General features: G+C 47.6%; 1 protein-coding gene and 1 pseudogene across 1 annotated transcript; one reads left to right on the plus strand and one right to left on the minus strand.

Annotated features, from left to right (window-relative positions):
• Positions 1–10,493: 10,493 nt before the first annotated feature.
• LOC146839012 (uncharacterized) lies at positions 10,494–57,949 on the minus strand. Its single transcript, XM_085603043.1, has 3 exons — positions 57,785–57,949; positions 49,083–49,174; positions 10,494–15,780 (listed from the first exon to the last, which is right to left on the minus strand). Exon 3 carries the CDS (start codon positions 15,136–15,138, stop codon positions 13,543–13,545), a length of 1,596 nt encoding a protein of 531 aa, XP_085459169.1. The 5' UTR covers positions 15,139–15,780; positions 49,083–49,174; positions 57,785–57,949; the 3' UTR covers positions 10,494–13,542.
• Positions 16,101–51,144, plus strand: LOC146839013 (NACHT, LRR and PYD domains-containing protein 1 homolog; annotated as a pseudogene).
• Positions 57,950–66,712: the final 8,763 nt, after the last annotated feature.

The raw sequence follows: 66,712 nt of genomic DNA on the forward strand, positions 1-66,712 counted from the left end.
CAGAACCGCATGGTTCTAGACGTTATTCTTGCAGACCGTGGTGGGGTATGTAAGGTCATCCAATCCAGTTGCTGCATTTTCATACCAGATAATGCTCCAACGGTGTATCAAGCCATCTCCAAACTCCATAAAATATCTGAAACCATACACATGGATAAGGGAGATTGGTCACTGATGGGATGGTTCTGGGAACTGATATCTGCCTGGGGTTGGAAAGTCCTGATGGTCATTGGAATGATTTTAGCCATTCTTTTCCTGTTCTGTCTGTGTATACAGTGTGCTCCTGCGATATGTGGCCTCTGTGCTACCTTATGTGTGAGGAAACCTGTATCGAGAGACGAGCTAAGTAATAGGATGATGCAACAGCAACATCTCCATGACTTTGCGGACATTGACCTGAACTCGGATTAAGATGAGTATAGTGATTGCCTATGTAAGGGCAAAAGGAGGGTCTGTCGTACTTTGCTCTTCGGGACCGCGTAGGGGACAAGGCCCTACCCCTGTCTATCTTGGTATTGGCGAACCGCAAATGGTAAATGCGGCATGTACGAGTGCTTTACTCGTCGTTCTAGCCCTGAATGCACTACGTACACGCTATTTTGCTGTACTACGCGGGTTCCATTTTGGAAGCAGTGGCCATCTTGTCATTGCCCTCACATAGGCTATGATGGAGCAAATACGGGCCTCTCAGTACATGTGCTTTCCCGTGACTTCTCTGTGACCTGGGCAACTGGCTCTGCTGCCCCGGGTCAAACTGGTCTCACGAGCTCCCCTTCCTCCGTCCACCTGTGATTAGCATCAGGGCTCGACCCATCATAAAACCCTCCTTATCCTACACACACCCCCGGCTAATCTCTTCCACACCTGCTTGTTCCTGCTTTATGACTTGTTTCCCAAAACAGGAGATGCTCATGTTTATTGGGGGGTCCACTGACTTCTAACGTGGGATCGCAACCTTATTGTGTAAATCATTGTGAGTTGGCCGAACTGGAATGTGGGATGGTCATCATGACTCTGCCTTTTCTTTGTAATGTATACCCCTATATTGCCGTTTCATAAAACTCCGGAATGTATGCTTGAGGCCGAAAAAGGCCTATTTAAAGTGAAGTCCGTTCCTATGATTTTCAGCAGTCTCCTGAGAACATACACGCTGTTGTACTTCTAGGATATCTGTCATTGGTCTGCAGCCAATAAACGATTCTTTGACTTCAACCAGAAGACTCTGTGTTTCTGTAGGTCCGGAACAGGGAGAAACCCCGAAGTCATAGGGTGTGTGCCCCTGCACCGCTGGGACTAAAATACCCAGTACTTCACTGGGGCCTGTATTCATCATGCTGACAGCAGTCACACTGTTGAGACTGGACCCACTTCTAATGCCACCTGTGAAAGACTGCCTGCTGACAGCAGTCACACTGTCAAGACAGGACCCCCTTCTAATGCCACCTGTGCCAGACTACCTGCAGACAGCAGTCACACTGTAGAGACAGGACCCCGTTCTAATGACACCTGTGCAAGACTACCTGGTGACAGCAGTCACACTGTCGAGACAGGACCCACTTTTAATGCCACCTGTGCCAGACTGCCTGCTGACAGCAGTCACACTGTCGAGGCAGGACCCCCTTCTAATGCCACCTGTGCCAGACTACCTGCTGACAGCAGTCACACTGTAGAGACAGGACCCCCTTCTAATGACACCTGTGCCAGACTACCTGGTGGCAGCAGTCACACTGTCGAGACAGGGCCCCCTTCTAATGCCACCTCTGCCAGACTTCTTGAGGACAGCATTCACAGTGACGAGACAGGACCCCCTTCTAATGCCACCTCTGCCAGACTCCCCAAGGACAACATTCACACTGACGAGACAGGACCCCCTTCTAATGCCACCTCTGCCAGACTACCTGCTGAAAACGGTCACAATGTCGAGACAGGACCTCCTTCTAATGCCACCTCTGCCACACTACCTGCTGACAGCATCACACTGTCGAGACAGGACCCCCTTCTAATGCCACCTCTGCCAGACTCCCTGCTGACAGCAGTCACACTGTCGAGACAGGACCCATTTCTAATGCCACCTCTGCCAGACTCCCTGCTGACAACAGTCACACTGTCGAGACAGGACACCCTTCTAATGCCACCTGTATCCACCAGGGAGAACTAACAACACATACAAATCAATTACATACAAATAAACAGAGAGGCATTTCAGGCAAGAAGGACAGAGCTTATGTACATTATCCAGTGTTGGAAGCTTTTGTAAAACAACAGATGCACTCTTTTAACACAATGGAGTAATGTGCACGTTGTTTGCTTAGGTCGACGACGTTTCGATCCTGTTGTGAAATACTAGGATCATCTTCAGGACAAATTATATTGCTGGGGGTCGCGTAATTTGTCCTGAAGATGATCCTAGTATTTCACAACAGGTCCCACAAAAAGTATGTTCTTTTATTTGTGAATATTGCATTGAAGAATTAAAAAGGGTTTGTCCGGCTGGACATTCCTCCAATATAGTTTCGATTCTGGACTATATTTATCCCTCCAATACCCTTACTGTTCTAAGGACCAATGTTTCTTTAAAATACGTCAACAAGCAGCTGGCCGCCTTCCTCGAGACGAATGGATCCCTCGACCCCTCACAGTCTGGCTTCCGAGCCAACCACAGCACCGAAACCGCCCTCATCGCTGCCACCGATGACATCCGAGCCCTGCTGGACAATGGAGAAACAGCGGCCCTCATCCTCCTAGACCTCTCCTCGGCACTCGACACTGTCTGCCACCGCACCCTAGTGCAGCGCCTCAGCAACGTCGGAATCCAGGAGAAGGCACTGGAATGGATCATCTCCTTCCTCGACGGAAGAACACAGAGAGTCCGCCTACCACCGTACAAGTCAGAGGCCACCAAAGTCATCTGCGGCGTCCCCCAAGGATCATCACTGAGCCCCACCCTCTTCAACGTCTACATGAGCCCCCTTGCGGCCATCGCACGCCAACACAACCCCAACATCATCTCCTACGCAGACGACACCCAGCTGATCCTCTCCCTGACCAACGACCCCGCCGCCGCCAGAGCCAACCTCCACGAAGGGATGAAAGACGTAGCCGAGTGGATGATGACCAGCCGCCTGAAACTGAACTCAGACAAGACGGAAGTCCTCATCCTGGGCTCCTCGCCTTCCGCCTGGGACGACTCCTGGTGGCCCCCCGCCCTGGGCACCGCACCCAAACCGACAGACCACGCACGAAACCTGGGCTTCATCCTGGACTCTTCCCTCTCCATGACCAGACAAGTCAACGCCGTCTCCTCGTACTGCTTCAACATCCTGCGCATGCTACGGAGGACCTCCTTAGATGTCTCTCCCCTGAGGCGGAAGCCGGGGTTTTTTTTTGTGCTGCATTTGAATCTGTATTTTTTAAATTGAGACACTGTATTGCATCTTGGGCATTGCTGGTAGCAGGGAAACCTACCTGCACGCCTCTTCGCTCCCGAGCCCGATTCCCAGCGCGCGCTCACAGTTCCTGGCGCTTGGGGAGAAGGGGTTCGGCCATCTTGGGTGAGGGAGGGGTAGCGCTGCAGATGCTGGCCACCTCCCGCCCTCCCAGAGTACTTAAACGCGTGCAAAACGCTTCGCGCTGACCTCCTTAGATGTCTCTCCCCTGAGGCGGAAGCCGGGGGTTTTGTTTGTGCTGCATTTTAATCTGTATTTTTTAAATTGATACACTGTATTGCATCTTGGGCATTGCTGGTAGCAGGGAAACCTACCTGCACGCCTCTTCGCTCCCGAGCCCGATTCCCAGCGCGCGCTCACAGTTCCTGGCGCTTGGGTAGAAGGGGTTCGGCCATCTTGGGTGAGGGAGGGGTAGCGCTGCAGATGCTGGCCACCTCCCGCCCTCCCAGAGTACTTAAACGCGTGCAAAACGCTTCGCGCTGACCTCCCTAGATGTCTCTCCCCTGAGGCGGAAGCCGGGGGTTTTGTTTGTGCTGCATTTTAATCTGTATTTTTTAAATTGATACACTGTATTGCATCTTGGGCATTGCTGGTAGCAGGGAAACCTACCTGCACGCCTCTTCGCTCCCGAGCCCGATTCCCAGCGCGCGCTCACAGTTCCTGGCGCTTGGGGAGAAGGGGTTCGGCCATCTTGGGTGAGGGAGGGGTAGCGCTGCAGATGCTGGCCGCCTCCCACCCTCCTCTCACCGGATATAAGGACATGAATATCCGTCCGCGCAGCGGGCGCGCCGGCGGCGCGCCGAAGGCGCGCCAAAGGCAAGCCCGTCTGCGCCCGTCCGCGCCTGGCCCGTGCCCAGGGCCAAGAACCCTGCTTCACCCGCCTTATACTCTAAGTTAGTCTATACACCCATGGCTTTGATGAAGCTCCAACCTACCTCCTTATCTCGATGCACCAAACATGACTTGTCACAAACACCGATGGTCACCAAACTTAGCTGCTCCTACTGTAATAGCGTGATTGTTATTGACAATACGAACTTGAAGCCCAAAAGGCAAATTGATGCCACGGAGGTGGTTATTCTTATGGCCCTCATTAACTGCCGATCGCTGGGCAGACACAGGCAAGAAATAGCGGACCTTATCATTGATAACAATCTAGACGCTCTCTTCATCACCGAAACGTGGACTGATGACGCTTCAGCACCTGATCTAGTGGTAGCATTGCCTCCTGGCTATAAAGCCTATCGACAGGATAGAGTCGGGAAAGAGGGAGGAGGTTTAGCTATTATTACTAGAGACCATTTCGAAGTCCGCACATCCCTTATTCCCGGTGCTTCATGTGAAGCTATGCACTTTGATATTAAGTTCTCCGCTCTGTTCAATTTTAAGGGAGTTCTCCTTTACCGCCCTCCTGGGTCGAGAGCAGCCTTCTTGACTAATCTACATGTAATAACTGAAGAAATAGCCACTGAAGACTCCACAACTATACTGGGCGACATGAATTTCCATTTGGATCTAGAAAACGATAATGATACTGCCGCCCTGACATCGGACCTAGAAACGATGGGCCTCAGACAATTGGTCACCTCCCCCACCCATCAGGCAGGACATATACTGGACGGTATATTCTCCAACGTAGAGGACCTACACATAACCAGCATTCTTCCCATGTCATGGACTGATCACTTCGTTATTTTTAGTAGCCTGACTATAAAGGAACAAGGGAGGAAGAAGCCCACGGCTATAGTGCCAGGCCCCTTTAAAGTATGGAAGAGTCTCAACCATACTGAATTAAAATCACTACTGGACAATACATGCCCAGAGATATCTAATGATCCCATTACCGCCACTCGTCAATTTCACGAATGGATAGGTGCCGCTACTAATCAATTAGTACCCACGAAATTCCATTCTAGAAATAGAAGTTCACCTACCGCACCGTGGTACACAGAGGAACTGCGTATCCAAAAACAACTGTGTCGGAACAGGGAAAGGCATTGGCGCAGAAACTACAATAATGAAAGCAAGATCACCTATAAACAATCGTTATCTACTTACAAATTTATGATCACTGCTGCCAAAAAGACCTTCTTTTCAGAACAAATTGAAATAGCCAAAAACTCGAGTAAACAACTCTTTGATATCACCAAAACCTTGTCCGGCAACGCACCTGATCTACATCCTTCTCCGTCTCAATAACTCAGCGACGCATTGTCTGAATTCTTTTACTCCAAAGTTAACAACATTTATCAAACGTTCATTTCAACCACCATCACCTCCAGAGCTCCCACCGCTCACACCACCTCAGGAAACATCCTGTCCAGTTTTCAGCCTCTTACCACTGAACACATAAAAACTATTATCAGATCCATCAAAACCGGATCGGCCTTGGACCCATGCCCTTCTTCAGTGCTTTCCAATGTGATAGACGTAACCGCGCCTGTTCTTACTCAGGTCTGTAATACCACCGTCAGTTCCGGGATCTATCCAGACTCCTTAAAAAACACACTTATTAAGCCCTTGCTTAAGAAATCTAACCTAGACAAGGAGGAACTAAAGAATTACAGACCTATAGCAAGCCTCCCCTTCTTAGCTAAGGTGACGGAGAAAGCCATGAACCAGCAGCTCTCAGAATACGTCGAGAAACATCAGCTGCTGGATGACACACAGTTTGTCTTTCGAAAATATCACGGAACCGAAACCGCCCTTCTTAAGGCAGCGGACGACATTAGAATTGTCCGTGACCAAGGAGGGACAGCACTTCTTGTTCTGCTTGACCTCTCGGCGGCCTTCGACGCGGTCGACCATAAGATCTTAGTAGACCGTGTCGGACGGATGGGAATTCTTCATACGGCGAGAGATCTGCTCTCCTCCTTCCTGTCCAACAGAACACAGGTGGTCACACTGGGGCCATATCAATCGGCCAAGCGTTCACTTCCTTGTGGGGTTCCTCAAGGCTCCTCCCTTAGTCCGACACTTTTTAACATCTATGTGTCGGACCTTGCGGGTGTGATCAAAGCATTCGGGATGAGTCTAACCTCATATGCTGATGATACGCAACTAGTGTTGGCCATCAAAGGTGATGGGCAGGAGGTAGCAGAACGCTTTAAAAACGGTATGGTAGCAGTCGGAGAGTGGATGACAGACAACTGTCTGAAACTTAATTCCGATAAAACGGAGGTGCTCATTTTTGGCTCTCTCTCCCCGAGATGGCCCACTTCCTGGTGGCCGCCGGCCTTTGGTACTCCCCCTAGTCCGACCCTCAAGGTCAGGAATCTGGGAGTTATCTTTGACAACCAGCTTAACTTCATGGCACATGCAAATAAGGTCGCAGCCACTGCCCATTACAAACTCCGAATGATAAGGAAAATCATTCCTTTTCTGCCAGACACTGCTGCCAAAACTTTGGTCAGTTCTTTAGTGCTTTCATCATTAGACTATTGTAACTCACTTTTTCTTAATGCCCAAGTCAGGGTAACAAAAAAATTGCAGACAATACAAAATGCATCAGCACGTCTTCTGTCCAGAACACCCAAGTTTGCACCTATCACTGACACCATAAGAACTTTTCACTGGTTGACCATCCAAAACAGGATTAAGTTCAAGTCACTTTGTATAATTTACAAGGCACTTCATGATCAGGGACCACGCCTCCTTAAGGACAAGCTTACTCCTTATATACCATCCAGACAGCTTCGCTCTTCTAATCTGAACCAACTAGTGGTTCCACGCTCCAAAACAGTGTCATGGGGTGACCGCCGGTTTCTAGTCGCCGCCCCAAAGATATGGAACACTCTGCCTCATCACATTAGAACCTGCCCCTCACTTTTACAGTTTCGTAAGAAGCTGAAAACCTGGCTGTTTAATCAGTGATAGTATTCCTATCTCCTAATGTTTCCCATGCTTCGATAAGAGACAGCTGCTAAGGTCTAGCGCCGAGACGCCTACGGGTATTCGTTCGCGCTCAACAAATGTAAAAAATAAATAAATAAATAAATAAATCTTCCGGTGGATCCCCACCGAGACCAGGAAGACGGTCACCCAGGCCCTTGTCACCAGCCGACTGGACTACGGCAACGCCCTCTACGCCGGAACCACCGCCAATCTCCAGAAGAGACTCCAGCGGATACAGAACGCCTCAGCCAGACTCATCCTCGACATCCCCCGAAGCAGCCACATCTCCGGACATCTGAGAGACCTACACTGGCTCCCCGTCAACAAGAGAATCACCTTCCGTCTCCTCACCCACGCACACAAAGCCCTACACGACCAAGGCCCGAGCTACCTCAACAACCGCCTCAACTTCTACGCCCCCAAACGCCATCTCCGATCAACCAGCCACGCCCTCGCCGCCGTCCCCCGCATCCGAAGAGCGACAACAGGAGGAAGGTCCTTCTCCTACCTGGCCGCCAAGTCCTGGAACTCCCTCCCGACCGACCTGCGCCTGACCCAAGACCACCTCTCCTTCAGGAAGAAGCTCAAGACCTGGCTGTTCGAGCAGTAGCGGCCCCCCCCCCCCCCCCCAAGCGCCTTGAGACCCTCCGGGTGAGTAGTGCGCTTTATAAATGGCTTGATTGATTGATTGATACGTACTTCGTATGTGGGAATAAAGGTTATTATCGCTTACCAGCCGGCTGGTCCGGAGTATGTTATGTAGCGTTCTTATTACCCCCTGTATTCTTAGCGCCTGCCTCCTATCATAAAGATTTGAAGTTATTGAACAATGTAACTGTAAATAGGTATAAACGTACTCTATCTATTGATGATGTTGACCAAACTGACACTAGCTTACAACAGTATGTTGATTTTAACTTAGGATTGTTTTTCTTTGTTGGAGCTGCTTTAAATAGTAGGAAGGTTCGACGATTAACGAGAGTGGTAGAGGCTGTATTGAATCAAGCTGCTGCTGCTCTTGGGAATCTTACGGAAGAATTGCAAATCACTAGAATTGTTGCGTTACAGAATCGTATGGTATTTGATGTTATGTTAGCAGACAGAGGTGGAGCATGTAGAAACAATGTCGACGATATAACGCTATTAATAAATTGCACAAAATCGCAGCTGAGATTCATACAGAAAATGACACTTGGACCTTTTCTGGATGGTTTTGGGCATTGATCACTACATGGGGATGGAAAGTTTTAACTGGTCTCTGTATTATTGTAGCAGTTCTGTTTCCCTGCTGCGTCTGTGTTCAGTGTGGTCCTTTACTCTGTTCTTTATGTGTGTCATTTTGTATTCCTGATAAGAAAGCTATTGCCAATGTCACCTATCAGAAACACTTAAACACGGAGGTGGAAGAGATGATGAAAATTGACATATATGATGATTATCCCAATAAGCCGAATGTCTTCAGTAAATGCTGAAAGGGTCGTCTGTTGAAAACTAAAACAGCGATATGATTAAGCATTCACTGAAGACATGAATTCTCTACAGTTAAAACGTGTTTCTTGTCTTATGTTGACTAATGTCCGGACTCCAATTTGTATTGTCATGTCTCCACGTGCTTTGCATGAGAAGAGTCCTACCTTTTCGCTAGTTGCTCTTGTAATCTGCCTAGTAACAGTCTATAAATAGCTCCTTTGTCCGTCTGGCGCATGCCCAGACTTGACCACATCTGTTATCAGTTAGTTCTTGTTTGACCATGTTTTCGCGGGCTCAGGAAATTGTTAACTCCGCCCATATATTGATCCTGTATCGAAAATGTCCATAAATGGTAATGAATTTTGCTCTATGTTATATCCACCCACTTATGAGCCCCTCTGTTGTGGATAAAAGTGGACCATGTACGCAAGTTCTTTGTGCTACTCTATGCAATACTGAAGAGTGTTGTGTTGGTTGTAGGACCACCCTTAAGGGTTAATAAACTCTGTCTTTGTATTTGCAGTTTCCGTGCCAACTTTCTTCTAGCTTTCGTTACAGGAGGGCGAACCCTTGTATTTGCGGGCCTAGCTGGGGCCTGTATTCATCATGCTGACAGCAGTCACACTGTTGAGACTGGACCCACTTCTAATGCCACCTGTGAAAGACTGCCTGCTGACAGCAGTCACACTGTCAAGACAGGACCCCCTTCTAATGCCACCTGTGCCAGACTACCTGCAGACAGCAGTCACACTGTAGAGACAGGACCCCGTTCTAATGACACCTGTGCAAGACTACCTGGTGACAGCAGTCACACTGTCGAGACAGGACCCACTTTTAATGCCACCTGTGCCAGACTGCCTGCTGACAGCAGTCACACTGTCGAGGCAGGACCCCCTTCTAATGCCACCTGTGCCAGACTACCTGCTGACAGCAGTCACACTGTAGCGACAGGACCCCCTTCTAATGACACCTGTGCCAGACTACCTGGTGGCAGCAGTCACACTGTCGAGACAGGGCCCCCTTCTAATGCCACCTCTGCCAGACTTCTTGAGGACAGCATTCACAGTGACGAGACAGGACCCCCTTCTAATGCCACCTCTGCCAGACTCCCCAAGGACAACATTCACACTGACGAGACAGGACCCCCTTCTAATGCCACCTCTGCCAGACTACCTGCTGAAAACGGTCACAATGTCGAGACAGGACCTCCTTCTAATGCCACCTCTGCCACACTACCTGCTGACAGCATCACACTGTCGAGACAGGACCCGCTTCTAATGCCACCTCTGCCAGACTCCCTGCTGACAGCAGTCACACTGTCGAGACAGGACCCATTTCTAATGCCACCTCTGCCAGACTCCCTGCTGACAACAGTCACACTGTCGAGACAGGACACCCTTCTAATGCCACCTGTGCCAGACTCCCTGCTGACAGCAGTCACACTGTCGGAACATGACCCCCTTCTAATGTCACCTCTGCCAGACTACCTGTTGACAGCAGTCACACTGTCGAGACAGGACCCCCTTCTACTGTCACCTCTATCAGACTACCTGCTGACAGCAGTCCCGCTGTCGAGACAGGACCCCCTTCTAATGCGACCTGTGCCAGACTACCTGCTGACAGCACAAATTATCTTGAGTTTAGACGAGCAATCTAATTTCTTTACAATCAGCAGTCAAATGCGAAAATCCAAATCATTTTTTTATTTTATTACATATCAAAAAACATGCATTTCTTTTTAACATGTAAAATCTAGCAATTATTGTGGTCATTTTAAAGCATCGTGATTGGTTCTAGCTATATATTACTTTTGTGCAATCAATCTTTTTTTTCATTTCTTTTGTTGAACAATCATTTCAAAATTCGGCTCCATTAAGCCATCTAGAAATTGTCGTCCAAGAATGTAAAATGGTGATTTTGCCTGGCTATCAAACAGTGTGAGGCTCTGTGACTTTTGTTAATGATCCCTTACTGTTATGCAGAAAAGTCTTGTGCTCACCCTGACAACATGTGGGTCGGAGAGTTTCATTAATAATCTGTATCTGCTGAACAGACACCTTCACTTCCTGCACACTTCTGAAGTGTGCTTGGCCTGGCTATCACACAGCTGCAGCTTTGTGACCTTTATTATTGATCCTCCATTCTTCTGAGGTGAATTATTCAGCCTGGCTATCACACAGCTGCAGCTCTGCGACCTTAATTATTGATCCTGCACTCTTCTAAAGTTAAGTATTTGTCCTGGCTATCACACAGCTGCAGCTCCGATACCTTCATTATTGATCCTGCACTCTTCTGAAGTGTAGTGCTCGGCCTGGCTATCACACAGCTGCAACTCTGTGACCTTCATTATTGATCCTGTACTCTTCTAAAGTTAAGTATTTGTCCTGGCTATCACACAGCTGCAGCTCCGATACCTTCATTATTGATCGTGCACTCTTCTGAAGTGTAGTGCTCGGCCTGGCTATCACACAGCTGCAGCTCTGTGACCTTCATTATTGATCCTGCACTCTTCTGAAGTGTGCTCGGCCTGGCTATCACACAGCTGCAGCTCTGCGACCTTCATTATTGATCCTGCACTCTTCTGAAGTGATGCCTTGTGCTCGGCCGGGCTATCACACAGCTGCAACTCTGTGACCATAATTATTGATCCTGCACTCTTCTGAAGTGAAGTACTCAGCCTGGCTATCACACGGCTGCAGCTCTGTGACCTTCATTATTGATCCTGCACTCTTCTGAAGTGAAGTACTCGGCCTGGCTATCACACAGCTGCAGCTCTGAGACCTTCATTATTGATCCTGCACTCTTCTGAAGTGAAGCCTTGTGCTCTGCCGGGCTATCACACAGCTGCAGCTCTGAGACCTTCATTATTGATCCTGCACTCTTCTGAAATGTGCTCGGCCTGGCTATCACACAGCTGCAGCTCTGTGACCTTCATTATTGATCCTGCACTCTTCTGAAGTGAAGTACTTGGCCTGGCTATCACACAGGGGCAGCTCCATGACCTTCATTATTGATCCTGCACTCTTCTGAAATGTGCTCGGCCTGGCAATCACACAGCTGCAGTTCTATGACCTTCATTATTGATCCTGCACTCTTCTGAAATGAAGCCTTGTGCTCGGCCCGGCTATCACACAGTTGCAGCTCTGCGACCTTCATAATTTGTTCTGCATTCTTCTGAAGTGTGCTCGGCCTGGCTATCACACAGCTGCAGCTCGGCGACCTTCATTATTGATCCAGCACTTTCCTGAAGTGAAGTCATCGGCCTGGCTATCACACAGCTGTAGCTCTGTGACCTTCATTATTGATTGTGCACTCTTCTGAAGTCAAGCCTTGTGCTCGGCCTAGCGATCACACAGCTGCAGCTCTGTGACCTTCATTATTGATCCTGCACTCTTCTGAAGTTTGCTTGGTCTGGCTATCACACAGCTGCAGCTCTGTGACCTTCATTATTGATCGTGCACTCTTCTGAAGTGTAGTGCTCGGCCTGGCTATCACACAGCTGCAGCTCTGTGACCTTCATTATTGATCGTGCACTCTTCTGAAGTGTACTCGGCCTGGCTATCACACAGCTGCAGCTCTGTGACCCTCATTATTGATCCTGCACCCTTCTGAAGTGTGCTCGGCCTGCTATTACACAGCTGCAGCACTGTGACCTTCATTATTGATCCTGCTCTCTTCTGAAGTGTGCTCAGCCTGGCTATCTCACAGTGGCAGCTCCGAGAGAGCTGCAGCTCACATTCTCCTGCTTCAGAGGTAAATGTCCTGCACTGCAAGGGATAACCCAGAGAGCTGCAGCTCACATTCTCCTGCTTTTACTTCTGCTTTTCTACACAGTTCTCTGGCCGCTGTCACAGAACCATTAATGATGCATAAAATGACCAAATCCACAGCCAGCTCTGAAGAATCTTAATTTTGTGCTTGTTAAATTGTTTTGAGTGTGTTGGGTTTATATGTTTTATCACTATTCTCCAGAATTAGCTGAATATACCCTTGTTAGTACAAGCATTGTTCATGGTGATGATTTTACAGGCAGCATGGTCTGGTGTGCTTGGATTTCTTTCGTTATAACTCTCTCACAGAATAAAAACCAACAATGTTTCTTTACTTTTTGTCCACGTTGTGCTAGTCTCCCAATGGGTTCCTGATATTTCATGTTTTTCCTAGCTGTTGGGAAATAAACAATAGCAGAGAATAGACACTTTTATAATTTTTCAAATATATGTATTTTTCTTCTTTCCTACTAGTTCAGTCTTCTATTCCCTGCTTTTAATCAGCTGGTATTTGAATGTCCCGCATTCTTGTAATTCTATCAGTTTCTATAATTCCTTCATCTCACAATAACTGCACTTTTTTGCTTCAGTGCACACCCACGGATGGGTCAGTATTATTGATGATGTAATTAAATTATTACCAAATTCAATCAGCTCAATGTTTATTTCTATACATGTTCAGTGATGGTGGTGTGCTCGCTGATGTCTTTGTAGGTTTGAAGATTGACTGAAGCTCTTCACACATTCACTGCACTGGAATCGCTTTTCTCCTGTGAGTGTTCGCTGATGTTTATGTAGGTCTGATAAGCAACAAAATCTCTTCACACAATCACTGCACTGGAATGGTTTTTCCCCAGTGTGTGTTTTCTGATGCTGCTTTAGGTGCGATAATTTACAAAAGCTCTTCAGACATTCACTGCAATGATATGGTTTTTCCCCTGAGTGTGTTTGTTGATGATACATTAATCCTGCAGAGGAACTAAAACTACTTCCGCATTCACTGCAATGATATGGTTTTTCCCTGTGTGTGTTCTCTGGTGCTTTTTTAGGTGTGATAATTGACTAAAGCTCTTCAGACATTCACTGCAATGATATGGTTTTTCGCCAGTGTGTGTTCGATGATGTTGTTTTAGGTGTCCAGATCGACTAAAGCTCTTCCTACATTCACTGCATTTGAAAGGCTTTTCCCCTGTGTGTGTTCGCTGATGAAGTCTGAGTTTACATGATTCCGTAAAACTACTTCCACATTCACTGCAGTGGTATGGTTTTTCCCCAGTGTGTGTTCGCTGATGAATCCTTAATGTTTTAGATTCACTAAAGCTACTTTCACATTCACTGCAATGGTATGGTTTTTCCCCAGTGTGTGTTTTCTGATGCTGTTTTAGGTGTGATGATTGACAAAAGCTCTTCACACATTCACTGCACTTGTATGGTTTTTCCCCTGTGTGATTTCTCTGATGGTATTTTAAGTCTGTTAATCGACTAAAGCTCTTCATACATTCACTGCACTTAAATGTTTTTTCCCCTGTGTGTGTTCGTTGATGATTCCTTAATGTTACTGAATTCTTAAAACTACTTCCGCATTCACTGCAATGATATGATTTTTCCCCTGTGTGTGTTTGTTGATGATACATAAATCCTGAAGTGGAACTAAAACTACTTCCACATTCAATGCAATGGTATGGTTTTTCTCCAGTGTGTGTTCGTTGATGAACCTTTAATGTTGAGGAGTCCCTAAAACTACTTCCACATTCACTGCAATGGTATGGTTTTTCTCCAGTGTGTGTTCGTTTATGAACCTTTAATGTTGATGAGTTCCTAAAACTACTTCCACATTCACTGCAATGATATGGTTTTTCCCCTGTATGTGTTCTCTGATGGAGTTTTAGGCCTGATAAGTATATAAAGCTCTTCCCACATTCATTGCACTTGAACAGGTTTTTCCCCATGTGTGTTCCCTTATGCCGTTTTAGGTGTGCAGATTGACTAAAGCAACTTCCACATTCACTGCAATGGTATGGTTTTTCCCCGGTGTGTGTTTTCTGATGCTGTTTTAGGTGTGATGATTGACAAAAGCTCTTCACACATTCACTGCAATGATATGGTTTCTCTCCAGTGTGTGTTCTCTGATGGAGTTTTAGGCCTGATAAGTATATAAAGCTCTTCCCACATTCATTGCACTTGAGCAGGTTTTTCCCCATGTGTGTTCCCTTATGCCGTTTTAGGTGTACAGATTGACTAAACCTCTTCACACATTCACTGCAATGGTAAGGCTTTTCCCCTGTGTGTGTTAGCTGATGACATTTTAGGCTTTGTAAATATATAAAGCTCTTCCCACACTCACTGCACTTAAATGGCTTTTCACCTGTGTGTGTGCGCTGATGACATCTGAGTTTAGATGATTCCGTAAAACTACTTCCACATTCACTGCAAGTGTATGTTTTTTCTTTCTTGGTTAGTGTCTCTGAGTCGGGTATGTATTTTTCTACATTTCTTGACTGTGCTTTCTGTAGGGCCAACATGACCGATAAAGCACTTGTGTTATTCTCACACTCCATGTATGTGTGTGGTATTTTGCACGCTTGCTTTCCGATTAAACACTAAAGTTCAAAGGTCACAAAATATTCGCCACACTCATAACATGTGTAAGGCTTCTTTGTGGGTGATTGTGTCTTTAGACTGGATAATGGTTCTGCAAGCTTGCAGGTTAAGATCCATCGCCCTTCTGGTTGGTGCACACTGGGACAGTACTCTGTGTTTTATATAGCAGAACCCCCATTTCTTTGAACTTTCAGTTAACTGTGCTTTTCGCTGGTTGCTGTGGAATGGCCTGAAAGAGTTTACAATACACCTCTAGCACTGAATGGTGGTCTGATATCACTTCAGGAAGCACAGTACTGCTGTAACCACCTCATGATCAGAGCTGGTATTGGACATGTTTACACAAGAAGTGCCTTAATTTTCTAGCAGGTCATTTCTTCATCTTGAGGCACGGAGGTGCACAGCTGAGACTCATAGAACCACCGAATTGCCCTTGACGGTACTTCCAAGATCTGTCAGTTTATGTTCCGGTACGGCTGCCTCTGTCGGCACTTATGTTTTCCTGAATACTGGAACTCAATGTTTCAGACTTTGCTTTTGCAGATTTACAGTATTATCTTCATTATTCTTAAACATTTTGTGCAATCAATGATTGTTTTCTGTTGGATGTAAAGAGATTTAAATTACTTAAATGGAAAATACCAGAATGTTCATATACAATTTTTAATTGTTTGTAATAGCATCTCATTTATTACTTTTGTTGAAACTTATGAAGACATATTTAAGACATATTTAACCATACAGAGATATTTACATAAAAATTCCTTTGAACATGCCACAAACTAATTTATTTCATCAAAGGTGTTCATAGAGTAACTAAAAAAGGGTGCTCGCATAGCACTCATATACTAGTTACAGCTATAGGTAGATGCATATGGTCAAGGTTTTGTTAAAATAAGAACAGCTCTTGGAGTAAGCAATGGATCAGGAAGACTCAAGACAGCAAGGTGGGCACCAGGATGTTGTGCCATACATCAAATCTTATTGTTCATGGAGGTGTCTGGTTTCATTCACTACTCATTTTTTTTTAGGAGGATTACCTTCGCTGTTGTCTCAAAGCCTGATTACGGGGGCCTTTTGTGCGCTGATTGTGTTTGGGACCCATGTGGCGATAAAGGGCTCTATCTGGGCCTTGTAGGCCCTGCATCATGTACCGACCCTCTTCCCATATAATGTCCCTACCCACTCTAAAATGGCGGCGCCTCTAGGAATCTAGATATTGACATAGGACTTAGCATGTCCTTCTTATGGACATGAAAGAAGGACTATCATGTTCTATAGCTTCTAAGTGTTTCCAAGGTGGCGGCCATCTTAGAATGATGTTGTTTACTAATTCTGCTAAGATTTCCAGACTGGCTTGGTCTGTCGAATTTCCAAGGTCATCCTAGGCCACTGTTCATCTCATCCCCCCATCCCTCTAATCCGGGTTCAATCTTCATAATTGCAAAATCTAGTTAGACCTAATGTATTTCAACTTCCCTTTTTTATATTCGCAGCTGGGCCCTCTCTTCAGGATTTGCTGATTTCCACCTAGAAATCGCATGCATATAACGCTGGGAAGCCCAAAACAGAAAGAATACCAACTTCTCTCTGGACATCTTCTGTCATGATGCTGCTGTTTAATGGGCTGTCTTTGTAGAACGGAGTCATGGAACTTTCCTCCAGCCACCCCATGAGTTGCTCCATCCCTTCCTTCCTTCATCTGACCATACCCCCTTCTCCTTGACTCCCCTCAGCTTCCCGACATGTAAGCATATAGTACTCCAGTCCCTCCCCTCTTTCCACTCTGGAAATTTGGTGCCCTTAGCCACGGATTCCCTTTCTCGGAGATCACTAGACCCCAAACTGGCTCCAGACGGCTGTAATTCCTACAATATCATATACCCCCCTAAACTACCTAAAAGCATTTTCAAGAACTTCAAACACAGGTGTTAGAATTGGGGATCTCTGGTTGGCACAGGTAGGTACTTGTGACAAGCAGGGACCCTCCCCTCTAGTCAGGGTAAGGGGGTACACTCCTAAAATAACCCTGCTCACCCTCTAGGTAGCTTGGCGCGAGCAGACAAGGCTTATCTCAGAGCATTATAGGTTAAGCATTTCTGACCATATACAGTAACTCAGTGACAACACCACAAATGGACACCACACTAGATTTATATCAAAAATAGTTATCTTTTATGTAAAGACTTAGCACAAGACCAAATAACGACAAAAATGACCACAATACCGTTAGCAATGAAGAGTTCTCGTTTAAAAGCTTGGTTTTAGAGTTCTGTGTGATTCGTACTCTTTGTCTGGCTCTCACGGTGATGAAATTGCCCAGAAAGAGTCAAACAAGCGCAGCGGATACTCCGGTCCGGTGCACACACAAATGCAGTGCGCGTCGTACACAGTACCTTAATTCGATGAGTCCGGCACGGACGAGCGGTGAAAACAAACGCTTTGTACGCGCCGATGTCCTTCTTTCACGGTGCGAGCTACGGCTCGTGGAGACCCAGAGTCGCGTTGCTTGAGGGGACGGTGCGTTGTGCGGTGCGGTTGTGGTTCGTTGCGGCGTATGAGCCGTACTGTAGGAGCCGCGGCTTTCAGTCTTTGGCTGCGGTGCGGGGCGGACGTACGGTGCGTACTCCCCCCTTCGATGCGAGCGGCAGCTTTGAACTTCAGCTGCAGGGTGCGAGTCGTACCAACCAAGATGACTCGATGAAGCAAAGCGTTTGTACGCGGCGAAGTCAGCCAGTCACGGTGCGATCTACGGATCGTAGGACGCGTTGATTGAGGCGGATAGGTGAGTTGCTGGACACGAATTGGAGGTACGAGGCGTACACAGCTCCCGGCCTCGGCAAATGCTAAAAACAGTGTTTCTAGCAGCGGATTGTGAGGCGGATGAAGTCCACTGGTCCTGGGACTTCGTTCAGGGGGCAAGCTCACTCACGAGCCCTTGGAGATCTTTAAGCACAAGTTGAAGCAAAGTCTTTTGGTAGTCATTCTCCTCTCCTTCAGCAGCAAGGCAACCACTGCGGGCCAATCCCCCAGGTCAGGGGCAGTACTCCTCCTTGCAGCTTTCCCAGTTCCTTCTCCTCAGGCAGAGGATCTTCTTGTCAAGCAGGATCTAATTACTTGGGAGCAGGGTCCCAATACTTATACCCCTAATTCCTTTGTTCCTCTGGGGTAGGGGGGGCTTAGCCCAGTCAGAACCAGTTCCTGAGCACTTTGTTGACATGTCTCTGACTTTCTATTCAAGGTGCAGGGCAGAGACATCAGCCGCTCCACAGGAGGTGGAGCCAGCATTGTGGTGGCAGAGCACAGCCCTATTCAGAGTCCAGGTGCACTCCTCCCACCTATCTGGATGTCAATCTCTCTATTCACCACCAGGCTACCTAGCCCTGCCCCTCTGGAATTCCCCAGCCCTGTCACTCACAGAAACCAGACAGGCAGATACACATCATAGCAGAGGCAGGCTGAAATGGTTAGGCAAGCAAATACCAGCTTTCTAAAAGTGGTATTTGCAAACACAGAATATTAAAATAAACTTTACTAAAAGATGTATTTTATTATTCTGAGTTCAGGCATACTAAACTCGAATTTCTACCATGTTCCCTGGGTCTGTTAGGATCATAGAATGTAACAATTCTAACAGCCCATTCTGGCATATGAGAACAGGTAGCCTTGCAATAGTGAAAAACGAAAATGGCTGTAATTCACTATTAGGACATGCCACACACATCAGGGCTTGTCCTACCTTATGCATCACTTTGCTCATCACTGAATCACTGTCCTAAAAAAAGGTTCAAATAAAAAAAACAGACACTGGAAAAGGAACCCTCGAAACATCAACCTGCATGAACTGACATCTATCAGCAATTACATCCTAACCCCTCCTGAGGACATGTCAGATGTCGAGGACCTTACTGATCATTGCACTAATTCAATGACAAACATTCTAGACTCTATGGCACCCCTCCAACTAAAAAGAGTATCCACCAAAGACTCCGAGCCTTGGTACAATGGTAGTCTAAACGCGGAAAGATGCAATCTAAGATTGAGTGAAGGGTCATGGAGATTCTCCCCCTCGCTCAAACACCTCCAGCACCTGAAATCTCTAAGAATCATTTACAACAAACACATTCATAGCTCAAAAGCAAACGTCTTTAGGAAACAGCTAAACAATGCCAGGACTCGACCTAAAAACAATTTGAACTTATTAAATGGCATACTAACAGGAAACTCAACCTGCTTTCCGGGTCTAATCTGCAGCCTAACCGCTGAGAACTTGCCGCCTTCTTCCTGGTAAAGACGAAAACATTGAAAGTGACTTAAAGACTGCATTGGATCTCCCCCCGAAGCCTTCACATATCAACCCCCACCCACCCATGTGGCCTGAGCGTCCTGCACACACCTCCAAAAATATTGCTGTGTGGAGTTCATTCAAATCCTTTGAAGAAATTACCATACTAAAAATCCTGTCAACACTTAAACCTTCAAACCACTTCAGCGATCCGCTTTCTTCAAATCTCTTCATTGAGATTAAGACCCCTCTTCTCCCACTCAGGATCAAAATAGTAAATTATTCATTAATTCAGGGCAGTATACCAGACTGCCTCAAGTCTAGACAGACAACCGCCATTCTTAAAAAACCCACGGCAGACCACACTGATCAACATACCTTCCGCCCTGTCTCTAGCATCCCAACTCTTTCATAGCTCCTCCCTCAACTCAGCTGCATGGCTTATTACTGGATTTAAATGTATTAAACACATCACACCTTATTTGAAATCACTTAACTGGCTCCCTTACGAGGCAAGAATTACATTTTCAATTGCCTGCATGATACACAAAGCCACACACTCCAACACCCATTGTACATTGCACAAACACGTTGTCTTTACTGTTGAAACTGCAGAATTTCAAGAAGAAAACATACAATCGAGCCTTCTCTGGAATTGCCCAGAGAATCTGGAATTCACTACCATCTGAAATCTGAATTAACTCGTCACCTGCATCTTTAAACAAGCATTTGCAATGCAATAGGTTTCGCATCTGCAAGAGTTTGAGCTATTGGCATTGTAAATGAAAATGTCTTTAATTTATGTTTTTTGTAAACCTGCAAGCGGTGCGTAAAAACGGACTTTGTTCTTATAGGCCTTGCTTACGAGAAACAAGGCTGGCAGTTAAGAGGCGCAGTTACTACGAGCCTTGCTTCTTGTAAGCAACAACTATAAGTACAAAGTGTGTGTCTACGCACCGCTTGCGGATTTTCAAAACACATAAATAAAAGGCATTGTAGCTTACAATGCCAATCGCTCAAACTCTTGCAAATGCGAGACCTATTGCATTGCAAAAGCTTGTTTGCTAGATGTTCCTGAATGATATTTTCTACCAGATGAGATAATGTAAAAATATTTCTAAAGCTGCCTTTTCTTTTGCAGGGTCAATTGAATCCTACAGGAATAAAGTTCACAGCACAGAAGTCGTCGGTTGCAAGTTCACCCGCCCTGGAGGACTGGAACACGATGTTCACTTGCGCAGAAGGTTTAACACGAGTGGGGAAAATCAGCCTAACTGGACGGAGAAAGAGAGGAAGCCTGAATACTCGGATAAAGAGAAACTGCTTGAACGCATGGAGTTTGCGTTTGAAGAAAAGGAGATTACTGTAGAGTCAGAAGCTCTGTTCACTGATGAAACAAAGGAGCTGATCTCACAGCGGATGCTGATAACGGGAGATGCTGGAATTGGAAAAAGCTGCTTCTCGAAAGGGCTTCTGAAACAATGGGCATCTGGGCAAAGGAATCTTTGTTGCAAATGTATCATATACATGACATTAAGGTATGTAGGGGGCACATTTCAGGAATCGGTAATTTACCGAATCGGTAAAATTACCGAATCGGTAATTTTACCGAGTCGGTAAATACCAAATCCTGAAACGATATATAGGGGGAGTGTGTGGTTGTTGTGGGGATTCGTTATTTACCACCAACTAAAAGTTGGTGGTAAATGACGAATGGCTGTGAAAAAGCATTTTTTTGCACTTTGAAGTGTGCAATGTGGCAGACATACATGCCCTTAGGGCATGTATGTGTGCCACATGTGCACACATGCAGGAATCAGGGGTGCAACAGGGTGTCACTGTGACACCCTGCCACCCTTGATTGTGCTCCCCCCATTACCGAATCGGTATTTACCGATTCGGTAATGGTAACTGGCTTCCCATTGATTCCTATGGGCCTCCTGGCCCATAGGAATCAATGGGAAGCCAGTTACCATTACCGAATCGGTAAATACCGATTCTAAATTACCGACCCATTCCGAATCGGTAAATATTACCGATGGATTACCTACATAGCATTTACCACTTCATAAATACTGAATCGGTAAAATTCGGTATTTATGAAGTGGTAAATGTTAGGCCACCTACATATGGCCCTAAATTGGTTAAATACCATGAAGGGTCCTCTAAGTGTGAGAAGCCTCTTAGAAAGCAAGTACCCAGGGTTGTCTGCAGTGCTCACTGGGCTGCTCAACACGGACAAAGTGCTCATCATTCTGGACGGCCTGGGTGAGTTTAATCAAGAACTGACGGACAGCTCACCACCCGATGCCATGTGTGATATTGACACACGCCTCGATATAAGCACCCTGATATCAAAAGTCACATCCAGGGAGCTTCTCCAGACACACATGTTTTAATCACTTCTCGGATGGGTTCTGTGTGTAGAATGGGAGAACGTTTCACCTCTACATTTATACTGGAAGCTTTCACTGAGGATCAGGTTCAGGAATACTGTCAGAAATTCCTGTCTGGTGATGGCAGATCAAAACCGGTTTCTGGATTTATCAGCAACTATAAATTGTGCAGTTTGCTGTCAGTTCCTCTGCTAAGCAGCGCCCTGTGTCACATATACAAGAAAGGGTCTTGTCCTCAGTCTGAGGGAGCTCTGGCCACACGCAGCAGAATGTTGTACTCTCTTCTGCAGGTCAGTCTGAAGGCCACCTTAGAGGAGACAGGACACACTGATCACAAGTGCTGCGTGTCATTACTGAATGATGCATCCGATGTACCAGAATGCATTCAGAATTCTGTCCATCATCTGTGCGAGAAGTCTTACAATATTCTTATTTACGGAGTGCAGGAAATAAATAAAAAAGACATTACAATAAACTGTTCACACACAGATTGCCTCTTTAAACATCTTGCAGAGTTCTTCTTTACGGTAGACAAGGGTGGAGAGAAGTTTGAATATCGACACGCCAGCATAAGGGATATGTTTGCTGCCTTGTACTGTGTGGGGGAGATCCGGGAAGAGGAGGAGCTCGAGACCGCCCTGAACGCCTGGGTTTTCAGAGACATTTCAGATTCTTCACGGCCGCCTCTTCTAGAAACAAGTTGTCGCCATGAGAGTCATGCGTTCTGCTTAAACACCACAAACACGGACAGGAGATGTGCGTGCGCGTGCACATCGCCTGTTCGGGCACGTGCCATCTCCTGTCTCCCTTCGCTAGCAAAAGCTAGCAAAACCGACGACTATAGGTCTCGCCAAGGCAAGCAACGCATGCGCTGCGTCGCTAGGCGAGACCTAAAAAATTAGAGAAAGTGCAACTGATGAACAAATTCTTGCTTTAGCTCTCTTGATACTGTTGTTGCGATGGTTATTATTGTTTATTATTGCCTGTCTTACCTGTGTCTCTGCGGGCGGCTCCTCCATTGGAGGGAAGGAGAGTCACCCCACTTAAATGCCCCCAGAAAAGCCCCAGAGACAAAAAATACCATGATAATGAAGATAATTAATTACCATTTTGAGAGAGGGTAGATTTTATATCATAGGTGGCCCCTGGCCCGTTCTGTCCACACCTGAAGTATGAGACCCTTGTCCTTGCCATGCCAGCCGCATTTGTAGGCCGTATTAAATTGACCAGGGGGTCCTGTGTTACTATATGACAAATACCCTGGGACATCCTTACCACTCAGCCAGCATAAAACCCCTGTGTAGGCCCTTCTGTTCAATATGTAGGCCTCTTTGTTAAATTTACCATAGTTCTGCCATTTTCCTGTCTAACAGGCTGAAGGCAGGTCTGACCCAAATCATATCCAGCTCCTCTTTCTGCGAGGCCTCCTGCTCCAGACTAGTAGCCCCCACCCTACCCGAGTGCTCAGTTCACTGTATCAGAGTTCAACATCCCCCTGTTCTTTCGACATGCAGCAGACTGCTTCCTGGGCTGGTACATGCTTTTAAGGAAGTGGCAACCGCAGAGTGTCAAGTTAGAGAACAGAGGAGATTTATACATGTATATATCGAATTCCCGTACAATATCCACTTATTTTCTGCTTGCTCTATGCAACTTACGACAAGCGATTGGCCTTAAAAACTGACCTTTTCACCTAGTTCATTGTCGGCATTAAGTGGGTAAATGACGAAATGTCTGGTAAAAATTGCAGACAAAGCTTTTTGGGTAGCCTGACGTAGGTAGAAGTGGCGTGAGATGATGCCTCTCATAGCCTAAACATGATATAAAAAGGGAGCCCACACAGTCATCGGCGGACTACCTCGCTGTCTGTATGTAGGTAACAGGCTGTGCAGGTTTTTCCCCAAGAGCTGAGAGCTCTAGTCTTCTCTTGCTTAAAATGTCTTGCTCTGCTTTGCTTGAAGTATCTTGTTCTATTTTACCTATATGAATTGTCATGTCATGTTTAACCATTGTTCTCTTCACTTCTGCATGTAAAATATTTTGTATTGTAATTGCAGGATTGCTCACTCTTGGGTACACGTGAATGTTCCTAGGTAAAAGTGTTGTACATTCTGAGAACATTTTCCTTGATGTAACTTATGTGTCTCATAATGCATTTGTCTTGCAGTTTCTTTGAAGTGGCATCTTCTCATTAAACTGCCATTGTATTCTGCCTCCAATTCCATGTCTCATATGTCTGTGTTGGACTTGGCCCTTCTGGCAGGTTCACCCCTGAACTTTTTGCTTTTACTTGTGACCTGGTGGCAGTGATTTTTTGTTTCTGCGCACTTTCCCTGTGGCCCAGAGGAAAGTGTGTGCGCACTCTGAGTGCATATGGTGAGATAGGCCTGCCCTCCCGTAGGAATGCATGGGGAATGTATGTGTCCCTGGTAGTTCCTGATGCGTGGGGTGTGCAGAGTCTGGTATGTGCGGACTCGTGTGATTAAATGCTGCGCAATGATGTGTGCGGCGTGCGTGTAGCTAGTATGGAAGTGCCACTTCTGGACGCTGGCATAAATGTGTAGAGACTGCCTGTCGCGTGATTGGCTGACTGAGGTCATGTGACGGGCTAGGGATTCCCCAGAGTCAGGAGGAGTCACCCGGTGGTGAATAGGGAGATCAGCAGCTAGATGGGTGGGAGGAGTACACCTGGGTCCTGAATAGGGCTGGGCTTTCCCCACACAATGCTGGCTCTGCCCCCTGTGGTGCGACTGATGACCCTGGCCTGCACTCTGAATAGGGAGAGGGGCTGAGCAAAACAAAGTGCTCAGGAACCAGTTGTAACTGGTTCGCCCCTTCCCTGCACCTTGAGACAAAGGTGTTCTGTGTATAAGAAGGGGCTGCGACCCCATGAAAAATTTTCTCTTTCAGGATCCAAGCTGAGGGGGGGCTGCTGCTGCTGGAGGCCAGGAGGAACCGCCACTTAGAACTGCCTTCCTGCCTGGAGGGCCCAGTGAGCTGGCCCCTGGCCCAGCCTTGCCCCCCTGCCTACCTTCATAAAACTTTGCCAGGACCTTTACTTGCTGGACTTTCTCTAAGCGTCTGGAAGCACTTTTTATTTCACCTGTAGCGCTGGGAGTGCTTTATTTGTGGCCCCAGCATCGAGAAGTGCTTTCCCCGAAGAGCACCTTCGTGGGGGCCAGCAGCGCTGAGCTGCGATAACTAGCGAGGGAACCCCGGCGTGGGATTCCCCGCTTTTCTGCCGTGCCCACCCTGTGTGCTGCCGGTGTCACGGGAGCCTACCCCGTCTTTAGGTGCTTGTTGGCGGGTGCCTACCCCGCTTATTTAATTATTTGGGTGGCGGGTGCCCACCCCGCTTATTCGCGTTGATAACGAGGGAGCCTACCCCTCTTATTGCCGAAATCACCGCCGCGGCCGGGCTAGTAGGAAGTCAGGCGGGACTCCGGGACAACAGGAAGTAGGAGGGCGGGAGCCTACCCTGCCTCCCACCGAGGACCCGCGGCTGTGTGTGTTGAGCCCCGGAGACGCCCCCGCACTGGTCATCGGCCTGAAGCGCTAAGGCCCGCCGCATCTAAAGACCTGGGAGCCTGCCTCGCCGGAATGCTACCGACAGCCAGCAGAGAGCGGAGAACACGCGGGAGCCCCCCGAGCAGCAGCCCGGTGAGTTGAGCAGGGCTGGGGGACTCCGTGCGCGTCCTGTGGTTGCCGGTCCGCTCCAACGCGGGGCGCACTGTTGTGCAGAGCTTACGTGGCTCCAGCTTCTGGGGGCACTATTACGTAGTGTTCTCGAGCGCGAGTAGCACTCCAACGCGGGGGCATATTTGTTTTAAAAGCCTGTGAGGCTCACGAGTTCCCCGAAGTGGGACTCCAACGGAGAGGGGCACCTGCATTCAGTCCAGAGCGGCCCCGCTTGGCAGTGGGCCGCTCCAACGAGGCCTCCCTCCCTCTAACTGCAGGAGCATTATCAGTGAGAGCCTCGAAGGCTCTACGGGGGCATATTGTTAACAGAGCCCACGAGGGCTCCAACGACGGGTGCCTTGGTTGGTTCAGTGCCGCGCTCGGCTCTACAACGTTCTCGGGGGCATCATTACTTTAGAGCCCAGAGAGGCTCCACGTGGCTGCTATATTTGGTTTAAAAGGCACAGTGGTGCCCCAGCATTTTCCCAGCTGCCCAGCACTTAGTGGGCAGCTGCAACGTGTAGGCTGTGCTCAGTTGCTCCTGGGCGCTTGGCGTTTTGCCTAGACTGTGGGCGCAGTCTTGTCCTGACATTGGGACACAGGGCGTCCTAGCCCCTACGAGGCCAGTTGGCCTAGGGACTGCCACAAGTGGTGGCTAATGTGAGTTTTGCGCTATTGTTCCTAACCTGCACCTCTGAATGTGTTTTTATGCGTCATGTGCCTTGTGTTTACACCTCTGAATGTGCTTTTATGTGTCATGTGTAAGGTGCTTTTACCCCTACAGGTATTGTGATACTTAGGTGGTTGTTTTCTCCTAGTACAGGTGGTACTAGTGAGGTCCTGATTCCCTGCGTAATATTTTCCTAAGGTGGTTAGGGTTGCGTAGGTGGTACTTACCTGTTACCAGTAGTTACTGGTCGTGTGCTACATATGTTATTTAGTGCTACAGTGATTGTATGTGCTATGTTCTCAAGTATTATTCCTATGTTCTAAGTGCTCACTTCTACAAAGTGCTAATTCCTGACAGTGGTCCATGTGGCCCTGTCCCCTGTACATATAATCCCTTGTAAACTCTGCCCGTGCCCGTTGGCACATTGTAAAGTGTGTGTTTTTATCTAATGTGTTTTGGTAATACAAAGGCTATTTTTATATAATACCTTGTGTGGAGTTTCTTTTGTGGTGGGCCTTGGGTGTTGTTGCTGGGTGCGCGCGCAAACGCTTTACACATCGCTTCTGAGATAAGCCCGACTGCTCGTGCCAAGCTACCAAGGGGGTGAGCAGGGGTTATCTTTGGCGTGTAACTCCCCAGCCCTGACTAGAGTGGTGGTTTCTGCCTGACTTTGGCGCAAGCCCTAGCCAACCAGAAATCCCATTTCTAACATCTGTTTTCTTCATTTTTAGAGCAAGCGTTCCTAGGCACCCCGGCTCAAATTAAGGTGCCCCTTTTGTCCCTAACTCACTCTCTTGCTCATTCCATGGTGACTCCTAGGGCTCTGTGTTCCGCCCCTTGCCTCCTTGACCCGTAGTAAATCTTCCCTCCAACATTTTGGTGCCGTATGACTCAAATTAGCAGTACCAGCAGACAGGCGGAGAAGGCTGGGACCGAGGGGAGGCAGACTGAGCACTCGTGATTCCTTTCTGACTGAAGCCTCTGAGTACATCTGCCTGACGTGATTGTGTCTGGTGACGGTTTATGAGAGGAGCACTTGTGAGACCTCTGCATTCTTTCTCCCTCTTTCAGTGTTTCTTCCCTGTCTGGCTGGTCTCGCTAAAAGGACATTCTAAAGCTGGGGACGCTTGTGTGCGACATGGAATTCTGAGCTAGAGAGTGAAGTTAGGAAGTTAGCTGATTTATGTGTTTGGTTTTCTTTGCTATAAATAGACGTATGCTATTGTTGTGCCTCTCGTAGAGCCAAAGGTAAAGGCTGCGTCTGGTGTCTTTTACGGCCTCACTTAGCTTCATTTATGGTATCATATTTTGTTTGGAAAACAGACAAAGACAAAAACAAAAAAAAATCAAAAAGGAAAAATATAACGGATAAGGGAAAGACTGTGTCTGGGGTCTTTCGGTGGTGCTCATTTTTATTTTAGGTTTGGCTTGCCATGGTGCCTCTTTTTATATAGTGGAATAAGAGGGCCTCTGTATCAGGAGATCAAGGGATCGCCTGACAGAGAAGGAGGGATTCGATTTACTATCGTAATCTTTCAGCAATATTCTGGTGCTCCTCTGTTAATTCAGCAGAGGCCCCTACTTCAGTACTAGTAGGGAAGAGGACTGATTATTCGTGCCCGCGTAGCTAACGGGTTTACAGATATCTCCTGTTTAGTGTGGATTATAAGTGGTTTCCCCGGGATGATTTATTAGATATTATGTAAGAGTTTACGCCTGGGCAGGAAGGCAAGGAGTTTGCATGATGCAAACCTCAGCTTTTTGCGGGCTCAGGAGCGGTTTCGAGTCCCGGATAAGATGTGTCACTCTACGTCTTGTGACTGGCACATGAGGATTTATGATAAACAGTTATCAGACTTCCTCGGCTTTTGCGAGGGACTGTCAGTATATATATGTATATTTTTATTTCCAAAGACTGTCAACATGAGTATTGTGTGATTATGGTTTATGAACAGAACACCTTCCAATGTGGTTTCCTGTTCTCTTCCTGTGTTGAAATGATAAAGTGAAATGTAAAGACGTTTGTTTTTTGCTTTGTTATTTTGAGACACCCTTCTGTACGCATTTAGGACAGCAGAGGAGAATGTGCAAATAGCGCTGTGGGTTCATATATATATATATATATATAGATAGACGTGTACATAATATGCTTCACATTTTGTTTAATTGAAGTGCGAATATTTTAGGGTCAAATGTCTTTTTATTATGGCCTTTTTTAGCATGCATTGTGGTTGTCTTTTTAAGCATCTGTGCCTGTCGCACCGACCTTTCATGTATTTAGTAAAACCAATAATAACTAGGATTGTAACTGTTTTTATATATTAGAGCTGTTGCCTTTTTGTGAATAAATAGTATTATGTAGTTACCCCTTTTCCCCCCCTAGCCCCTGTCTAACCCATGTGGCTCAGCACCACATTTAATTAGCACAGGTCATTTTCAGATAACTGACCACGTAGTGCACAACAATATATCTCGAATTGTTTAACTATTTCCTCACATTTATATTGTGAAGCATGTACTTGGTGACAGGAGGTTGTGTCTGGCATCTCACTTTGTGCCACAGATACATGTTTATGGAACTGCATCTGGCAGCTCACATTTGTTTTGAATTTTGATTACTTATTTGGTGTGGATTGTATTGTTTGAACGTTTAACAGTGTCTTTTTTCAACTGCGTGCTTCCAAAAGCGGAGCTACTTTTCTTCATCACGTTGCATTGTGGTTTCCTATCTTAGGCCTGGCACTAGCCAACGCCTTTCGACTTCTCTCTCCATATTGTAATGGGTGTCCTCTGTTCTTCTCCTTTTTCAGCTACATGCGGTGTACTTTAATAGATATAATGTCTGTCACCTTCTCTCGATTTGCAATTTAGCGTCTCTCCCCTCGCTTAACTGGCTTATAGGCCTTTTTCCCAGAAGTGACCACAATGCGTCATGTCCTATAGGTCAGTGGCACCTGACAATGTTGTCCTTTTGTGGTCAATAGTTTATCATTAAAAGAGTATAAAAATATGCTCCTTAGCACATTCGACGGACTACCCTGGTGCAGTGACCCCTTGGGTCACTGACGCCTGTGTGGTCTCCTTCAGCCCTCTACCTGAGCATCTTTGGCTGAAGCTATAATTTCTTATTGTGCTTTGAAATGGTCTTTGTCTCTCTCCTCTGCATTACCCTTATTCTAAAACATTATTGCAAAGCACTAATGGTTGTCCCTCCTAACTTAACATGTGCATTCCTAGCATTGCAGTAAAGTGTATGTTGCATTTTGAAAGTATTTTCATTAACTTTAAATATATTTGCATTACATGAGTTTGTTCTTCGCTTCAGAAATGTGTCTTTAAATGCCAAGACTTTGTTAAGACTTCCAGGCTATTTATTGAATTTTCTTTAAACAAAGGGGTTCTTCTTTCATGCAGATAAGACATCTATTTTTCCCTATCGTTCACACGTCTATTTTGTCATACTTTTGCAGAAGCACCCCCTCAAATTAAGATGCCTTGGTGCAGTGCCCCAGGACCATGAAATTTCACCCTTTCATTGCCTCTATATGTAATTTATAATTGTAAATTCTTGCAAGATTAATTCTCTCATTTAAGGGTTTGCCTTCTAGATACTTGAGCGTCATAAACATCTATTCTTGTGTTACTATTTTTGCCGGATTACAATTGTAGTTTTGAATAGTCTTTCAGGAGCTAACAAATTGATGAATATATTCTCTGCTGGGTTAATAATTTGATGAATAAAGGTGGCACTGCAACGTAAAACCTTTGTTTTTAGAAGGGAAATACTTTCTCTTATTTTGCTTATGGGCCCATCTCATCTCTTTCTCTCACAGTGGTGCCACAGGAGATGTTATATGTAGGTGTACGTCTCTTGTGCACTACAGTAAGAAGTGATAAGCAGGAACATCTGGGTACGTGCCAAGCACACCCATTTTAACTGAGACAGGTTCAATTAGAGACCACTCAACTGGTGCGCGGTGCATCCAGTGAATACTGTGTCTAGCTTCCAAGTAGCTGCCTTCATGACTCTTAATTACGTCTTTTTGTGCACAGTTTTAAATAGGCTCCCCTATTTTAACTCAGTACACACTAAATTAAGTATATTCTGTTCCTTGACAGTGACACCTCGCGCTTCTCATTTCACCTTTCTGGCGTGCTTGCACCCATAGTAAAGGTTCCTTCCACTTGAATATTCAGTAAAGTGGAAGTAAGAAGGGGAGGAAGGCTTTTTGCATGCATTTCTCGCCACAACACACAGCACCTTTTTGTGTTTTCTGGTTGCTATTACACCATAGACTAGGCCCAGCGTCAAATGATAGACCAGCCACACAAAAGAAAGAATGACATAATAAGATGAGGTCAAGGACTGCCGTCCCTTACCGCCCAGAGCACAATGATAGAAGTTGTAATACCAGGTTAAATGGAGCTGTTCCTTATGATATTTATGGATCATGGCCCACAATATTAAAAAGACTAAAAATGCCATCAATATAGGTAATATAGTTTCCTGGCAGAAAAGGAGATACTTTCAGTTTCAAATACTATTAATATCTCTCTATTTGGATGGCCAATTAAAATTCACACTGAAGATTACACCAAATGCTGTAGTACTGAGCAACAGATGTACAGAATAATTTACTCCTACCTGCGTTCCAAATTCAGCAGCAAGTGAAGCAGGCACAAGCAGTAGCCCATCATGCTAGGGCAGATCCAGTAAGTGCTGCCACAAAGAGCACACAGTTGGGGTTAGTTAATAGGAAAAATATTGAAATTGTGTCTCATGGCCAAGAAAGTTAGTGACACTTTAGAGATAAAATGATGGAGTGGAATGCACGCTAGATATACCCATGGTTTGACTTCATGGGCACACGTCAAGTGCTGCCAGATCTCCTCAGCCTTTCATCTTTCCAAGTTGGATAAAATAAGTACCATTGAGTTAGGGGAACAGGAAAGATTTGCTATTTTGCGCCACAATACCATTCTGAGTAAACGTGTGCTTTACAAAGAAACCATATTATTTTGAAATAAGCTATATTTTACGTACAATTAAAGACAACACGTGTCTGGATATTACATGGTGTTGAAGGGTTAACAGATTTTTGAGGCTGCCTTCAGAAGTAGCAGTCCTGGCCGACCACAGATTCTGGGCGTTGAGCCAGGCAGGAAAGGTGCTTCCTGTGTTTGGTAGTGAACATAGGATTTAGTAGAAAGAAAAATGTATGTGTAGAAATATGTTTGTGTTTGTGGAAGTGAAGAAGGAATAGTTGCCTAGAATCACACAATGTGGTAACGGGTGAAGCCAAGATTGAATACAGTGTTTTCAGGTTTCACGTGGAGCAGTTCAGTGAGGGAATATGTATGTGTTTATATACCGATGGGTGAGAGGAAGTGAGGAATAAGTTTTCGGATATGCACAAGCTGTGTGCAGCCTTCAAAATATGAGAAAACCAGAGATTCGTAGGAATAAGATTACCACAGGTAGCCACCACATGCCCCAGTACTAGGAAAGTATAAGAATAAATAATACGCGCAGAGATAAAGTAGATCTCAATATTAAAGGATGGTATGCATAGAGTAAGCAATACTCAGTATTGCAGTATTGTCAGAATAAAAGGTGTGAATTTAGAGAGGCCTTCTAAAATTAGAGTTGCAGACTTTAGAGGTGGTTGCATATATTTTTCAGTTCGACCACTACAAGTTTTTATCTTTCTTAACCTCTTCAGTGCCCATGACGAGATAGTCTCGTCATGGAGCACGGTCGCGCTGTGCCCATGACGAGACTATCTCGTCATGAACCCCACCCACTAATGTAACGCCCGGCACAGGAGGGGGAAAGGGCGTGGCACAGAAGGGGTTAAAAGTTTCTATCTTCTGTTTGGGTTCTTCTTTCGCTTTCTTAGTTAATGAATGATTAGAGGTTATTATCATTAGATTCTTCCCTGCGTCTCCAAGAAGTGTATTGGATTTCCTGTCTTCGGGATGTTTGCTTACATGGGCTCGATGTTATTGCTTTCATCACCTCGTGTCTGGTTCGATATATAATACAAATAGGCAAATGTATCATACCACAGGCTTAGGCCTACCACATTTTCCCACACGCTTGGATGACAGCTAGACCATGTGTCCATTATGATATAAAAGCAGCAACAACTTTCAGCAACGCCTGAACGGACTGTTCAAAGGTAATGAATTGAGAATTGAGAGAAAGCAAATGTAGTTTATTGCCCATGGATCACTCTGTTTTCACTCACAAATATTACAATGTTCTGACAACTACTTAACGCCCCATATACTTCTCCCTGATCAATTAATATATGTATAGGTCACATCAACTAGACATCACCGTGGCATTGAAATTATGTAAGAGGCATGTTTTTGTATAAATTAACACCCGCTGCGAAGTTTCTTTCTACTCAGGTATTCAGGCAGAAGAGAAGGGTCCGCCCCATCATCCCTGAGTCCAAAGAAGAAGAGGACAGGTGATCAGCTACAACAGAAACAACGCCATCTTCACAAGAATATTTGAGTAATAGATTACCGTGTAAGGTGAAATGTACTAAAATGCATTCTCAGTGCAGTACATTTGCCAGGGACACAGAGGATAGGAGTAAAGAAAAGTAGTAATGTTGTGTTTATATTATGTTTAGGTATTGATCATTTGTAATCATGTGCTTCGTATTACAATGTTTCAAGGATACAATGTGTGCAGAGTTAATGTATGTTTTGATATATAGGTGCAATATTTCAGGGTGTTTGAAAATAGGTTTCTGTAGTCTTGTGAATTTACAACAGTTGTATATCTGCACTTAATACAAGGACATGGGCGCGCTTTAGTTCATGATTTGGCCCCTAATTAGGTCTGGCGTTAACAATGACCTTTTATGTTTAGTAAAATGTTGTCTCTCCCTCCCTCTCTTGGCTAGCTTCACTGGGAGTGACTTCATTCTGCTCTTTCACAAGGAGCATATCCACACAGAGTTGTTTTATCCAGCGCCAGGAACTACTGTGCAATGTGTGATTTTTGAGACCACAACAATTTCTGCTTTTGCCAATGTTTGTTATAATGATGAGGGCCCAGCAGCTCCCACACCAATGAGGTTTCATGAAAATATTGCCAAGACAAGTTGTGCATTGACAAAGCCAAAAGGCTGAACAACAATTTTATTGGCTTTACCAATGCTTGTTTATTTTTATGTTGCAAAGAAATGGTACCTACCTCATTCCAGTAGTTTACCTAAATGTCTTGCATTCTTTTTGTGAACATTTTATTTTAAAAGCAAAGAATTATCAGTCTTGCTTTCAAGCTTCTGCAAATATTTGCATCTAATTGAAGAGCATTCTGAGAGCAGTATACATAGCCTCACATTGCTAAGAATTGAAAAAGTGTGTACACATTTTCATACTCCAACCACTGTCAGGAGTGCAGTCTGATCTTACAACATTTACTTAGGGCGCTCGCCCTAATAATAAAGCCTTTTTAATTAATGTACAACAAATGCAAGTTTGAACAGCATTAACGCATGGACACAAATATTGCCTTTATTGCAGACAATGCCTTTCCCTGATCCATAGTGTGGTACTGTAAACTGACAGCCAAAGGGATTGCGATGTAGAGGGTTGGGCCTACTTGTCCCCAGAGACAAAATATGCATGAAGGCTTGTTGCCCTTGACCTCAAACGGATGTGTCCTGGGCGTGGGGCTCTAGGAATTACACATCCCTGGGAACAATTTGACAACTATGAGTGTCTTGATTACTAAATGTGTTACTGTGACAGAGATTTTCATCTGTGTTTTCTGTTGGGTCAAGCTATGGTACAATGTTTTAATTCCTCTTTTGCTTTTGAAGATAATGAATTTCGTTTTAAAGTCTTGTACGGGGATGCCAATATAATTTTTGTGTTCTTGTCTTCATTTGGAGTTCCCACCTTACCTCAGCTGGACAACACATGCAGCGTGCACCAGTAATAGCTCAACTATTGCAAGGCCTGTTGCTTCCAGTTTCAATTGTAGAATGTGCTGCACACACCTCCCCCAAGGACTGTGTATCAATTGGTGAAGAATTTATTGAGGCAGATGTACAAGAAAGAATAGCATATGACACTAAATATATTATTAAAAGCGCTGGGTGGAAGGAAAGGAAGAAGGGAACAGGGGAGGATGTATGCAAACAGAAAAGGGGTATGTAGGCCCAAATGGAAAGGAATGTTTACCAACCATAATGCTTTCCCCCATGGCCTGTCTTTTTTCATGGTGAAAACACTTGTACGATGTGATAGGAGGACCAGACTGTTTTCCTAAAGCTGTATTTCCACTGCTTCGGCCGACTTCATTTCCCCACATGAAATGGACTTCATCAACATACCCCCTACTAAAACTACAAGTACGTGTTGGTTATTGTGTGCATGATCAGCAAATGGACTAAGGCCAGCCAATTCAAGAACAGCAGTGCACAAACTATTGCCAAATGCCTCCTGAAAGAGTTCATACCGCACATTTGAGAACCTATGCTTTGGGTTCTAAAAATGGACCGGCGTTCATCTCACATGTGATTGAGGGGTTGTGCAAGGGTCAAGGAGCCACACAGAAACTACATGTGTTCCACGGAAACTACCAAGTGGGAATGGTATCCCAAGCTCATCCTGAAGGGCTGCACGTGCTACACAGAGGAGAAAAGGACAAGTGTGTAAGCGGGCCCCTAGGAAACATCACCTAAAGAACGTCTGGAAACATCGACGCCCCGACCCCTCAGTCTACAAGTTGTGACAACGAGACATCTTTACCTTTTCTTCACTTTGTTTCTTCATATCGAATGTGCCTAAGTAATAAGAAGTGCTTGCAAACCTCTCAAATTACTTGAAGACAGGCACCAACGGTTACTTTTTCTGTTTATGGGATCATCTCTGAGGCTCTACATTATTATTCTGCAGACTATTTTGAACATAGTACAGACGCAGCAGAAGATAAGACATTCTTCCAACTAGTCACACTAGCCACACGTACCAACGATTGGAACAATGTCTCAAGACTTACTCAAGACTTTCAGAACAATTAGAGAAAATTATCATGGGTGCCACTAGCAGCATTGACCCCCCTTTTCTGCTATTACAATGACTTTTGTACCACATTGAATAAATTGCCATTGATAAAGACGGGACAGGAGGACAGTTGACAGAGCATGTGTTACAATGTCATACCTGTCTCTAACTACGTGGGCTGTGTCCTAATGTACAATATCCTCTTCTGTAAACACACTGAGTACGTAGCAGTTGCACCTCCTGAGAACTGCATAATTAGCAAAGGGAGAACAAGGATAGAACAGGGGATGTGAATATCTTAGCACATATTTGTAGAAGTAACAATAGGACCACACTAAATGCGTCTACCATTACCAAATACCTCAAAGACCTGAAAGGTATGCTGTAAGGATTTTGTTCACATTATGAACAAGAGGAGGGAATGAGAGAGGGTAGATTTTATATCATTGGGGGCCCCAGGCCCGTTCTGTCCACACCTGAAGTATGAGACCCTTGTCCTTGCCCTGCCAGCCGCATTTGTAGGCCGTATTAAATTGACCAGCTGTGGAAAAGTAGCTTGTAACTGAACATTATCTGCGCCATCTTGTCTCTCCCCAGAGCGACACACAGGAAAGCGCACGGCAGCCATTTTAGGCACCCTGGTCTCTCTCCCTGCTCATTGCCGATCGCCAGCGCGTCCCCCTGGCGCTGCGAACATTCCCCCGCGCGCCGGCCACCCCCGCTCTCTCATACATGGGCCATAAACCCTCTCCTTCTGCGCGACCCTGCCATGGAACCACATCCCACGCCTGACCGACATCCCATACATGGTCATACATCTCTTTGATAACCCCCTTCCTCTGCGCCCAATTGTCCGAACCGATCCCAGGCCATCACCTAGCCCTGCGGATGCAGTTTATTGCCCCTACTGTAAGGGAAACACCCCACATCAAAGGAATTACAGTAGATCAAGGCCCCCCACCCCCTGAGACCCGACCAGTCGCACACACCCCCGGGAATTGGCGGAATGTCCAGCTGTGTGATAGCCATCTCCTACTGTGTGTGGGGTGGGGACTTCCACTGTAGATATGTGTGGGAACGAGCTTGAAGTGGGGATTCTGAGGATGTTCTTTCATGTATCAAAGCGATCTCAAGAATGTGCCATGTATGATAAACCTGCAATAAAGTCATAAACCTGTGTATAAGAGGCCAGGCCTCAGAGATGTGGTTAGAGCACCTCGTGACGATACCTTGCTGTCTGATCTGATGTGTTCTCCTCCGGAGAGAATAAACCTTGGTTTCCTGCCTTCCAGTCTCCGGCGCCTGCCTCTTTGTTGGTTAATTATCGAATGGTATAAGAGGCGATTACCGCCGGGCAATACTCGAAAGGTTATCGACTGCAACTGCCGCTACCTTTTAACAATTGGCGTCCCAAGCGTGGGGCCCATCAGCGACACGTGGATCCAGTGGGAGAGGTCCCGACGACAGAGTGAACGACTGCAACGATCGGAAAGAGCTCCTGCCCGATAGACCCTCGTCTGGCAGCCGATCATCCGAACTTCACTGGTTCCGAACCGACCTCTCTCGAGTGATCTACGGTCCTGACTGGGAACCATCAGGAGTGCCGCGGCAAATACGGAGAGTAGAGGACGATCGGGCGCTGGAGGCGGAAGACGAGAAACTGTCCATGCGGTCCGGGTAAGGTCGTGAAACACGACAAATTGCGAAACGATTGATTGATTGATTGAAAATACTAGTATTGCTTATCGATTGTTCTCTTTGAGATATTCGCTGTCTACAAACGGGGAGGAGTAGAAATACTCTCTCTTCCTTTGCAGATAGTGAAGGGTAGGTAACGCAGACTTTTGTCCCCATTGTAACCCGTCGTGCCTATTTTTATCTCCCCACTGATTGATTGTCCGAACATTGATTGTTTTGAAGAATAGTGCTCTTTGAGATATTCTCTGTTTGCAAATAACGTAGAATAGAAATATTCTGTCTAGTCTTTGCAAATAGTGAAGGGTAGGTAACGCAGACTTTTGTCCTCATTGTAACCCGTCGTGCCTATCTCTTTCTCACCATTGATTGATTGATTGTCTGAACACTGGTTGTTCGATATTGGTTCTTTGGAGGTATTCTCTGCTTACAAATAACGTGGAACAGAGATATTCTGTCTAGTCTTTGCAAGCAGTGAAAAGATAGGTAGTGCAGACTTTTGTCCCCGTTGTAACCCATCATGCCTGTCTTCTCCCCACTGATTGGTAGTTGGTTCTGCCTGGACCGCTTATTAGAGATGAACCATCCGGCTCCTCTGGAAGGCACCCCTAATAAGGACATGTTTACTAAATATGGACTAGTCGCTGTAGCTTATAGCAAACTATGGCATAAATATACAAAGAAGGACTCCGAAAACCAGTAGACCACTGATGGGATCCTTTTTCTTTTAAGAAACACTAGGAAATAGCCCTTTGCGAAAAATATGAAACTAGGGGAAGGAGCCAAGCTCACGGTCAAGATGGCCACGAGGTAGCTCAGCTCCATCGCTCTCGCTGCCTAAACATGTCTGCCCTACCACCCACCCCGCCCAGTAAACACGACAAAATCCTGCACAACCGGAAGCCTGCTGATACCCACCATCGACGTCACCGAACTGGGCTAGATCACGCACAATTGGGCTATGTCATTTTCCGATTACGCAGTAACATCCTTGTGCTCGTTGCCAGATTGCAAATATGTACAACACTCCAACAAAGTAGTATGATTAAAACATTTTAATAACTTATAGGTATAACAACATTCCGACAGGGTGAACACGTTAAAACACGTTTTTTAACAACCATTCACATGACAGCCTGCCGCAACCTCCATCCCAAAGCATTCACGTCCGCGTGACACAGTCCTCACCCTCCTTCCTCGAAGTAGCAACACTGGCTTGTTTTGGGCGGTCCTTTTAGTCGGCTTTGGGCTATAAAAGACATGCGAAATCCATCGGCCTGTAGGGCGGCATCAGTGGCGGACGGTTGTGCGAATAGGCCGGAGGCTACACGCAGCGCTGGGACCCTGGCGGCGCCGAGGAGGAGTCTAGCGGGTTTTTGTACTGGTCTTGCCATCCTCTTCTGCTGCACAGATCAACAACGAAGGGTGCCCTGGCGGGGGGGAAGCGACGCGAACGGGCCTCCCCCGCCTCCCCAGGTGGAGGCTCACCAGCCGAGAAGGCACCCCTGCCGTTTCACTCGCCGTCCAGCTGAGTAGCCGCCCCTGCACTCACCTGCCAGCTGCGGCAGGGGAGCCATTTACGTCCCGCCTGCCGGACGACCACCCAGGCACGGGTTCTTTTCTGCACCAAGATTGCCATTAGCGTTCGACGCAAGAAGTGGGCCCCCGCAGCCAAGTGGTCGGAGGGACCCACCCCGGTGGCTGTAACGAAGAGCTGCTGCCGCTGCTGCCACTGGACTCTCGAAATGGCGGTCGGCTCTTCAGATTCAGGCCTGGTCCACTAAAAGATGGCTCTGGGCTACCTTGGAACTCGGAAGCTTGCCTGCTCGGGCATGGGCCACACCCTTGAAAACGCCCTCTCAGCTTTGCAGATTCTGCGGGAGTCATTGGCCTTCGACTCCCGTGGACTTCCGGTGGGGGCAACCGCCGCTATTGCTTGATCATTCCACATTAACTTGTCTTTGCCCCGGGCGGCAGCCATCTTGCCTCCTTTTGGTGCCCTGAGAGAGACTGATTCAAGGCGTCGGCAGCGAGACCCGCCTGCTGTCCCGCCCTGAGAATGGATCATGGCATTGCTGCGAGACCGTGGTGACGCCATGCTGACGCAAGCTTCTGTTTGAATTATCAGGAGACACTGTAGCCTAGCCGCTCGGATCAGTTCCGGTGGAACCTCAACATGACCCGGTAGGAACAAAAACTGTGCTTCCCCACCCCCGAATCACGATTCATGCTGTCTGTTCTTTCCGTTGGCTCTAACGAAAGTTCTCGAACTGCCGAAAGGGATTCTGGTCTGGCAGCTAGTTAGTGGAAGGACTTAGACTGTACGCTGGACCCGCCCGACCTCGCCCCAAAATGGCGCCGATGTAGGAAGGGCCTACAACTCCTTATGGCGTTTCAGTTATTTGACATTTATGTTAAAAGGATATGAATGCGATGTTTTCAAACATGATGGGCGGAGGGACGGGGAGGGTACTGATCGGGCATACGGACGACCTTATTGATGCTGTCCTCCCCATCTTTATTATCATTTTTTATTTTTATTTTCGCATTAAGGTAGTATTGCTCATGATACTCGACGCCTCTTGCATCGTGGCCGGCCTATACGGTTGTAGGCCCGTATTTGTATACTGACATTTTCACAATAAAGGGTTTTCGAAGGAATTATGGAATCAGCGTCTTAACAATCATCTAGGTTGGTAGGGTCTTGAATAACGGCTGTCATTCCCAAACAATAGAAGACAGATAATGCAGGCCCTTTACCTGAAGTTTGGATTAATGAAAATTTGTATCCATGTAAGGTATGGTATTTTGTCCAATAATATGCGGCTAATTGAGAAACAAATGCACGAAGAGGGAACTCGAATTTAGGGAAAAATAAAAAAATGAAGAAGTTTTGGTATAGTAGAAAAGAAGGGTATAGTACACAGAAAGAAAAATGCGAAAAGGATAGTCAAGGTCTGTGGTATTACCCGCCCCTGCAACTAGCCTGGTACGTGGTAAGTAGAACTTTTTCGTGTCTACGCGCGCTAACGTACTTTGAATGCTGCATACCACCCCCCCCCTCTCTTTTCTCCTCTGTAGGTCACATCGGAGTTCCGACTGAAGAATGGAGTGAACATGGACCGCACCGTGCTCAATATAGGGAAAAACATAGACAAACGTGGGATGGTGCACGAAGTGCAGACCACCACTGGGAACGTGAAAATTGTATGGTATGACTTTGCGTACGTGCCATGATTATACGGTATGAATGTGTATGCATTTCGTATGCTTGGGTCGCTGGAAGAGAACGTCATCGCATGACTGAAGTGCTTGTCTATCGATCAACATGTATAGGAAAGAGGACAGGAAAGGAGAGGTCCCCATACTCAACGTAGCCCTGTGTCTTCGTCTTAAGTTTCTGCGCTTGATGTATGTACTGTCACGCCCAATCCGGTATTTATGTGTACGTGATCGCCGAATTTATGTCTTTTCCCCGCTTGTGTTTTCTTACATAGAATTGACCCGTGCTACTCCATGTTGTGTGTGCACCAAGTGGCCTATTATCGTACACATGTCTCTCTCTCTCTCGTTTTGTGTCGTACGTATACCAAATAGCCTACTTGATGCGCACGTCTCTCTCTCTCTCTCTCTCTCTCTCTCTCTCTCTCTCTCTCTCTCTCTCTCTCTCTCTCTCTCTCTCTCTCTCTCTCTCTCTCTCTCTCTCTCTCTCTCTCTCTCTCTCTCTCTCTCTCTCTCTCTCTCTCTCTCTCTCTCTCTCTCTCTCTCTCTCTCTCTCTCTCTTTCTTTCTTTCTCTCTCTTGCTGAAGGCTCTCTTGCCCTCTTTCTTTTTCAATAAATAAACAACGCTATACCTCCTCAGCATGTGTATAATTGGCCTCAAACACGACAGTGTTCGAACAAATTGACAGAAGCAAAACGACCATATTTTCCCACATTACTACCTCTCCTTTCTGTAAAATGTTGACCTCAACTGGCTGAGAAAGAAAGGACAGGTAAGACGACTGATGTCTCCCAATCTGGCCCTCACCACGGGGACTATATGTCAGTGGTTTGCGTTTTAGAGCTCTAACGGCACCACCTCCGCCGCTCAGAGTCGCCCCGCCCAATTGCCCAGAACTGGAACGTCTAAACACCCCGTCCTCCCAGAATAGCCCCAGTTTGGTACTAGCCATCCCAGGGTATTTTGAACAATACAGCCGATGACTTTATTTTCTGAAGACACATTGCCTAAACTAATAAGGGTTACCTATTGTCTTTAGCTTGTTTCCCTCCCCGAAATAGATATTTGTGAACCCATGACAGTGGCACCTCGCACTTTTGTATAAACTTAGCAGTCCTCGGAGAAAAATGTGAATTAACAGAGCTTGTGTTAGAAGAACGAGTTTCTACCGGAGAAGCCGGTTCGAACTTTGATAGACAAGAACGTTGACAGATGTCAGGCTTCCTGCAACGATTATAAAGTACAGGAATGGACACCTAGCAGGCCAGACGATGGAAATTTGCAAGAACACCCACAAAACATGCACCACAGCAATGATTAATAAGTTAGTAACATACACCGACATAAGAATTAATAGACATCCATCATAGAGCGACCGACAAAACATTTCCCCGACTACTCGGTGGTTGGGAGAGAGGATGAAGTGCGTAAATGTCTTCGCTGCCAACTCTCTAAGATTTTGTTTCTTGTACTCATTCAAAGATAACATGCAGTCATCGGAAAAGAAGGGGTCGGACGTGACGCACAGCCTGGCTGCGGATCATGGAACACCTATGGCATCGACCAAGGGGGAGCCACGAAGCAAAAAGGGCACGGGACGAGGCACCATTATCAACATGAAAAGCGATAGAACGAAGGGCTATCCCGAGGCCCCCTGCTCGCTGATCAACGTGCCTGAAGTCCCAACCCGTCGGGCCCGATTGATGGGCCCAGTGCTGAAAGATTCTGCTCTCCTTGGTCCGCTTTTTGATCCGATCCCACTCCGCCCCCTCTTCCCTCGGCATCCCAAGGCACGCCCCTATTCCCCCCCTCTCGTTTATATGGGATTTTGAATTTGACTTGACAACAGAAGAACAAAATGCGGGTACCCCGTCTCAAGGTACCTATGATAAGATGAGTTAGGGAACAGGACTGTGATCCGAGAACAACGAATGGTCACACCCTGCTACGTGAACACTTGGATTTGAGCTGGACCTTAGCTCCACCGCCGATGCTAAACAGTGCCAACGAAAGAAGAAGAACAATGAGAGCTTACCAGTGATGGCTCGTTATAATAGGACACTGGAAAGAAGAACCCCCCCCCCTGACTGTAACCATTGTTAAGTTGAATTCCTCTCCCAACCGCTTTCGTATTGACTATCTTCCAATCGAGTTTTCATGATATTGCATCAGTCACCTCCAACTGTACACTGATAGTTAAGAAACATTAACTTTGTATAATGACACTTGTATAACACCAGCCGTGCACATGACTATGCTGTCTAGTTTGATCCACACGAAGTCTAGGCCTTAAGTAATGTACGTAATATTCCTTGTTTTGCCAGAACATTTTTTATTACTTTACGGTATCATGTTTGTGTTCAAGCGAGCTTCCCTCCTCCTATCTCCGGGTCTGACATATGACGCAGCTGATGTAATTTTGTATGCACTTCCTCCTCACCTATCCCATCAACTACATGTAATTATGTACAAATGTGTCGGATTATTCCTGTCCGCCCTAAAACTCTGAACTTTGAAGCAGAATATATGAAAGCTCTATACAAGGCAGAAATTCGTGGCATTATGGGGATAGATCCGAACTAAACAAGCTGGCGAGATATGTTAAAAGGGAGGACTGTGGAAAAGTAGCTTGTAACTGAACATTATCTGCGCCATCTTGTCTCTCCCCAGCGCGACACACAGGAAAGCGCACGGCAGCCATTTTAGGCACCCTGGTCTCTCTCCCTGCTCATTGCCAATCGCCAGCGCGTCCCCCTGGCGCTGCGAACATTCCCCCACGCGCCGGCCACCCCCACTCTCTCATACATGGGCCATAAACCCTCTCCTTCTGCGCGACCCTGCCATGGAACCACATCCCACGCCTGACCGACATCCCATACATGGTCATACATCTCTTGGATAACCCCCTTCCTCTGCGCCCAATTGTCCGAACCGATCCCAGGCCATCACCTAGCCCTGCGGATGCAGTTTATTGCCCCTACTGTAAGGGAAACACCCCACATCAAAGGGATTACAGTAGATCAAGGCCCCCCACCCCCTGAGACCCGACCAGTCGCACACACCCCCGGGAATTGGCGGAATGTCCAGCTGTGTGATAGCCATCTCCTACTGTGTGTGGGGTGGGGACTTCCACTGTAGATATGTGTGGGAACGAGCTTGAAGTGGGGATTCTGAGGATGTTCTTTCATGTATCAAAGCGATCTCAAGAATGTGCCATGTATGATAAACCTGCAATAAAGTCATAAACCTGTGTATAAGAGGCCAGGCCTCAGAGATGTGGTTAGAGCACCTCGTGACGATACCTTGCTGTCTGATCTGATGTGTTCTCCTCCGGAGAGAATAAACCTTGGTTTCCTGCCTTCCAGTCTCCGGCGCCTGCCTCTTTGTTGGTTAATTATCGAATGGTATAAGAGGCGATTACCGCCGGGCAATACTCGAAAGGTTATCGACTGCAACTGCCGCTACCTTTTAACACAGCGGGTCCTGTGTTACTATATGACAAATACCCTGGGACATCCTTACCACTCAGCCAGCATAAAACTCCTGTGTAGGCCCTTCTGTTCAATATGTAGGCTTCTTTGGTAAATTGACCATAGTTCTGCCATTTTCCTGTCTAACAGGCTGAAGGCAGGTCTGACCCAAATCATATCCAGCTCCTCTTTCTGCGAGGCCTCCTGCTCCAGACTAGTAGCCCCCACCCTACCCGAGTGCTCAGTTCACTGTATCAGAGTTCAACATCCCCCTGTTCTTTCGACATGCAGCAGACTGCTTCCTGGGCTGGTACATGCTTTTAAGAAAGTGGCAACCGCAGAGTGTCAAGTTAGGGAACAGAGGAGATTTATACATGTATATATCGAATTCCCGTACAATATCCACTTCTTTTCTGATTGCTCTATGCAACTTACGACAAGCGATTGGCCTGAGAAACTGACCTTTTCACCTAGTTCATTGTCGGCATTAAGTGGGTAAATGACGAAATGTCTGGTAAAAATTGCAGACAAAGCTTTTTGGGTAGCCTGACGTAGGTAGAAGTGGCGTGAGATGATGCCTCTCATAGCCTAAACATGATATTAAAGGGGAGCCCACACAGTCATCGGCGGACTACCTCGCTGTCTGTATGTAGGTAACAGGCTGTGCAGGTTTTTCCCCAAGAGCTAAGAGCTCTTGTCGCCTCTTGCTTAAAATGTCTTGCTCTGCTTTGCTTGAAGTATCTTGTTCTATTTTGCCTATATGAATTGTCACGTTATGTTTAACCATTGTTCTCTTCACTTCTGCATGTAAAATATTTTGTATTGTAATTGCAGGATTGCTCACTCTTGGGTACACGTGAATGTTCCTAGGTAAAAGTGTTGTACATTCTGAGAACATTTTCCTTGATGTAACTTATGTGTCTCATAATGCATTTGTCTTGTAGTTTCTTTGAAGTTGCATCTTCTCATTAAACTGCCATTGTATTCTGCCTCCAATTCCATGTCTCATATGTCTGTTTTCTTCATTTTTAGAGCAAGCGTTCCTAGGCACCCGGCTCAAATTAAGGTGCCCCTTTTGTCCCTAACTCACTCCCTTGCTCATTCCATGGTGACTCCTAGGGCTCTGTGTTCCGCCCCTTGCCTCCTTGACCCGTAGCAAATCTTCCCTCCAACAATTTAATTTTTCATCAACCTGGCCTGACTCAGGAAGGGGCAGTGCCTGGTGAGTGGCAGCAGTGGTGAGCGTCCTGTGCACTAGTTTATTGTGCGCATGTCCCTTTGGCCGGCCGTCTTCCGACGGGCAGCCTGAAATGAGCACTATAAACCTCTCAACTCAGCCTTGTAGACAGATGGATTGAGAGCCTGCACATGCCTTAACTGTCCTCGGGAGCGCCAAGAGACGCTGCTCCGTCCAATCCTGGAGCTTCTCTCATGCTGAAAGCAGTGCCTGGATTGGTTAGCTGGGGCCCTGGATGTGACGTTGGAAAAGAAGAGGACCAGTGTGAGGAGGACCTGCCTGCGCAAGCAGTTGTTTTTTTCAAAAATTTATTTAACGTATTAATGTTTTGTATTTATTTTATGCCCCACCCATTTGCCCGCCCCTCCAATCGGTGAACTTGCCAGCCACCACCGATTTCTCTCACCCTAATTGTTTTTTTGTTTTGGTTTTTTTATTGATTCACAATATCAGATTGTATCATCATTCTTTAACCATATAATCATGAAAAGCCCTCCAACTATAAATACCCATCTTTCGCTTCCTTGAGCCTTTAGCAGAAAATAGACTAAATTATAAATTATAAATATTATACATTCTGGCTCGCCATACTTCAAAAACAGGGGCCTCAGATTGCAACCAAGAAGCAGCAGTATTCAAACGGGCAACAGCCATGGCCAAAAACAATAAATAACGGTGTTTATACATTGGTTTCCCGAGCTCTAAATCGGGCCCAGTACCTAATAACATCATAGCCGCGGTGATTTTAACAGGCATCCCAACAATTAGTGACAAAAAATTTCAATATTACGGATATAGAAAGATAGCTTACAGCAGGCATAAACAACATGTAAACAATCAGCATTATCACTCCCACAGCGAAAACACTTGCCATCTTGCCTCCCACACTATTTCAGCATCTTTGCAGGCGTAGAATATACATTTAAGGCAGTTTTAAAAAATTGAGCTTTCAGATTCGAAGACAGAAATGTTTCTTTAGCCATTATAATAGCCTTCTCTAAAAACACCTCATGTTCACCCAAAACATTGGCCCATGTAAGATTATGTTTCTCCCAAGTTATCGGGCTTAGAAGATAGCAGGATTTTATACAGAACCCCTATTCTCTCCTGGCGCCTGATTGATTCAATAAGTTTATGCTGCACCGGTGCCAGGTTTATCCTACTTAAAAAATCCTGGATTTTAAGAAACTTAAAACACTGCATCCTAGGTACACCGTATTGCCTGGCAAAATACGAAAATGAAAAAAAATGGAAGGCAAAATGCATTGGGCACTAGTCGGGGTGTAATGCGTTATCCCTTCTAAAGAAAACCTTTTGCGAATAACTTTCCAAACTTTAAAGACAGCCTCCATAATCTTAAAACGTGTCTTCTTGTAATAGCTACCATCAATTTCCTTAAACAAACAATGTTTAACTTCCGCCCCCAGTAACACATGAAAGATTGATGGGGCTTCTGCTATGTTACTGACCTCTCCTCCAGTCAGCAATATACGTATTTTAAGCAAAAAACATACATAATAATAAAATATAAAATCGGGTATTGACCAACACCCCCTTTCCCTCGGTAACGTCATAAACCATGTAGCTCTTCTAGGTCTACCTGGGGCCCTCAGGATTTTAGCACAGACGGTTTGCAGTTGCTGCAATTGTACCCTTGTGACCTCTAAGGGGACAGATTTTTTAAAAAAACTAGGACCCTAGGTAGGATATTCATTGTTAAAATATTGCCTCTACCCACTAATGTAAGTTGGAGACGCCCCCATCTTGCTAGAGATTCTTTAATCTTAAACATAATGTCCAACCAATTAACTTCCACTAATTCTTTCATAGATGCCCAGATTTTTATCCCTAGATATGTTACCTCCCTGACAGATCTTGGGTCCCCGGACATCATATTGTTAGTACATAATATTTGTGTTTTTGTCCTATTAAGCTTATACCCGGATATATGTCCAAATTCTTGTGCTAAACGTTCTACGTCTACAATCGCAGTAGCCGGGTCGCTGGCAGCAATAGCTATATCATCCGCATAAGCGAATACGGAGTGCTGAAATTCCCGAACAATAAACGGTCTCACTAGGAGACTGCTATCCAACATATTAACAAAAGGATTACTATAAAGAACAAATAGTAGAGGGGAGCAGGGGCAACCCTGTTGAGTTCCTCTAGTTATTTTCACAGGTTCCGACACTCTCCCCCCTACGCATATCCTAGCTACTGGTGACTTATATAATACCTAAAGCGCCTGGATAAACCCTTGCCCGAATCCCGCCCGATCCATGATATTCCATAAATAGTCCCACGCCACGCGATCAAACGCTTTCTCAGCGTCTAACAATATTAACCCCAGATCCCGCCCCTCAGCCTGTGCAATATCAAACAATGTCACAACTTTATTAACATGGGCCACTGTCCCTCGCGAGGGGATAAAACCGCGTTGACGGAGAGATACTAAGGGAGATATAGCATTTGCCAGTCGGTTCGCCAATATTTTAGCGTATATTTTCCCATCACAATTAACCAAGGAGATCGGGCGGTAAGACCCCAGGTTCTGAGGTGGTTTCTCCTTTTTTTTTAAAAACACAATAGTGGCTTCATCCCATGTTTTAGGTGCATGGCCGTTTTGAGCAGCACATACCATCTCTAACATCTCCTCCTTTAGATCTTGAAAAAATACCCTATAAAGCTTCCCAGGGACCTTGTCCGGGCCGGCAGCTTTCCCAACCGCTAAACCATTAACAGCCATCTCTAGTTCATCCATAGTAATTCCATTGCCTAATACCTCCACCTCTTCCTGATCTAGCTGCACAGATTCACCCATTAGTTACATATTATTCACATTAACCGATGGTTGCTGAGTATACAAATCAGTATAAAACGGATGGAAGATTGCAAGAATCCCCCGAGGTTCAGTCACGATTGAGCCTGAAGCATCCTTAAGACTAGTAATTCTCTGGGACGACTCTTTCATCCACATTCGGAGCCCTAAACATCGACCTACCGCCTCACCATACTCATGGCATTCCCTTTTATGAATCAAGTATTTCCTGGCGTTCTCCTTATTCCAGAGAGTATTGATATTAGCCCGACATCGTGCTGTATCAGATTCCAGCCCCTCAATATCCTTACGCTGTGCGATTCCCTGTGTCAACTTTCCCTCAGCTAGTGTCAACTGTACATATAATTCCTGTCATTCCACTTTAGCCATTTTTTGATAATGTATGCCAAAGCTCGTTACTTCCCCTCTAAGACAAGCCTTAAAGGCATCCCACAGCACTGGAACCGGAACTGAGTGTTTGTTATACTCAAAAAGCTCCTTGATCCATTTCCGCATATGTTCCTTAAACCCGTTGTCAAGGAGCAATTTCCTATCGAATGTAAAGGTTCTTGGCACAAATTCGATTGAAAATGCTGAAATTTCCAGTGCTATAGGAGCATGATCAGAGGTAATCCTAGGGTATATATGCACCTGTGCCCCAGGAAGCAACCCAGTTGATATAAAAAAAATCGTCCAGGCGGACCAATTTCTGATGAGGGAAGGAATAAAACGTGTACCCAGGTGCTGATGTTTGAAGATTGTCCCATGCATCTACCAACCCATGATCTTTCAACAGGTTAAATAGTGCCTGAAACACTCTAGGTTTCCGTCCAGTATATCCTTGCCTTCCCTTTTGTGATTCTTTATTGACCAGATTAATATTAAAGTCTCCGCAGGGCACTAGAGGCGCCGGCCATAATGCAAGTTCAATATTTAATTCTTCTAAAAGGAGCGGTTCATCAAAGTTAGACCCATACACAGTACAAACTGTAAACTTAGATCCACCAAGGCCACATTCCACAATTGCCCATCTCCCTCGTTTATCCACCAAAACATGACCAGTACTTTGTATGGATTGTTACTGCATTGTGTCCGAAGAGCCTGTAGTAGCATGTGTGCTAATCCCTCAGCAGCTTCTCTTCTATGACCAGGTAGAGCACGTACAGACCGGAAACAGACAGTAATAATACAATTATAGCCCAGGAGTATTTTGAGATAAAGAACTGAGTAGTAGGACACTGGCTTCCAATAACACAGCACTGAACACCATTTCAGATAATCTTTAATGTTTGTTTGAAGAATAAAGCAATAGGGAAATGTGTGTTAAATGCAGACCATTAACCTTTCGCCAGCTGCAATCACATATTTATGAGATAATGACATGCAAACATACCTCCATTCTGCACATCCTGGGACAAGAATGTTGGAAAGCGATAGATGGGAAATGAGACAGGTTTGGAGGTGAGCAAAACACTGAAACATTACCTGAAAGAACAAATTCAAAAAAGAGGGTTAGGAGAAGATCGATGGATATTAGAAATGGCAATAGGGACAAACAGGAGAAGGAGATAAACTCAACATTCTGTGAATTTTTACAGAGCAAAAAAAGTAAACATTTTTTAAAATTTTGTAAAAAACTGAAAAATAACACCACAATTTAGAACTCATAGCAACTGAAAACAGAAAAGCCTCTGCACCTTGTTTTCAATGTGCATTATCAGAGAAGAGGACTAATTATGAGATCTAGTGTGCCATGACGGTGCACCAGGTGCAGTTTTCTGTACTCATGCATTACAATGGGCTCTGGGCAGTACAGTCTTTTTGTAACTGCGTTTAACGTGGATGCTGAGGGGTGTGGCCAAGATGGCGACGGGAGCAGATGTGCATCAAGCTGCTCCGTCGCAACCCACCACAAGATGCTGAAATTTCGAGAGGCACAGGAGCGATTCGCTCTAGCAACGGCCCTATGACCATCGTTGGGGACCCTGAGATCCTGCTCAAAGCGTTTCGGGACCGCCTGAGCTGCAGCATCTGGATCGGGCAGCGGGGCCTGGCTGGAAGGTGCCTCTGCTGGGACCCGGGACTCGGGCGTCTGAGACTGCCTTCACCGGAGGGACCAGGATCCGAATTACAGGACCATGGGCTCCACAACACAGCCGCTCCTGCAGCAAAAGCACCGCAAACCCACAGCAAGGAGGGGAACAGCTACCGCGGGGGTCGGGCAGACACTGTCAATGGCCTACCAGATATGGCCTTGGGTGAGGCCCACCAAAATACCGGAATAGGCCCAGACACCGGCCCTGCACCACTGCCGAATCCCTCCCCATCACTTCCATATTGATAGACAGCGCCCCTCACCGAGGGAGGGGGGGGACACTCGGACAATACCCGATGCGAGAAACAACTGCGCAATCGGGAGAGAAACCAACTAATTCCCCCCTTATCCCCTGCACATTATATGTGGGCAAAGCAGCCGTGGAGCAAGCTGGAGGTCCACAGAGGGAGACACATCACCAGTCCAACATAACCAGCGCCAGATAACAAGAACACCACCCCCCATGTCTACACTGGGGCACCAATACTGGAGGCAGCTACCTGAAAATAGCTCAGGAACAGCGTCAGCATGGGCATGCACAGGCCTGAGCCACCGCATGCTGGACTGAATGTACCCTCACCAATGTTATTAATTGGTAAAGGTGACCAGAAGAAACATATATGCCAGAATCCCTCCTAAGCACAAGACCTCACGACACATAGGGATGCCAAATACCCAACACCCCAGGATACTCGAAGAGTCACCGCCGAGGACGGCTGCGAGGAGGCCTAAACCGGGCGGCAAAAGGTCCCCAACACTCTGCACAACCATTACAGTGTGTAGGATGTGCCATCTCCACATTCTGGAAGAGATAGAATCAGCCAGCTCATCCGTCCGGACACCACAGGGGAGGACATTTTAAATAGGCGACCACGCCAGGACAACCGGTATCTTAGCCCAAGCACGCACCATTGCGACCACTGGCCTCCACAGACACAAAATAAACCGCCCCATCCTCCGCCAATATGGGCAGAAATAAATTGGAGAGACCACAGGCGCAAACAGGGAGCATGTCTACATCGCAGAAAGGTCATCGGACACAGCCCAAACAGCAGGACACATGCCGGAAGCGCCACTTGATTACGCACACCGCTTTGACTAACTTATGGCAGCCATCCTGGACATCAAATCTACCATAGGATCCAAAACTGACTCACTCTGCCTAGAGATGGGCCTCCTGTGTGAAGATCACAAGCGCCTAAAAGACAGGATGGAGAACTCCGAGTTAACCCTAGCCGCCCTGAGGCCCACGGCAAAGGAGACGGAAGAACAACTCAGGATCCTACAAAAAGAAGTTGAATATCTACTCGATCGAGTAGAAGACCAGGAAGGTAGTTCTCGGAGGATAACATTCGCATAGTGAGTCTGCCGGAACGTGCGGACGCGCAAAGCATGGAACTATACTTGGAGACATGGTTTTCCGACACGATCCTGCAAGGCATGTAATCCAAGTTCTTCTCAGTGGAAAGGGTTCCTAGAGTACCCGTTGGTCCCCCTTCGCCTGGGAGCTCTGCCGAGGCCTGTGGTGGCATGACTCTTCCGCTACAGTGACAGGGACCACATACTGCAGGTACCATGGACAATAGAAAATGTCACGATCCACAAAAACCCGGACTATACCTTAGCGGTACAACAACGCAGGTCCTCCTTCCTCGCAGTAAAGAAGATCCTGAGAGAATATAATATGAAATATGCTCTGCAATTTCCAGCCACCTTAAGAATTCAGCACGTTGGTAAAACTAACTTCTGCACCCCCCGGAGGCCGCATAGGACTGGATATAACAAAACGACCTGGCCACCAGCAGGGAATCAGTGTCTGCATCGCAACAATGGTGGCAAACGCAGACACAAAAGCAATGGCCCAAACGGCAACTGCAGGGACTTACCAAGGCCCAAGGCAAAGACACGTGACGCCTCACTCTCTCTCATCATCCAGGTCCAAAGTCGAAAACCCGGCAGAAGACACCCCTTCTCTGATGGACTCCCAGCGGGCAGCAGTTGGGTATGGAGGCCCGGATGTCATACCCTTCAGAAGTCTGACGACCTGCTGCGACATTCTACATACAGGTTTGCTACATGATGCATACAGTCATTTGAGCGCCACCCAGGGTAGACACACCGACCCTTGCCTGAAAGCTATCATATATATCACACCAGGGCCACAAACAACCTATACAGGCGGGCACACCGAGACTATCTCGCAGTCCTTGCCCTCCCACACAAGTTTTTCACTGTATTTCTCCCTGTATTGCTTATATTCATTCAAGCTAAAGTTCAATTGTGTTGCAGCTAAGTGCAGATGGCCGGCTCCTCGTTGGCGCTGAGGCCTGGGAGTGGGAATAGGGGAATATTATCAGTTGCGACAAAGCCCATTACTACGAACGGACACTATCAACCCTACATTAGGAAGGGCACACACACTCACAGATAGACGGTGGGCACAACATCGATGCACAGGGACACGGATACTTACTCCACACCAACCTTACGTAAATGGATGCACAGAACACCCCTATCACATGGGATATGTATATATGGACTGTACGTGGGCTGGTGGGATGTACTAAGCGCCAACGGGTAAACCAATACCTTCGGATGAGAGGGATTACATTCGCATCATCTGAACACACAAACACTCGCCTCCATGCGCAAGATATGGAGAGGCACGATAGTGGGGACCACATACTCCGGATACACAAGAAGGGCCTTGATATGGGTGGCACACGGGACTCCAATGGAGGTACAACACACCTGCACTGACCCAAACGGACACTATGCGATACTAGAGGGGATACAGGACGGCTAGCCAATAGCATTGATCTCATTATATGCCCCTAATTTTGGCCAAGCCCAGTTTCTGCAATCATTGACATCAGCCTTACTACACCTCTGCAGCAACATACTGGGGAGGGGACTTTAATTGCCTTCCGGACATAGCATTGGATCGCTCATGCCCACCAATACAGGGCACTCAGTTTATTAGCCTCTCCCAACACCGACAGGCATGGGCTACTATGTCACACCGTCAGGACGCATAGCGTGACCTGCATCCTACCCATAGAGAGTACACCCACTATTCTGGGCTTTTCGATCTACACACGAGAATAGATCTGGTGTACTTCTCTCATGAGGCCCTCTCAGCAGTATCCCTTACCGAATACCTCCCCGCACATTATCGGATCACAACCCCTACAAAACAAAGGCAATCATGGGGTCCAATTAGATCCAGCATCCCGAGAAATATGCGAAAGGGGCAAGGCGGGTTGGACACTAGCCTGTTTACTAAAGACAGACTCATCTCACACACCTATCACCGCCACACATAACTTGGAGGGACATTTGGTTAACACACAGACCAAGCTCAATCTAGCTTTTCGGCAGTATTACGCATCCCTACACAGCGCCCCCTCGACTCACGATGGGACAGAGCTACCGTCCTTTTTAGAACAAATAGCACTCCCTCAGATTCCACTCAGCCATTACAAAATTGTAGAATTTCCCATTTCGAAATCGGAGATAACAGAGGCTATACAGAAATTGGCAAGGGGGAAAACTCCAGGGGCAGACGGCTGGCTCCTAGAATTCTATGCCTCATTTGGTACACAACTGGTTCCATGCCTCCAGAGATGACATGGATGCATACGATCGGGCACACTACCGCCCTCATTACGAGAGGCCATACTGGTGGTGCTTCCAAAGCAGGGCAGTGACCCATTGCAAATGGGATCCTACCACCCCCCCATCTCTTTTAAACCCAGATTATACGATATTGGGCAGGGTTTTGGCTATTAAACAACTACTGGTGCACGTGAGAAGGTGGCTTGGTATATGCTGCCCACTAATTAAAGTGGGCACCCTGTACCAATCCACACGGCCCTTATGATGTATAAGGTCAAAGATAACCTTATTGAAAGCTACCCTAGTGGTAGCTATGGAGAGCAGCCTTCAGGCCTAATTTTGAAGGAATGTAAAGCAGCTTGTTTTACCAGAATATTACCTCCTGAATTACTAAATGAAGAACCACAAAGTAGTTATATAAAAATATGTATCTATTAATATAACACTCTCTACCATCCTCTACACGAGGATAGAACACAAAGCACACAATGCTGGATCAATAGAACAGTTATAAGTAGCACAATGCACAGCAGGCTCCAGGGGGAGACCGAACCATATACTAAAATAGTGGTATAACAAATACGACTTGACTAGACACAGTGCCTAGAGCACGTAGAATAGCTTGGACCCCAAGGAACCACCCAAGGTGATGACACAGGAGACTCACGGAGGACGGGTGCAGTGAGGAAACACGACCCCGTGTTCCGTACAACTCTATGGGAAAGTCGCGGTTACAACGTTAAAGTTTAAGGACCCTTCTACGAGAACTTTGAGCAAACCCTTTGGAACTTAAGAGTTTAAAGAGCCACCCCACCCGTGCATACGTAGTATCAGAGTTACCTATACCAGGGGAGCCGGGTGCATAGGTCTGAAGTGTCGTCAGAAACACTTGTCGTTCTCTATGGAAGCTGGTGAAGAAGTACTGCTGCCGTGAAGGTGAAAAGGGTCCAGTCAAATCAATGCCTGGATTCTGGATGGAAGGAACCTGAAAGAAGAGGGGACAGAGTCTGGGTCACTTCAGAGTGACCAGGGGCTCGGTAAACGAATGCCCACTGATGTAAGGTGCTTTAGGTGCGAAGAAGGGATGCTTGACTCTGCAGCCACGAGGTCCCGGAGGCATTGATCTAAAGTCCTGTAGCCGGGTAACCCATTTTATACCCACAGGAGCGTGTTCGACAGATTCATGGGACCCTTCTAGGGCAGGGGCAGGACAGAGGGGTGGCTGCACCCATGTCCTTTGTCCAGATTTGCGCCAGAGCCGGAGTCAATGGCTCCCAGAACTGGTTTGAGCTGGACTATGCACAGGGACACCAAATGTGACCCCAGTGCAGACTTTCAGGCACTCTCAGAGTGCACCCACCCAGCCCAATACACTAAACCCTGTCTGGGAGGTGGTCACACCTCCCTGTGACAGGATGCCTATTGTGCTACCTTTCTCTGCTCGAGCGTGGCTCAGCAGCAGGGGGGAAGAAATGTGTCTCTGCCTGGCAGCATCGATTTTGTGCTGTCCGGGTCACGAAGGCTAGCACCGGGTAGACCGGTGACCCCACGAAGGTCGCTTCAGAAGGGTGGAATCATACCTCCCACACCAGTTACTGGTGTGGGGGTATGATTCCAATGTGTTTGATACCACACAGGATTTGTTTATATGCAGCCATTTTTTAGACAAAACTTCCGCGAAGTTAAAATTCACCTCTACCTATATGTCCGGCTGAGTCACAAACAACCCGGGAAATGGTCTCCGAAGGCTGCAGAGAGGCTCTGCTCATGCAGGGGCACCCTCTCCCATAAAACCCCGCACCTTGCCTTCAAGATTGATAAGGCCTGCTATAGGGGGTGACTTGTAAGTTTGAAGCGTAGTGACCATTAGATATAGTGAACCTATATCTAAACTAAGTGATGCAAGCACCATCTTACACGGGCTGCAGTAGCAGACCTAGAGTTCCATTTTGCATGGCCTCTCATGGGTGGCATAATACATGCTTTAGCCCATGAGAGGCCTCTGGGGTACCTATGCTATCTCACTAGAGTTGAAATGTGTACCCCACAGGAAAATACATGGATCCCTCCAGTTGGTGCATTTACACTGTTTGATGACTTGAATTAAATCCCAGATTCATAGTACTAAAGTTGGTTCAAGTATTGGTACCAGTCAACAGCAAATGACACCTATAACTCTTAAAGAATCACATTCACATGGCACTTACATCTCATTTTTAGCTCACAACATACAATTCAACTGTTACAATTTATAAATAATGTTAATTCCATTTCTTTTCCTGCTCTTCCTTTTGAACTCTGGTTCCCACCCTTCAGACCTATTTCTTTCATATTTTGGATGATATCTATTATTTACTTTACCTCTGGTGTTTTTCTCTCTGTATCACTCTTACTTCTCTTCTCTTGCCTCTTCTAACTTTTTCTGCTCACTCTTCTTGTTCTCCCCTTCCTGCTGAAGTGACAAGCAGAGCAGAATGACTACAAGAGTCTCTTGGACACTTCACATAGGCTCCTATATCATAGTACACTCCTCATCGATGCATGATGGGAGAGTGCAGCAACCCTTTGTAGCATTGTCACACACGTGATCCTGGGTGCTTCAGGAACTCACACATTTGGAGGTCGGGCTGAAGTGTCACTCAAACCGGGCTAATTCTTCTAAACTATGGTGAACAACTAGAACTTCACATTTGACGTTGATCAGACGTCTGCTGTGTGTCGAGTAGTACCCGACTATTCTGCACAGAGCAGACATTCTTTTCAGCCAGTGATCCTAAAGGTCTCTGTACAGAGAAGAGGAGCGGTTAGGAAGAGTGACTGACAGCCCCATCAACATCTGTTAAGACAGACACCCTTCAAAGAGACACACTGCAGACAAGCCTCATACAGACACACACACACACACCCTACACAATGTAAATGAAAGTGTCCAGTATTTGTAAAGCGAGGGTGTCAAGGTGCTAGGGGCCGTCTGGAAGATTAAGCGAGCTATTGCCCAGAGTCACATGGTGCTGGGCTGATATGCCACCAGCGCCGGGGATCGAACCGTGAGCACCCGGGTTCCGGAGTCAGCTGCCCTGGCCGCTGCGCCACACCTCTTCCCAGGCAGCGCCTTGAGACCCTCACGGGTGAATAGCGCGCTTTATAAGCCCCTGATTGATTGATTGACAACCCTACCCTGTGCACATGCACACACATCCAACCTACACACACATCCTTACAGAGATACATTCAAAACACAGACACATACCTTCCACTGCTTGACAGGCCTCCTGCATGGCACACCCAAAGTCTGTGCACACACATAATCCCTGGAGCAGGCTCACAACCTCTGTAAGCCAACCTACGGCACGGGAAACTATTGCAATGACTGAAGCTTTTGCCTAGTCGGAGAGATGGCTCAGGACAAAGGGAGAAAAGGGAAGCGGGGCAGCACGGGTAGACGTTCAACTGCCTGGGGGGCATGCTTCGAACATAGGGGCAGGGGTGGCCGAGTCAATAAATTAACAGCGAGAGCATAGCACAGGGTGTGTACAGATTCCTCACAGTGCAATAAGATGCAGTGCAGCATTTACAGATACCTCACAGTGGAGTAAACGACAGTGCAGTGGCACAGACTTCTCAAAGTATAGTAAGATGCAGTGGAATGCAGATTTATCATAGTGCAGTAGACAGCAATCCAGTTTACACAGATTCATCATAGTGCAGTAAGATGCAATGCAGTACAACAGATTCCTCATAGTGCAGTAAGATGCAACGCAGTAGAACAGATTCCTCATAGTGCAGTAATGTGGGGTGCAGTGTACACAGATTTGTCAGTGCAGATGCTGTGCTGGGTGCACTGATTCCTTAGATTGCAGTAAGGTGAAGTGCAGTGTGCACAGACTGCTCACAGTGCACTAAGATGCAGCGCACACACCTCTCATAGTGCAGTAGGATGCAGTGCACAGATTTATCACAGCGCAGTAAGATGCAGCGCACAGACCTCTCATAGTGCAGTCAGATGCAGTGCAGTGTGCACCGATTCCTCACAGCGCCGTAAGATGCAATGCACATGTCCCTCACAGTGCAGCAAGATGGATAGCAGTGTGCACAGATTCTTCATAGTGCACTAAGAGGCAGTGCACACAGATTACTTACAGTGCAGTGAAATACAGTGCAGCCTGCACAGATCCCTCAGAGTGCAGTAAAATGCAGTGCAGCAGTGCACGGATCCCCTCTTTAACACAAATGATGCCCACAAACACCCCCAGGGCGGATGGAGAGACCCCCAGGGCCCCCAGATAGAAGAGCCAAGCTCAGCCCGGCTCCTGCAGAGATTCCCTCCAGGATTATTCAGTCTATTTCTACAAACACAGCAGAAGGTGCTGACAATCTCCTACCTGAGCAGAGACCTGTGCAGACATGTCCAGGCTCTCTCCTCCTCCTTGGGCTGGGGAAGGGGGGGGGGGCAGATCTGGGGTCTGAGGAGGGTCTGTGAGGGTCTGAAGATGAAGGTAACTGCACAGACAGACAGGGAACCTTCCTCCTCTGCAGCAGACTGGATACAGAGCATAGAGAGGAAGTGATGTCAGCACCGCTGCTGCTGCTGTCTCTGCCACCGCTGACCCGGAAGATGAAACTCTTCTCCCTTAAATTCAGTGGTTTCATCAGCAGGCGAGGAGCGCCATCTGGTGGTCGCTGGCGGAACCACCGCTTCCAGTCTCCAGCAGTGAATACATTTCACACAAACAAGCATTGGTGCCTGTAAAGACCTGGGATTTCAGATGTCACAGACGTGAATGTTTTTAAGGGTCAGGCAGTTCAAGTACAGGGCCTCACACGTGGTTGCTGCTGTAAAAAAGTATTTATAGCTTCACTCCAGATGAGCATCTTCCAAACACTGATGTAAAGGACTAAAGAGTATTTACAGAAAGGTGACAACTGGAAGCGACAGTCTGTATTTCAATGAATATATGAGCATATCGGTCAGTTTTAAACTGGACAGCTTTTTTTTTTTTTTTTTAAATAATTTATTTGCAGGTTTTTCAAATCCACAGCGTGGTACATAGGAAAGTAAACAGAGGAAAATACCATGGAGTTTTAAACACCAGATCAGTGACAATGAGGCATAGGGCATGAGTCAAAGCAACAATTAAAGGAACAGCTTATTTATAATTTTCCTGTGTCTGTGGCATATTCCTTATATTTGACACGGTTTTATATCCTCGAACAAGACTGAAATTTAGGTTATAATTAGTTTTGTGTTTCTGATTTAAGAGCACAACTGTCTCCTAAATTATCAAGGTAGCGGCCTCTTCTAGGCTTTGTTGTTTTGTTTACAGTAACCACCTCCCTCTCTCAACAAAGATTCACTGACAAAAAATAAAGCAATTTATCTTTGAAACAATTAATTCCTAAGATCAGAGAGATCAAGTATGAACCAGAAGTTTCTCACACAGTTTGCATTGTATCATACAAATGAGTGGGTGTTACTGGTCTGAAGGACAGGGGAGGGGCATTACACTACTCTAAAATATTCTACTCCTTCACATAGGCCCCTATTTCATTGTACGTTCGTCGTCAATACACCATTGAATAGTGAGTGCGTCAACTCTTTGTAGCATTGTCATGCAAGCAGCCTTGAGGGCCTCTGTAGAGAGCCACTCGGGCTCTCCACTACTTTGTATCGACATCGCACACGCATCCACACACCCCTGGGGCGGGCTCGCCCGAGTGGATAAATAAAGGTGGGCGAGACCGCACGTGGTCTCTACGGTGTAGCCCAGCAAAGTACAACCTGCGTAGTGTCCTTTACTCGCGCTGCGGTAACTGCGACCCTGGGCCTGCACCACTACACTGGCGACGAGGGTCGTACCTGTGCGTGCGACGCTGCTGCTGATGCCTGCGAAGCGAGCGGAGCCCTCCAGCGCTGTTCGTGCTCCCTCCTCTTCTGTCTCGCTGCCTGCGGTGCCCGCGTCTGTCTGGGGCCTGCCGTCGGCGGAGCCCACCCGCTTGCTGATTCCCGCTCGCCTGGAGCCGCTGGTGTGATCATCTGTGTGGCCGGGTGAGTGGCAGGCATCGCACGCTTCCCGGAGGACTGCTTTCAGCAGGGGGGCCTTGGCAGGCTGCCCTTCGTACTGCCTTCCTGCAATTTGCTCGTCTTGCTACTCGCTGCTGTGTGGTGTCTCCCGGGGGGGAGGAAGACCATCGTGAGCGCGAAGGGAAGACGCCCAGGCTCCAGCTCACTACCATTGGCTGCTGCATCTCCAGGACTGGGAGGCCAACAATCCAACAAGCATTGGCAGTGGCAAAACCAGGCCTGGGAATACCTCATTGTGTTTCACTGCTCCTGAGGGCCAAGAGAGAGGAATACTCACACCCCAGCAGGATTTGCGCTCCGGCACTAGCGTTCCTCAGGCTGCCCCACGCCCCACCATGTCCACACCGCCGGCAACCGGCGCTGGCACATCGCAGGGGAGCGGACCCGCCGCGGTGGCGGTCAACCATCCGCCGCCGCCTTCGGTGGTCACCCACACGGCTGTAGCGCCGTTACCCCCCTTCAGCGAAGCATCGGACCCTGCTACCGCCGCCCCGCGCTGGAAAGGATGGGTGGGTCATTTGAACCACTACTTCCAAGGGACCCGTGAGACGGACGGAGCAGTGAAGAGATCGCTACTCATTTACTACAGAGGGGTGGAAATCTACGAGCTATTTGACACGCTTCCGAACACCGGGGAGGATGACGACTACGACGCCGCAGTTGCGGCGCTGAACAAGCACTTCGATCCCCAACTGAACCCGGACTTCGAAAAATTCAAGTTCAGGAGGGCGTGTCAAACGGACGCAGAGTCGGTGGACATGTTCTACGCGCGGCTGCGCCGGCTGGCCAGCACGTGCCCGTTCGCCGATCAAAGGGCGGAGATAAGGGATCAAATCATTCTAAGTTGTCACTCCAAGCTACTCCGGAAGCTGCTCCTCCGGCAACCAGGAATCTCGCTAGATGACATCCTCATTCTGGCCCGGTCTCACGAACTATCCGATGCCCGGGCAGAAGAAATGGAAGCCGCCCTCCACACGCCCGTGGGGGCGGGACCAGGGCTCAAGAGCGTGCCTATCAAGGAGGAAAGGGTTGAAACGATACTACGGCGGCCTCCCGCGCCCCGCATGACGCCCAAACCTGCAACGTCGGGCCTGTGTGGCTACTGGGGGGAGGACCACCCGGCGACGGCGATCTGCGGAGCAAAAGGCAAGACGTGCTCTCGCTGTGGGAGGATGAACCACTACGCCCGGGTGTGCCGAGGCGGACGCTTCCGGCAGCAGTCTGCGAGGCCGAAGTCTGGACAACAACAGGTGCGCCAGATCGAACACGAGGATCCTCCGCCAACCGACCGATCCTACCGCCAGGCGCACGACCCGGTGTATGAGGACGAAGACGACGAGGTATTCGTGGTATCGTTCATCGGCAGGATAAGCTCCCGGCGGCGCCCGCCGCCCATGTCCTCAGTCTCCGTGGGCCGTGCAGAGATCCAGGCCCTCATCGACACCGGTGCGTCCGTGAACGTCATGGACTCGGACCAGTATGACCGACTATCTCCAAAGCCCCCGCTGGCGTCCTCGAAAGCAAGAATATACACATACGGCGGGACGGATCCACTTCCGCTCCGTGGCGTGATTACCACCACGGTCGCCAGCGGAGGATACTCCACGCAGACGCAGTTCTATGTCACGGAGGGCAAGAAAGGGACGCTGCTCAGCTGCCACCCCGCCGAGGACCTGGGCCTGGTCTTCTTTGCAAATCAAGTTCATGACTCCCACGCAGAGGACATCCTTCAAGAGTTTCCGGCTCTCTTCACCGGCCTGGGCAAACTGAAGGGCAAAAGGTTCAAACTGCATATAGACTCCAACGTGAGGCCAGTAGCATTGAGACACCGGAGGGTACCGTTCAGCCTGCGCCCGCAGGTGGAAGAGGAGCTGAGGAAACCCGAGGAGCTGGACGTAATCGAGAAGGTGTCTGGCCCCACGCCCTGGGTGTCCCTGCTGGTCGTGGCGCCCAAGCCCAAGCAGCCCGGAGCCATTCGGCTGTGTGTCGACATGCGGTTGCCCAACACCGCGGTGAAGAGGGAAAGGCACATCACCCCCACAATGGACGATATAGTGGCTGATCTCAACGGGGCCAAGTGGTTCTCGAAGCTGGATCTCAATGCAGGATACCACCAGCTGGAACTGGACCCTGGCAGCCGTTACATAACGACCTTTTCCACCCACTTTGGTCTCCGCAGATACAAGAGGCTAAGTTTTGGCGTCTCCTCTGCGGCAGAAGTGTTCCAGAACACCATTCGAGAGTCATTGTCAGGACTGCAAGGGGTGATCAACCTCAGTGACGACATCCTGGTCTACTCCACCACCCTGGAGGAGCACCATGCTCACCTGAGGGCCACGCTTCGACGGCTGGAGGAGTGCGGGTTGACCCTGCACAAAGCAAAATGCTCGTTCTACCAAGACCGGGTGGACTTCTTCGGGTACACCTTCACGCGTGACGGACTGCTGGTAGATCCGAAGAAAGCGGAAGCCATCCGAGCGCCGCCCACACCGCGGAGCCCGACAGAGGTTCGAAGCATCCTTGGAATGGCGACGTACTGCGGACGGTTCATTCCCCGACTGGCCGCGCTGTCGGAACCGCTGCGCGCCCTCACGCGCCAAGGCCGCCCGTGGGAGTGGACCCCGGAAGCTCACAAAGCGTTCCAGGAAATCAAGGAAGGGCTCCTCGATAAGACCATCATGGCATACTTCCACCAGCGACGGAAAACGGAACTGGTGGTGGACGCCAGCCCGGTGGGCCTGGGGGCCGTCCTCCTGCAGGAGCACAGCTCTGAAGTGTGGAAGCCGGTGGCATATGCCAGCAAGGCGCTGACGGACACGGAGACGAGGTACGCCCAGATCGAGCGAGAGGCACTGGCAATCAAATGGGCGTGCCAGCACTTCCACCTGTATCTCTGCGGACAGGACTTCACCGTAGTCACTGATCACAAGCCTCTCATCGCCCTATTCACGGGATCGACGAGGCTCGCCCCGCCCCGAATCGAAAGGTGGGCCGTCCAGCTGCAAGGGTACCGGTTCAAGGTGGTGTACCGACCAGGGGCCCACAACCCCGCGGACTACCTGTCCAGACATCCGAAGCCGAGTCTCGAGGCTGGAGTGCAGGAAAACACCGGCAACACGGAGGCGTTCGTGAAGATGGTGTCCCAAGGCGCCTGTCCGAAAGCCATGACCCTGGATGAAATCGGCCTTGCCACACGGGAGGACCCCACTCTGACCAGAGTCCGCAAGGTGCTAGATCGCGAAGGGTGGACTCACTTCCTCGACGGGATTCGGGCCCTGCGGCCGGAGGTCAGTCATGCTCGTCAGCAGCTGTGGCATATCCGGAGTGAGCTCAGCGTGGGGGACAAAGATGTCATCCTGAGGGGGCCGCTGATAGTGGTCCCAGAGAGCCTCCAGCAGAAGGTTCTAGCCCTTGTGCACGTGGGCCACCAAGGCACGGCCAAGACCAAAGCACGACTCCGAGACAAGGTATGGTTCCCAGCGATGGACACCAAAGTCGATGAAATGGTCAGACAGTGCCATGCCTGCACCATCACCGGAGGGGATCCAGCACCCGCCCCGGTGATCACCGAGGAAGCGAGCGCGTCGCCATGGACGCATCTCAGCATAGACTTTGGAAGTTTTCCGGATGGCCGGCATATGATGGTTCTGGTCGACTCTTTCTCCAAGTTCCCGATAGTGGAAGTCATTGCGTCCACCGCGTTTCCCCACGTCAAGAGGGCCCTGGATCGCGTGTTCGCAACCCTGGGACTGCCCGAGGAGATCAAGTCGGACAATGGGCCCCCGTTCCAGGGGCGGGAGTTTCATGAATACCTGGCGAGTCAAGCCATCCGGCACCGGAAAATCACACCCCTGTGGCCACAAGCCAACGGAGAGGTGGAACGGCTGATGAGGACACTCAACCGGGCACTGCGGATTGCCGTGGAAGCCGGGGATGATCCGGAGGCAGCGCTAAGTCAGTTCCTGGGAGTATACCGTCAGACCCCCATAGCACCACCAAATGTGCACCTGCGCATCTCTTGTTCAGGAGAGCCCCGAGAGATAGCATTCCGACGGATCCCGCCTGGACTCCCGCAGAGCGAGATGATGTCGCCATTCAGGCCAGGAGAGAGGTGACCAACCAAAAGGCGAGTGAAGCACGCCGAGCCCAGGACACCGGGCTCAAGGTCGGAGACAGCGTGGCCATCAAGGACCGGCACCCGGGTTGGAAGTTCCGAACACCCTATGAACCCGAGAAATGGACAGTGACGGGGGTGCAAGGGACCATGATCACGGCCCGCCGTGGCCAGCAGGCCATCACGAGAAATGTGTCCAGCTTCAAGGTGGTGCCGGAGATGGGCCGCGAGGTTGAAGATCCTGATCTGGCTCAGGGCGGAGCCCTGGCCGGAGATCCAACGTCTCTCACCCGAACAGCTTCCCCTGTGGCCGGTGGACGATCGTCCGAGTCAGGTGAGGAGTTTGACCAGGGGTCTGGGAGTCAGGACAGTGGGACGGGTGAGTCTGGGACTCTTTTGCAGGACAGGTCACCCGAGTCTTACTCCAGATGCCCGAGGTACGGGCTGCGCCCCAATCCGGCGCCTAGCCAGAGACTAAGAGACTATGTATAGACTTGTTCCCAAAGCATGGATCGTGTGTGGGCTGTATAGATAAAACAAAGGAGGGATGTAGAGAGCCACTCGGGCTCTCCACTACTTTGTATCGACATCGCACACGCATCCACACACCCCTGGGGCGGGCTCGCCCGAGGGGATAAATAAAGGTGGGCGAGACTGCACGTGGTCTCTACGGTGTAGCCCAGCAAAGTACAACCTGCGTAGTGTCCTTTACTCGCGCTGCGGTAACTGCGACCCTGGGCCTGCACCACTACAGCCTCGACTGCGACATTATTTCAGATGTGCATACATCAGAGCCCTCAAGCCTCACTCATTACGAGTGACACTAACACATTTGGGGGTCGTGCTGAAGTCTCACTCAAACCTGGCCCATTCTTCCAAACTATGGGGATTAACTAGAACTTCACACATGACTATTCGGCACAGAGCAGACCCTCTGCCCCACATTTTGGTGGCAACACCTTTCTCATATTTCACCATGAGTACTGCACACAGTTCAGTAGAATGGTAAATTGATTGTCTATTTTAGTTAGACTTGGTTGTTAATTTTATTACTTTACATGTGTTCTGATCATGTCTATAAATTCAGTAATGTCTCTTCCTTTGGTATTGTCAAAGTCAAATGTTAAGTGACACCACTCCCTGTGTCTTTTTTAAATACCTCCATTCTCTATTGATTTTTCATATACAATGAGCATATAACAGGGATGAAAGTTTATCGGTTCAGCAGAGTCCAAGATACTGTGTAAACTAGACCTTGAGAGAAGACATTGATAACAGGAAAAACAATAAATAAAATAACCCCTCCAGATAGAGGTGATGTGTCCCAGAAGATCCCGCAGATTATCAGGGAAGGAGGACGAGGGGGAACACGGGGGGAAGGGACATGGGAACAGGAGAGAAAAGTCAGGGTGCCAGGCCCCATGGTCGCCCTCCAAAAAGCCAACTCCCACTATGAAGGCCGTAGCCAGCTAACTCTTATCATGGTGTGTTAAATCCTGGAATATTGACATTTTGGGAAGCAAGGTCAGACGGGCCATCAATTGTGGTGCCCGCCCTAGATTGGTCATCAAGGTATCCCAAACGGAGCCCCAGTAGCACAAAGTACTGTACAGTCTGCAGGAAATGCAAAATGTCACAGGCGAGTGCACCACATCGTCAGCACCTCCAGCACTTGGAATCGTCTGCCGTATGTGCTTTATAGATCCACTCCGGCGTCCAGTGTAGAAACTTGAAATAACTGAATTTCAACCTGACCTCCTGGAGGAAACTGCCATGGTTTTGCCAAAGGTTGTGTCAGTCCTGCCCAGAGAGTGATAGGCCCAGGCTCTGCTCCAACACACAGCATAAATTGTGGGCAGTGGTGCTCAAAAAAAGGCTGTCCGCAGCTGTAACATACCATCCCACCATAATGTCCTTGTATCCTTTCCGCATCAGGATATAATGCAACCTTGGGTCAGTCTCTAGATCGTAAGGGGGAGCACCCAGCATGGGTCGCAGGCTATGCATGAGCTGTCTCAAGATCATAAGGGGAAGCACCCAGCATGGGTCGCAGGCTATGCATGAGCTGTCGGTACGGTCAGTGATGCGATTGTGGCAGCCCATAATCACGCATAAGCGTAGCAAAGGAGGCCAACTCACCGTCCCCCACTATATTGTCCACAGAGTGTATCCCTCTGGTCTTCCACTGTGTAATGAGAGTTCAGATCATACTTGGCCCCAAGCAGGTCCTTGAGAAGAGCAGGTGTCAGCAATGCGTTATACGTCTGAGCCAGGTGAAACGTGAGGTCAGTCAACCAATACTGTTATGCCTCACAGTGGCACTTAGAGGCTGCCAAATCGTTCATCGAATTACCTCTCAAAGGCCTGCCTGCACTCTCACAGCACCTGTGCATAGGAGATGGAGCCAATGTTCTCCTCCAAGTTAGGGGAGAAGAGTTGGCCTAACGGCTAGGGCAGTCGACCTCGAACCTAGGGAACTGGGTTCGAGTCTCGGAAATGAAGCTGAACATCCTGTGATTCTGGGCAAATCACTTCATCTCCCCGTACCTAACAAAAATGAATGTGTCCTGATGTAACACAACTGGTGCTATGTAAAGCGCTCTGATACCATATTCAGGTCAAGTTCAAGCTATATAAAACTCTATACAAAAATAAAAAAAAGTACTGGCTCAGATATTGGCACTGCCTGTGCTTGTCTTCAGGGGCTTTATACCGTGCTGTATACATACGCCAAAGGGCCTAAGGGGTTTGCAACAGTCGAAGATTATGGTTGAGTTGCAGAAGATCATGATCAGAGGTACTGTTTGGGAGGATCAAGGCGTAAACGTTTGCAATGGACACAGGAGGTGAAAGTATAGTCCACGTCCCTCAGGTGTGTAAATCACCCTGGATCCATCAAGGCATGATCATCAATAATGTCAGAGAGGATGAAACGGTCTTGGGGCTGCCAGGTCGTATGGTTTCTGGACTTGTCAAGGTGCCATATTCCAGCACCCCCCCCTCATGAGTACCCTGGCTGTCCCAAAGGAGAGCAGGAGTTTGGTCAGCCGCCGGGGCATAGATAGAGCCCACACACAAAGACTCAACGAGAATCTGAACCTTGGCAAAAATATA

The sequence above is a fragment of the Triturus cristatus genome, chromosome 4_2, assembly GCF_964204655.1.
Source record: "Triturus cristatus chromosome 4_2, aTriCri1.1, whole genome shotgun sequence".
In the NCBI taxonomy this organism is placed as follows: Eukaryota; Metazoa; Chordata; class Amphibia; order Caudata; family Salamandridae; genus Triturus; species Triturus cristatus.

What these genes read in the sequence shown, in the direction of transcription:
- LOC146839012 (XM_085603043.1), bottom strand. Translation starts at nt 15,138, where the DNA reads ATGGAGTGTGAGAATAACACAAGTGCTTTATCGGTCATGTTGGCCCTA.